Here is a 54,065-nt window from a genome sequence, read left to right as displayed (position 1 = left end):
ATGGAGCCACTGGCTGTGAGACGGGAAGAGGAAGAGAAGGGAGTGAAGGGGGAGAGAGGGGAGAAGCAGATGGTCGCTTCTTTTTTGTGCTCTGACTGGGAATCGGACACAGGATGTCCATAAGTCAAGCCAATGCTCTATTTACGGAGCCACCGGCCAGGGCCTCTATTTTATAAAAAGAGGATTGTTATGGGTTGAATTGTGTTCTCTCAAGATTCCTTTTTTTTTTTTCCTGTATTTTTCTGAAGCCGGAAACGGGGAGAGACAGTCAGACAGACTCCCGCATGTGCCTGACCGGGATCCACCCGGCACACCCACCAGGGGGCGACGCTCTGCCCCTCCGGGGCGTTGTTCTGTTGCGACCAGAGCCACTCTAGCGCCTGGGGCAGAGGCCAAGGAGCCATCCCCAGCGCCCGGGCCATCTTTGCTCCAATGGAGCCTCGGCTGCGGGGTGGGGGTGGGGGGTGGACACGACAGAGAGGAAGGAGAGGGGGAGGGGTGGAGAAGCAGATGGGTGCTTCTCCTGTGTGCCCTGGCCGGGAATCGAACCCCAGACTTCTGCACGCCAGGCTGACGCTCTACCACTGAGCCAACCGGCCAGGGCCAAGATTCCTATTTTGAAATCCTAATCCCTATGGCCTCCGCATGTGACTTTATTTGGAAATAGATTCATTGCAGAAGCAGTTAGTTCTGACATAGAGTGGGTATCACTGGTGCTTTACAAGAAGGAAAAATTTGGAGACAGACACGCACACAGAATGCCATGTGAAGATGGGAGTTATGCTGCCACAAGCCAAGGAACACCAAAGATTGTTAACGAAGCCCTGGAAGCTGGAAGAGAGGTGTGGAACAGATCCTCCCTCACAGCTGCAGAGGTGAGACCCTGCCAACACCTTGATTTTGGACTTCTAGATCCGGGACTGAGACAATAAATTTTAGTTACTTCCAGTGGTCAGCAAACTCATTAGTCAACAGAGCCAAATATCAACAGTACAACGATTGAAATTTCTTTCGAGAGCCAGATTTTTTAAACTTAAACTATATAGGTAGGTACATTGTTATTAACTTAATTAGGATATTCCTAAGCTGGCCTTTAGAGTAGGTACTTTTGTCACCTGCCCACGATTTGCGGACGCGACTAGCACTAACCACCGCACAATGAGGCTGCTGACTGGCTCACTCAACTGGAGCATGAATTGCGCAGGCCTCCCCGGCACTGCGTCTCCCGTCGCCCCACCCACTGACGCCCCGCGCACGTGGTATTTTGTGGAAGAGCCACACTCAAGGAGCCAAAGAGCCGCATGGACTCATGAGCCGCAGTTTGCCGACCACTGATTAAGTCACCAAGATGTGATCCTTTGTTACAGCAGCTAACATCTTCAGTTTCACTCTTTTTTGGGTGGAAGAAAGGGGTAGTGGAGAGTAATTGGTTTTTTACTATTATTATTTTTATTATTATTATTTTATTTAAGCAAGAGGAGGGAAGTTAGAGAGACTCACGCACGCACCCCAACTGGGATCAACCCGGAAACCCCCATCTGGGGCCAATGTTCAAATTAACCAAGCTATATCCTCAGTGCCCCGGCTGATGCTTGAAGCAATTAAGCCACTGGCTATGGAAGGGGAAGAGGGAGAGAAGTGGGAGAGGGAGGAGGAGAGAAGCAGATGGTCACTTCTCCTGTGTGTCCTGACCGGTAATTGAACCTAGGACATCCACACGCTGGGCCGACACCCTATCCACTGAACTAACTGGCCAGGACCGAGAGTAATTTTCAAATTAAATTTAATGCAAATCTAAATTCAGGGAGAATTGACATCTTTAAAATATTGAATCTTCAAGTTCATGAAAGTGGTATATCCTTTCATTTAAGTCTTCTTTATTCTGTCTCAATAATTTCTATAATTTTGTGTATAGATCTTACCTACTTTTATTTAGATTAATTTCTAGATATTTCATATTTTCATATTTTTTATATTATTTTAAGTAGTATATTTGAGGCCCTGGCTGGTTGGCTCAGTGGTAGAGCATTGGTCCAGCATATGGATGTCCCGGTTTCAATTCCCTGTCAGAGCATGTAAGAGAAGTGACCGTCTGCTTCTTTACACCTCCCCCACTTGCTCCTCTCTCTCTCTCTCTCTCTCTCTCTCTCTCTCTCTCTTTCTTTCTCTCTCCCCCTCCTGCAGCCAGGGCTTCATTGGAGTGAATTGGCCCCTGAGCACTGAGGACTTCTCCATAGCCTCCACCTCAGGCACTGGGAAGAGCTCAGTGGCTGAGCAATGGAGCAATGCCCCAGATGAGCAAAGCATCGCCCCCTAGTGGGCTTTCCGGGTAGATCCCAGTTGGGGTGCATGCAGGAGTCTCTCTCTGCCTCCCCTCTTCTCACTGAATAATAAAAAAGAATAGTATATTTTAAATATTTTATTTTCTAAATCTTTGTTGCTGGTACACAGAATTACAATGTGTTTCTGTATAATTTCTCTTTTTTTCTATCATTTTCCTAAAGTATTTATTAATTCTAATAACTTTCCTATCAATTCATTTGAATTTTCTGGGAATATAATCACAAAATTTTGTGAATGATTATGGTTATTTTTTTCCTTCAGCCTCTAGCCCTTTATTCTCTATCCTGCCATATTGCATTTGTTAGAATATCTAGTATGATGTTGAATCATGTCATTTATTATGGGATCTGGTCTTATTTCCAGTCTCAAAAATTCAACATTTCAACTGTTTAGTATATTTCTCTAAATTTCTTTTTTATTTTATTTTCTTTTTTTAAAGATTTTATTTATTGATTTTTAGAGAGAGAGAAAGGGGGGAGGGGAGAATCCAGAAGCATCAACTTGTAGTAGTAGTAGCTTTTTGTATGTGCCTTGACCAGAAAAGCCCAGGGATTTGAACCAGCGATCTCAGCATTCCAAGTTGATCCTTTATTTACTGCACCACCACAGGTCAGGCTACATTTCTTTTTATTTTCACACACACATGCACATGCACACACACTTAATCTGAAGAGATATTACTTTGCTAAGAGTTTTTATGATGGTTATGAATTTATGTGGATGTTTATCAAATGTCTTCTGTACATACTATTATGAGCATAAAATTTTACTTCATTTTGATAAATAATAGAATACCTTGATTTTTTTTTTTTTTTTTTTTACAGAGACAGAGTCAGAGAGAGGGATAGACAGGGACAGACAGACAGGAACGAAGAGAGATGAGAAGCATCAATCATCAGTTTTTTTGTTGTGACACCTTAGTTGTTCATTGATTGCTTTCTCATATGTTCCTTGACCGTGGGCCGTCAGCAGATGGAGTAACCCCTTGCTCGAGCCAGCGACCTTGGGTCCAAGCTGGTGAGCTTTTGCTCAAACCAGTTGAGCCTGCACTCAAGCTGGCGACCTCGGGGTCTCGAACCTGGGTCCTTCCGCAGCTCAGTCCAATGCTCTATCCACTGCGCCACCGGCTGGTCAGGCAATATACTTTGATTTTTTTAAAACTGATTTTAGGGTGGGGGAGAGAGATGCAAAAAGAGACAGGGAGAGAAACATAAATTGGTTTGTTCTACTCATTTATACATTCATTTGTTGATTCTTGAATATGTCCTGACCAGAGATCAGAAACCTTGGTATATGGGGACGATGCTCTAACCAACTGAGTCACCTGGCCAGGGTTGATTTTTTTATATGTTAAGTCAACTTTACATTTTTGGAATAAACCAACTAGGTCATTATGTAAGGTCTTTTTTATAATATATTACTGTATACCTGTTTTTATTTTGTTAGTGGCTTAATTTAAACTGCCAGCACATTCAAGGAAACTCAAGCTGAGAAATTAGTATCAAAATGATCCTGGTCTTAGAGTGCCAGGATGTTTGATGAAATCATCGAGAAAACTCTCTGGAGGTCGTAACTTCCATTCACACCTTGGAGAATTTTGCAAATAATCCCAAATTTAACATAAGGAACAAGCCACCATGAATTGCAGCAACAAAGCAACATAAATAGAACCACAGGAAATTTAGATGTTAAATGTACTGGGTACAGATTGTAATGTAATTTCAAAAGAAGGGAAAAATAAAAAGGCGGAAATTTATAGGCTGTATCCAACTTGGGACCTTAGAAAACAAAGAATAACAGAATGAATATCCCCCAAAATGAATTGAAATAAATAATAAGCGTAAGTTAGTGAAATAGAAAACACTAATGCGACAGAAAAGCCAAACTCGAATAACCTCTTAATTAAAGTCAATATTTACTTGTGGTAGTACACACACAATACATTATATATATATGATGTATTACAAAATTGTACACTTGAAACCTATATAATTTTATTAACCCATGTCACCCTGATAAATTCAATAAGAAAGAAAAATAAATAAAGTGAGTAAAGTGATCCACATCTGAGATGATTAATTAGTTTATAAAAGAGAAAAGAAACAAATAATATTAAAGAAAAAGACTACTTATGGACTACAAATAGATTTTTTTGATTAAGAATAAATTTTCAAACGGATGACACAATTTCCTAGAAAGATAGAACTTAAAGAATTGGCAAGTCCTGGATGGTTGGCTCAGTGGTAGAGTGTCGGCCTGGCGTGCAGGAGTCCCGGGTTCGATTCCCCGCAGGGCACACAGGAGAAGTGCCCATCTGCTTCTCCACCCCTCCCCCTCTCCTTTCTCTCTGTCTCTCTCTTCCCCTCCCACAGCCAAGGCTCCATTGGAGCAAAGTTGGCCCGGGCGCTGAGGATGGCTCCATGGCCTCTGCCTCAGGTGCTAGAATGGCTCTGGTTGCAACAGAGCAACACCCCAAGATGGGCAGAGCATTGCCCCCTGGTGGGCATGCCGGGTGGATCCCGGTCGGGCGCATGCGGGAGTCTGTCTGACTGCCTCCCCGTTTCCAACTTCAGAAAAATAAAAAAAAATTTTAAATAAAGAAAAAAAAAAGAATTGGCAAGTAGAAATATAGATCTTTAATGGAAACTTAACCATTAATGATATAGTAGCAGTAGTTTAAGACCTAAACCCTAATTATCACCAGGCTCAGATAATTGCATGGAAGAGTTTACGTAGGGAAGAGTTCAGATACATGTGCCACTTCAGATCTTCTTGGCCTCCCCTTGGAACCAGTTCCTCCCGATTCACTGCTGCAGTGGCCAGCCCTGTGTGAACTCAGACCAGCTCCACAGGGCCACCAGCAACAGCAGTGCCTGGCCTCATGTCTGCATTGGACTCCTCTTGCCTCAAGCCACCTAAACCTATCTGGATGTGCTTTTATCCTGATCACTCAAATAAAATAGATTCTCTATGGAGGTTTGTTGGATATTGTGGATAAAGTTCATGTTTTTAAATAACAATTCTGGCCTGACCAGGCAGTGGTGCAGTGGATAGAGCGTCGAACTGGGATGCGGAGGACCCAGGTTCAAGACCCCGAGGTCGCCAGCTTGAGTGCAGGCTCATCCGGTTTGAGCAAGGCTCACCAGCTTGGACCCAAGGTCGCTGGCTTGAGCAAGGTGTCACTTGGTCTGCCGAAGGCCTGTGGTCAAGGCACATATGAGAAAGTAATCAATGAACAACTAAGGTGTCGCAACGAAAAACTGATGATTGGTGCTTCTCATCTGTCTTCATTCCTGTCTGTCTGTCCCTATCTATCCCTCTCTCTGATTCTCGCTCTGACTCTGTAGAAAAAAAATAAAAAATAAAAAAAAATAAATTCTGTTGGTTGGCTTATAGGTCTTTCTCCCTATATTCTTCATTACTGTCAATTATTGTGTAAATGTGAGATGAGTGACCAAGGTTCAAATTATTATCCTTTTAAATATGACCTGCTGAAATGGAAAGGGAGAGTCACACTGGGAAAAGACTGCTCGCCTACTCCAGGATTGATATAAGAGAGCGAAGCAAGATAACGGCCACTTGCTTTTAATGTTTCAACAGCAATGAATGGATGGATGGATGGATGGATGGATGGATGGGTGGGTGGAAGGAAGGAAGGAAGGATGGATGGATGAATGATTGATAGATGATAGCAAAAGCAACAACAAATTATTTTACACTGTTTTTTAGTGGTAGAGAGAAAGAAAGTAGGGAGAAAGATGAGAAGCATCAACTTGTAGTTCCGTCACTTAAGTTATTCATTGCTTGCTTGACCATGGGGGGCAGGGCTCTCAAGCCGAATCAGTGAGCCCTTGCTCAAGCCAGCAACCTTTGGGCTCATGCCAGCAACCATGGGATCATGTCGATGATCCCATGTTCAAGCTGGCAACCTCGTGCTCAAGCCAGTGAGCTTGCACTCAAGCTGGGGACCTCGGGGTTTCCAACCTGGGACCTCAGCATACCAGGTTCATGCTCTATCCACTGCACAACCACCAATCAGTCAGGCTATTCCACATTTTTTATACATGCCCTTCCATGCTGATTGTGAGCTAGCTTTGTGAGTTGTTCTGGCCAATGGGACATTCGCAAACAACTTGAGCAGAGGCATGAAAAGCACTTGTTTCTAGAGGTTGCCCTTTCTTGCTTCCCTTTAGAACCTGGCCACTCCTATGTGGAAAAATACACTCTAGGCCTTGGCCAGTTAGCTCAGTCTATTAGGAGTGTCATACTGAAATGACAAGGTTGCTGGTTTGATCCTCAGTCAAGGCACACACAGGAAGCAGCCAATGAATGCATGACTGAGTGGAACAACAAGTGAATGCTTTCCTTCCTCCTCCCCTTTCTCTTCGTTCCTCTCTCTGTCTTTAAAAAATATATATATATATATATATATATATATATATATATATGTGCCCTGGCCAGATATAGCTTGGTTGGTTGAAGCGTCATCCCAGAGCACAGAGGTTGCCATAGATTCCCTGGTCAGGGCACATAAAGGGGCAGAGGGATGTTCCTGTCTCTCTTTCCCTCCCCCTCTCAAAATATAAAAAAGTACAATCTAGCCTGCTGGAGGATGAGAGGCCATGTTAGAAGAACTGAGGCCTGGCTGGCAGCCAGCTGACTATTGCTCTTGTGAGCGAGACCATCCTAGATCATCCAACCACCAACCAATTGACCAGCTGACCACAGACATGTGAGAAAGCCCAACATTAATCAGTCAAGACAGCCCATACCAGATTAATAGCCCAGGAGACACACAGAATTGGGAGTTAAAATAAAATGTTTATTGTTTTAAGCCACTGAGTTTTGTTTGTGGATTGTTATGCAGCAGAAGCTAATGATACATAAATATAGATAGAATACACAGGTATAAAAATGTTAATAATTTGGATCTGAGATGTTCAGGTAATCTCTGAACTAATTTTTTTTTAATTAAGTGAGAGGAAGGGAGGCAGAGACAGATTCCTGCATGTGCCCCATCCATATCCACCCAGCAAGTCCCCTATAGGGCAATGCTTTGCCCATCTACAGCATTGCTCCATTGCTCAGCAACCAAGCTCTTCTTAGTGCCTGAGGCAGAGGCCATAGAGCCATCCTCAGCACCCAAGGCCAACTTGCTCTAATTGAGCCATGGCTGCAGGAGGGGGAAAAACAGAGAAGCAAGATAGAGAGGGGTAGAGAAGCCAATGGCGCTTCTTCTGAGTGTTCTGACCGGGAATCAAACCCAGGACATCCACACACCGAGCCAACACTCTATCACTGAGCCAATCGGCCAAGACCTGAACAAATTTTTCAATACTTTTGCACCTTTAAATGCTTTTACAATATGGCCTGACCAGGTGATGGTGCAGTGGATAAAGGGTTGGCCTGGGAGGCAGAGGAACCAGGTTCAAAACCCTGAGGTCTCCAGCTTGAGCGCAGGCTCACCAGCTTGAGCACAGGGTGCCTGGCTTGAGTGTAGGATCATAGACATGACCCCATGGTCTCTGGCTTGAGCCCAAAGGTTGCTGGCTTAAAGCCCAAGGTTGCTGGCTTGAGCAAGGTTCACTGGCTCAGCTGTAGCCCCCAGGTCAAGGCACATATAAGAAAGTAATCAATGAATAACTAAGGTGCCACAATGAAAAATTGATGCTTTTCATCTCTCTCTCTTCCTTTTGTCCATCCCTATCTGTTCCTCTCTCTGTGTCTCTGTCTCCCATAAAAAAAACATATGTTTACAATATGATTTAGAAAAATAATCTTTATTTTTATGATACCATGATTCTCTACTATTCTATATCATCTTTTTTTTCAAAGCTAATCTATGAAGCATTGCTTATCTTTATTCAAAATATTCATGTCTTGTCTTTTATTTAGAGCTTTGTTCATAAGTAAAGAATATTTAATTATTCTTTATGAACATACTTTAGAGCTGTACCAGGAACTACACACATACTGCCAAAGACAGGGATTTGTTTTGTTTTGTTTTGTTTTTTGTACTTTTCTGAAGCTGGAAACGGGGAGAGACAGTCAGACAGACTCCTGCATGCGCCCGACCGGGATCCACCCGGCACGCCCACCAGGGGCGACGCTCTGCCCACCAGGGGGCGATGCTCTGCCCCTCCGGGGCGTCGCTCTGCAGCGACCAGAGCCACTCTAGCGCCTGGGGCAGAGGCCAAGGAGCCATCCCCAGCGCCCGGGCCATCTTTGCTCCAATGGAGCCTTGGCTGCGGGAGGGGAAGAGAGAGACAGAGAGGAAGGAGGGTGTGGGGGTGGAGAAGCAAATGGGCGCTTCTCCTATGTGCCCTGGCTGGGAATCGAACCCGGGTCCCCCCGCACGCCAAGCCGACGCTCTACCACTGAGCCAACCGGCCAGGGCCAAAGACAGGGATTTGATTATGTGTTTGGAGTCTGGTGGTCTTTTATATGTTTGCTATGATTTAAAACAAATTTTATTTTGTTAGAATACTGGTTTTTCTCTTCCTGGACCAATTTCTAGGCCTACAGTCTTGCCCTATATTTGGTTACTAAGGTCTAGGAATTGTAATTAAGGTTTCATCCCTGCTACTCAGATCATTGCTAATTAATGACTGTCTATGATTCGCATTTCCAAAGTAGCTCTCTTATGTAAGTTCCTATAGATCATCAAATTCAGAATGAATGTAGGAGAAACTACCAAACTTCGCTACAGTTACCGGCTATCTTAAAATAGCTCAAACTCAGTGAGATTCAGACTATCCACATAAATAGCTCATCATTTTTCCATGTGTTTATCCAAACAATTGGCTTTTTTCCCCTCTGTTGCCTAATGTATTAACACAATTAGAAGAACTGTCAAAGTGACATGTATGATTTTACCTAATATTAAACTTAATGATCAAAAGATACTCTTGGGCCTGACCAGGCGGTGGCGCAGTGGATAGAGCGTCGGACTGGGATGCAGAGGATCCGGGTTTGAGACCCCGGGGTCGTCAGCTTGAGTGTGGGCTCATCTGGTTTGAGGAAAAGCCCACCAGCTTGAACCCAAGGTCGCTGGCTCCAGCAAGGGGTTACTCAGTCTGCTGAAGGCCCGCGGTCAAGGCACATATGAGAAAGCAATCAATGAACAACTAAGGTGTTGCAACGTGCAATGAAGGACTGATGATTGATGCTTCTCATCTCTCTCCATTCCTGTCTGTCTGTCTCTGTCTATCCCTCTCTCTGACTCACTCTCTGTCTCTGTAAAAAAAAAAAAAAAAAGATACTCTTGTCCCTAGCCAGTTGCTCAGTGGATAGAGTGATGGTCAGCGTATGGACAACCCAGGTTCGATTTACAGTCAGGGCACACAAAAGAAGTGACCATCTGCTTCTCCCCCCACTCCTCCTTCTCTTTCTCTTCCCCTCCTACAGTTAGGGGCTTCGTTGGTGATTGGTTTGAGCATAGTCCCCGGCACTGAGGGTAGCTGGGTTGGTGTGTCAGCCTCAGGTGCTAAAAATAGCTCAGTACTCATGCATTGGCCCCAGATGGGGTTGCCAGGTGGATCCCAGTTGAGGTGCATGCAGGAATCTGCCTCATTATCTCCCCTTCTCTCACCTAAAAAATAAAAATACTCTTAAGAACCACGTCAGATGACACCTTTCTTTCTGTAGTGAACTCCCAGATAGAGGTGCAATGAAACACGCTCATCAGAAGATTTGGAAGGATTAGATGGCTCCTTGATCTCTATGTCTCTCCTCCATCTCCAGGGCCCCAGGATGTGGCTCTGGGCTTAAGCTGAGCCACAGCCACCAGATGAGTAGTTAGGGCCTGAACAGTTCAGTTTGATCACTGGCCTGGGGTCTTGAAGTCTACATGGGTGGACAGCATCCACTTTTCTGTTGCTGATAATGGGAGGTCTTGGGGGATGGCGTAGACCCCAAGAAGTGTTAGCAGAGATGATATTCAAATTATAGCAATATTAGGAACAAGGCAAGCACGTGTTCTCCCACTGATTGTACTCAATCTTGTGCAATAAGACTGGAAAAGGCAATAAAAGGCATAAAGATAGGAAAGGAAATAAAACTGTCCTTATTTGTAGATGATCTGATTGTGTACATAGAAAAGCCAAAGGAATCTATAAATGATTAAAACTAATAAGTAGATTTAGCAAAGTTAAGGGATAACATGTCAATATTTAAAAATCAATACTGTATATAAAAATTTTAAAAATCAGTTATATTTCTATAAACTAGCAAACAAATGTGCAATAAAGTTTTGAAGCACTACCATTTAAAATATCATTTAAACTATAATAGCTAAAAAATAAATGTAATGGATAAATATACAAGGCCTACAGTAAGTGCTATAAACTACTGACTTGGAAAAAATCAAAGACATAAATAAATGGAGAGATACAGTATGTCATATTCATGTATTTAAAGACTTCATATTGTTAGCCTGTCAATTCTCTCCAAATGTACCTATAGAATCAACATAATCCCAATAAAAACCCCAGCAGTCTTTTTATTTTTTTTTAAGATTTTATTTATTCATTATAGAGAGGAGAGAGAGAGAGAGAGAGAGAGAGAGAGAGAGAGAAGGGGGGAGGAGCAGGAAGCATCAACTCCCATATGTGCCTTGACCAGGCAAGCCCAGGGTTTTGAACCGGCAACCTCAGCGTTTCCAGGTTGACACTTTATCCACTGCGCCACCACAGGTCAGGCCCCAGCAGTCTTTTTAAAGTAGAAGTTGACAAGATGATTCCAAAATTTACATTGTGAGGACTTAGAATAGCCATGATGACCTTGAAGGAAAAGGAGGAGGACTCTATCTTAAGGCTTATTCAAAAGCTACAGTAATTAAGTCAGTGTGGTAAAAATCTAGGGAGAAACAAATCAGTTGAAATAAACCATATAACAATGAATGTGCCCAGGTGCCATACAAACAGAATACTGACTAGAGCCATGTGTTTCTGCAGGTCCCCTTTAGTTGCTGGGTTGTGAGGGGCCTCAGAGTGGCTGGTGAGGAGCTAAACTGGATGGGGGGGGGGGCACTGGACTGCCTGCCGGAGAGCTTCAGGATCTCTGAAAAGACCAGCCTGGGTAAAGTGAACATGCCCAGGGAGGTAGGGGAGAGACAAGAGTAGAATTGCCAGATTGAGCCAATAAAAATGCAGGACACTAGCCTGGCCTGTGGGGGCGCAGTGGGTAAAGCATCAACCTGGAATGCTGAGGTCACTGATTGAGAACCCCGGGCTTGCCTGGTCAGGGCACATATGGGAGTTGATGCTTCCTGCTCCTCTCCTCCATATCTCTCTCTCTCTCTCTCTCTCTCTCTCTTCACTCTCTAAAAATAAATAAATTTTTTAAAAATCTAAACAAAAAATACAGGACACTAAATAAAAATCAAATTTCAGATAAACAACAAATAACCTTTCAGTATAAGTATACCATAAACTATTTGGGACATACCTATACTAAAATCTATCTGTTGTTTACCAGAAATCTGAGTTTAAGTCGGCATCTTCTATTTTACCTGGCAATCTGAGGTGAGGGGATGTGAAATGGACTCAGGAACGAAGGGCTAGGATGTGAGGAGGAGGAGGAGCTGAGGAGAAGGGAGGGGAACTGGACAGCTTGGAAAGAGTCAGAAGTTGGGGGAAGCAAAGAGAAAAATGGAAAGAGAAAGGTGGGTGTGGAAGAGAGGCTGGAGGAAATGATTCTGGAAGGGAAAGAGAATGGGGAAGAAAGATGTGCAGGGCCTGACCAGGCGGTGGCGCAGTGGATAGAGCATTGGACTGGGACATGGAGGATCCAGATTCGAAACCCCAAGGTCGCTGGCTTGAGCGCAGGCTCATCTGGTTTGAGCAAGGCTCACCAGCTTGAGCCCAAGGTCGTTGGCTTGAGCAAGGGGTTATTCAGTCTGCTGGAGTCCCCCACCCCCAGTCCAGGCACATATGAGAAAGCAATCAATGAACAACTAAGAGGCCACAACAAAGAATTGATGCTTCTCATCTCTCTCCCTACCGGCCTGTCTGTCCCTATCTTTCCCTCTCTCTGTCTCTGTCATACGTAAAAAAGATGTGCAGGGATGGGGTGGGGAGAGCAGGGAGAGTGAGGGAAATCTAGGATACAAGTGGAGAGAGCTGGAAGGGATGAGAAGGAGCAGACAACGGATATCCTTGGAAAAGGCAGAGAAGTTTGGAATGTAGAGGGAACTTGGAGTATTCAAAAGGTTTTGGACAAGGGTCATGAGGGACTCTTCTGAGTGTTCTCCCCAGCATTTAGCTGAGACCCCTGAGTCCCTCACTCCCCCCCTCAGTGCAGAGTATACACTGCTGTGGCCAGAACATGGCCAAGTCCCCCTGGGGTTCGGCCACCTCTGTTCCTACAGTGACAGCACATGGTCCCTGCACTCCACACACTCGCCCATCCTGCAAACCTCAGTCTCTGTAATTCTCAGAAACAAGGCCCACAGTGAATGCAAGGTAGAGCCCGGGTTTCCTGGCCCACATTTGACAACCTCCCAAAAACACCTGCAATCTTGATTTGCCAGCCCTTATCCCCATCGTCCTGTTAGATGGTCCTAAAACCCACTCCTATCTAATTCCCGAGTCCTGCTGCTCCGGGCTGTGGATCTCTTCCTGGAAGCCTTCCATCTTCCTCTTTGCCATGAGCCATCCTCCCCCAACATCTGCCTCATCGGTGTGAGGCTTTCCACGGTTGCCACGCACAGTTGCTCGTGTTGGTCACTGCACAAAACCACTATGCCCAAGGAAGTACCATTCACATCACAGGCATCTTTATTATTTTGGAAACAATTCTTTTCGATAATTTTGTGTAATGTGTTCTTCTTTGCAGACTGCAGGGATTTCTAATTTATTGCAACAGTGATCCAGCAGATGGCAGTCAAGTGTCTTGTTCCAACAGGGTTGGTAGCTGTCATTCCTCTTCCACCGAGGAAGGAGAAATCAGTCTGAAAATGGGAAGATCTTGTTCATCTCATATCATCTAAAATAGCCTGTGTTTTGCCCTGGCCAGAGAGCTTGGTTGGTTAGAGCGTTGTCCCAATATGCAAAAATTGCCGGTTCGATCCCAGGTCAGGGCACAGACAGAAACAGATTGATGTTTCTGTCTCTCTCTGTCTCTTCTTCTCTCCCTAAAATCAATAAAAATTTAAAATGTATGTTATATAATATTTGTTAGATAACATATTTATATATTTATATTTATATAAGTGTTATATAAATATATATAATAGCCTATACTTCTAAACAAAGAACTGCTTTCCCACATGATACACAAAGCATCTTTTTTCTTTTAAATTCCTATTAATATCTGTGCATCAGCTGCATTTAATTTTTATATTGCAGGTCATATCTTCTGCTAGCTATTTACTGTAACAGGTCAGAATTATTGAATTCTAAGGTTAAGTTCACATGTCCTTTACCTTGGCACACATCACTGTGTGATAACTAATATACAATTACCATTAGTAATCCACAAAGAATGTAGGGGGGTGGAAATTAGAGATTATTACACAATAGTCTGCTAATTATATTATTATAACAGTTGTTTACTATAGCTTTAGAAATTTCATCAGCATAAAGATAAACTATTATTAAAATGTAATGACTTGTGGCCCTGGCCAGTTGGCTCAGTGGTAGAGCATCGGCCTGGCGTGCAGGAGTCCTGGATTCAATTCTCAGCCAGGGCACACAGGAGAAGCGCCCATCTACTTCTCCACCTCTCCCCCTCTCCTTCCTCTCTGTCTCTCTCTTCCCCTCCCGCAGCTGAGGCTCCATTGGAGCAAAGTTGGCCCCAGCGCTGAGGATGGCTCCATGGCCTCTACCTCAGGCGCTAGAATAGCCCTGGTTGCAAAAGAGTAATGCTGCAGATGGGCAGAGCATTGCCCCCTGGTGGGCATGCTGGGTGGATCCTGGTCGGGTGCATGCGGGAGTCTGTCTGCCTCCACGTTTCCAACTTCAGAAAAATACAAAAAAAAAAAAAAGTAATGACTTGTTACTTACATATTATTTTAAGAAGTTCAAATTCTAAAATAAAGTATTAAGCCTATTTGACATTTATCAAGAGGAAAATTAATCAGAATCAGAAAATGAGAAACTATTATAAAGCTAATTAGATAATGAATAACCGTTTGTAAAAAATAAGGTGGGGAGGATTTTCACAGTTGTTATTTCAGCTGACTGTAGCTGAATCTGCATCTGTTCATGTTGTGAATTCACCTCCCACCTCCATGTAAACCACGCAGGAAATTTTTCAAGAAATGACTAGGAACAGGAAAAATGAAGAAGCCTTTCATTAAATATGCTTTTTGCCAATCTAGGTACCCAGCCATCTGATTTGAATATTAACCTTTTAAATTTAAACTCTTAAATTTTGAACATTTGGATATCCAACTCAAATTTAAACTCTCAAAAACAATTCACTTTAAATAAGAACCTTGAGACTGAGCAGGTGGTATTACAGTGGACAGAGCATCGACCTGGGACATTGAGGTCCCAGGTTTGAAATCCCAAGGTCAGCGGCTTGAATGTGGAATTATAGACACGACCCCCAAGTTGCTGGCTTGAGCAAGAGGTCACTGGCTTGGTCTGAACCTCTCCATCAAGGCACATATGAGAATCAATCAATGAACATTAAAGTGCTGCAACTACAAGTTGATGCTTCTCATCTCTCTCTCTCTCTCTATCTCTCTCTCTCTCTCTCTCAAAAAACAAAAAACAAACAAAAACAAAACCCTTGAACTTCCAAAAGGCCACACTAATAGGCAGAAATATTGTTTCACCAAATTCTCTCAACTGGGGAAGAAATGATCAGATTCAGCCCTGGCCAATTAGCTCAGTCGGTTAAGAGCATTGTCTGGAAACGACAAGGTTGTGGGTTTGATCCCCAGTCAGGGCACACACGGGAAGCAACGAAGGAGGGCACGACTGAGTGGAACAGCAAATGAATGCCTCCCTTCCCCCTCCCCTCTTTCTCCCTTCCTCTCTCTGTCTCTCTAAAGGTCAATAAAAATTAAGCCCTAGCTGGATGGCTGGGTTGGTTGGAGTGTTGTTCCGGAGCATGAGGGTTGCTGGTTCAATTCCCTGGTCAGGGCCCATACAAGAGCAGCTTGATGTTTCTGTCTCTCTCTCTCCCTGCTTCTCTCTGGAAGAAAGGAAGGGAAGGAGGGAGGGAGGGAGGGAGGGAGGCAGGGAGGCAGGGAGGGAGGGAGATTTCACCTCCAAGGGTCCTGTAGTTAATCAGTATTCAAACTCTGGGCATAGAAAAAGACTGACAAGGAGAAGGCGTAGCGTGTGGGGGATGCTGTGTTTTGCCACCATGACCTGTTCAGAAATGAAGGACTTGCTTCCCTCAGTTGGTCCCCTAGGGTACTGCCTCAGCCACCCACCCTCAGGCCAGAGCTCCCTCTGGGGAGAACCCAGCCCTCCGTGGGCCGGAATCACAGCCTCCCTTCTCCCTCTGCCCCATCCTGCCTCCTTTGCTTACATCCCACAATCCTGAGCACTAATCTCCAGCTCAGTCTTGCCTCCCAATGAGCCACGTACAGATTGGCAGCTTTGATCACATATTTGAAAATAAGAAGGCGAGGGACTCATCCATAACGTGTGCGATGTTGGAATTATACTAGCAAATATTAGCAAAGTTAGGATCTGAAAAAGCAGGGTCCTGAACAGACGTTTGTACACACATGTTCATGGCGCACTATTCACAATAGCCAATAGATGGAAGTAATGCATGTGTACATCAATGATGAATGGATAAACCAAAGGACGTATATCCATACAGTGGAATATTATCCAACCTTTAAAAGGAAGGAACTTCCAACACATGCTACCAATGGATAAGCTTTGAAGACATTATATGAAATGAAATAAACCAGTCATAAAAAAAATAATGTACTGTAAGATTCCATTTATACAAGGTCTCCAGAATAGTCAAATTTATAGAAACACAAGGACAATAATGGTGGTTACCAGGGTCTGGGGGGGAGGGAGTATGAGAAGTTGTTTTTTGTTGTTGTTGTTTTAAATATTTTATTTATTCATTTTAGAGAGGAGAGAGAGAGAGAGAGAGAGAGAGAAGAAGAAGAAGAAGAAGAAGAAGAAGAAGAAGAAGAAGAAGAAGAAGAAGGCATCAACTCCCATATGTGCCCTGACCAGGCAAGCCCAGGGTTTGGAACCGGCAGCCTCAGCATTCCAGGTTGATGCTTTATCCACTGCGCCACCACAGGTCAGGTGAGAAGTTGTTTTTTAATGGGTCTGAAATTCCAGTTTTTCAGGATGAAAAAGTTTTACAGATTGGTTGCACAACAGTATGAATATACTTAAACTATTGAACTGTAAAAAAAACCAAACTCAGATCTTATCTGAAAAAGAAATACTGGTGTTGCAGGCAAGATTATGTGCAAATAACAAAGAAAATGTTGATGCACAATATACAAAATTCAGTTTCAACAAGGCAGTGACCAGGGTTCCGGAAGAAAACTTCACAATTCTGGTAACACGTGGAAGAACATTTATGTAGCACATAAAGATTGGCAGCAAAGATAGTCACAGGTCATTGAGGGGGGTGACATAAAAACACAGATCACCCTGGTCGGATAGCTCAGTTGGTCAGAGCGTCCTCCCAAAGCACAGAATGTTGCCAGTTTGATTTCTGGTCAGACACATGCAGGAACAGATTTCTGCCCACCCCCCACACACTCTCTTTCCCTTCTTACCTCTCTAAAAATTAATAACTAAAAATTTTTAAAAAAGAAAAGACTCATAAAAAACACAAATCATTACAATTATTGCATGTTTGATTGATGGACTTATTTTAAATAAGGTAAGGAATACTAAGTGCGACTCAATTATTTGGCTACAAAGCCTGTAACAAGCGAGTTACCAAGTGCTGCTAAGTGGACAGACTTCCAGCTTGCACCTGTTCTTGTATAGAAACTCTGAGGACTTTTGTCCAGTAGGTGATACAACTGGGCACAGATGATGTACACATTTAGGAAACTGCTTACACAAACCAACCCGGGGGCGGGGGGGGGGGGAAATCCTTTGAGAGGTCAGGTGTTTACAGAAGTGTGTAGAAATGGAAAGGCACGTGGAAGCTTCTGGAACACAACAGAAGATCCTTGAGAAAATTCTAAGGCAGTCAAACAGGCCCGTTTGGACACTTGAACGCCAGGCGGTTGAGGACATCCAGGCTCCGGAAGGCAGGTGGTTCTGGGGCGGAGCCTCCAGGGAATACCTCCTGACTTGCCTCCTTTCTCTCTTCTTGGAGGAGCAAACCCTGTGCTGGAGAATGAGTAAGGCAGCCAAGATTTCTTTCTATGCCACTGAATGTTTAAATATCATTCAAGCACTCTACAACCATTCTTCAGCTCCTAACGCTGAAATGTATTGAAAACACATTTGTTGAAAATAAATTTGAAACTGTTCAATACGCAAAGAGACAGCTAAGAATTCAGTTCAAGGTTGTGGGGGACACCCTTTTAAAAATTGTTCATGGTACTCAAGAAGATCTGCATCTTAGAACATAAGCCAAATTTACACTATGAAAATTATCTACTTTTAAATGGTGTTTTAAGTGAAATTAACATTTTGAGCAAAGTAATTCAGTGCCTTTATGAGTACCCAAAGGAGTTAGAATAACACAAGATCAGCAATGCGTCAGAAACTGTCGAGTCCAAGCCCTGGCCAAGTAGCTCGGTTGGTTAAATCATGGTCCCAATCCAAGAAGGTTACAGGTTCAATCCCCAGTCAGGGCACATACAAGTGTTAGGTTTGGGTCCAGGGTCCCTTACCAAAAGCCTCAGCTAGCCACGTTGAATTTTAGGTGACCTGAACCAGGGCAGTTCCTGTCACTCTCTATGAGAGCAGTCTTGATTGATGTCTTAACTCCACCTGACCCTCGGACATCCTGCCAGTTAGTCATTCCTCCCTCACTTATCTGAACATTCCATTGCTTGGTCATCAATCACCACTCCTTCCACTGTTCAGCCGCCACAGGTAACAGGGGTTTTCCCCCTGTGGTGAGAAGTACAGCCCAGCTCAGTCCTGTGCGGGCCGAGGCTCTTCATCCTCTCGCTGTGGACGCCACTGGGCTCTCAGCCCCTCTGTCCGCAGATGCGTGAATAAATTTCCTGTAAAACTTATCAGGCCTTGTGTGTCCTTCCTTTGGCGACCTAACAACAAGAACTGACCAATGAATGCATAAGTAAGTGAAACAATTCATCTCTCTCCCTTTCTCTTTCTCTCTCTAAAAATCAATCAATAAATTTAAAATGTTTTAAATTGTTAAGTCTGAGTGATGAGTAGCTATTTCCTGTATGTTTGTGTGTGCTTGAACATATATACACTAAAAAAGTTTTTAAAATAGCACTTAATGCCTATGACAAACAGACAAAACATCCTCCATTTTCACCAATCTCTTCATCAATTACTTAATTTCTAAAGTTTAATTACTAAAGAGTAATTACTACCCCCAAAAAAAGAATCTCTGGGTTCCCAGGGAGCTTGGAGTTCACGTCCCATGGCCCTCTGTGGACGCCAGCACCCCGCCCAAATCCCCAGACCCAGATCACGGGTCTCCACTTAATTACCTCAATTACTTGCAATGGGGAGCTCTCTACCTGATTATCTTACAGCCTCCAAAAATACCTGAAGGTTATCAGATTCAAAAACCACACACACCCAGCCACACACACACAGGCACTTACACACACTCTCACGCACAATAATGGGCTGGTCTGTTGACTCTTCAAGCCTCAACCTCTGAATCAGTGAACCACTGTGAACACCTTAAAAGCCTCCACCTTCCACAAGGCTTTCAGAAAACCCAGTCTCCTTCCTTGGCCAGCCTCCGCTCTCCAGGGGACCTTAGCTGCACCTGCCCCTGTGTGGTCAGCCCCGGACAGAGAGCCCAGGTCAGGGATAAGAGTAGCAGGAAGAATACAGTAATTTGGATGCAAAACAGTTTCCAGGAATTGAGGGCTAATGGGAGGGGCAGGGATTTGGCTAGGTGAGAGTGAGGGAGGTTACGCCTGTGAGAGTCCAGACCTGTGGTGCGTGGCCCTGGCACCTGGGTGTCCGATGCCAAAGAGAAGTTGTACCGAACAAAGTTAAACAGGCACAGGAGATTTTATTCAAGACCATGCAATAGTGGAGAGAGACTAAACTCTACTCTGCGGAAACAAAAGGTGGGAAGGTTTTTAAGGTCCAGATGGGCTGTTGGGAGGCAGGGCGCTGGAGGATGACAAGAGGGAGCTTGGTCCACAGGATGTGTCCAGTGCTCTGCGTCATTCCTGAGTCTGCAAATGCCTTTGTGATCAGGCCATCTGTGCATGCTAATTGTCACTTATGCAAGCTCAGCGCCTACCCGCCTAGGGAGCTGGGAGACAGGGTGCTGTCTTCCTCGATGATGACATTTCAGAGGTCCTTGAGAAGGGCATTCCTGGGTTGTAAAACTGGCAAGACGCCGGGAGAAGATTTACCTACATTTCAAAGGGACAAAGAATTTTCAATGACAAGTTTTCTAAAGTAAATGCTGTGAGAAAAAGGAAGGGTGGGGGCCTATACTTATAGTCAGGAAGAAACCTGTGTAAAACTTAATCAATCTTAGGGTGGTTAAGGGTGTCCTAGTCACTGCTATTATGTCAACTCTGTCCCATGCATGGGTCTGTGACTCTAGGCCTCTGCACATACCTGGTGCCCACTCTGCACAGCACAGAAAGTGGGTGTCATTCCAGCAGGCAGCTCCTCCACGCATAGAGAAGAGAGGCAGGACAGGAAGACTAACCTGGGGTCTCTGACTCAGCTCTCAGCGTCTGCAAGGACATGCATCCAGATGTCCCCATTAGCCCAATGTCTGAGCCCTATATCTGAGTGTCTGTGTCCTTGGGGGACAGTGTGTCCCTCTAGTTGTCTGCCTGTGTCTCTATTGCATCCAGATTTTTTTAAAAACCCACTCATTTAATAATCTAATAAACATTTATTCAATTCCTTCTGTGGGCATGTCCTGTTCATTGGGTGTCCCCTATCAAGTCGGGGTTTGTCTGTGTGTCTACCTTTACCTCTGGCCACACTGTCTTTCTACATCTCACGTGTAACTCTGGGACTCTCTCTCTCCCTCTCCCTCTCTCTCTGTCCCTCCCTCCAAGCCTCCCTTTCTGTACATTCATTGTTTTATTTATTCAGACTGCATAGTGAACTTCTCCAAGGACCTCTAAGGAGGTCACAGCCTGCTGGGAGTGACAGACAATAGCCCAATCCAGGGTGAGCATGCTTGGAAGACAGGGAGATGCTTGGCCCTGAGGGTGGGTGGGTGAGTGGGGATAGAAAGGGTCCCCAGAAGAGGTGTGTCTGTGTCTCTGGGTCTGGAGACATGGCCCCAGGATTGGAGGCTGTGTGTGTCTAAGTATGTGGGTCATGCGGGTTGGGAGGAGAAAGAGAAGAGAGATCAAGGGGCCACGTGTGCCAGGCTCAGACTAGAACACAGTGTAGGGAACAGGGTAGAAAGAGAGCCAGCAAACCACAGATTCCTCCAAAATTAAGGGTTATAAGTCCCTAGCTACCTCCTCTCTCAGACCCGGGAGTCTGGGCCCCGGCCCCTCCCCCCCTCGGTGCCCAGGAGTCATCTTGGCCCCACCATGAATATATAGGAGGAGACCGGCCCTAGTGAGAAGGAGGGTGGAGGAGGAGGAATCCTGCCAGGCTGGGGAGCTGGGATGCCTGGAGCTTGGCAGGAAGAACCAGCCCAGCAGAAATCAGAGCAGGAGGAGCTGTCCACGGTGTCGCTGCTCAGCTCCACGACCTGCAATGAGAGTCCTTAGAGCCATCCTGCTCTGCCTCTATGGGACTATGCTCTGCCTGACAGGTACCCAGACTTCTGACAAGAAGGGCCTGAGGGAGGAGGGGCTGGAGCCTGGACTCCTGGGTCTTGGTCATGGAGAGGCCTGGAAACTGTGTCCTCTTCTCCTTCAGTCATTTTCTCCATCTTCACTCTTCCTGCCACTTGAACCTTTTTCATCCTCCTTGTCCATGACCCCATTCAAGGGTACTTCTAGGGAGCCAGGGGTGCCTCTTTCACAGCTGGCTTTGCGTGTGCACTCACCCATGGAAGACAAGCCTGTCTGAGAGTCGATGTGTCCCCACATCCTATGGGTCTCTGTGCTTGTGCATGTTTTTCTGTATCAGGTTTGATGTCTGGGTGTTTGAACAAATGCTTTTGTGGGTGTGTTTATCTCTTAGCTTCACTTCTTTCTTTCTTTCTTTCTTTCTTTCTTTCTTTTCTTGTTTAGGTGAGAGGAGGGGAGATAATGAGGCAGACTCCCTCATGCACCCCGACCAGGATCCACTCAGCAACCCCTATCTGGGGCCAGTGCTCAAGTATTGAGCTATTTTTAGCACCTGAGGCTGATGTGTTCTATCCTCAGGGCCCAAGGCCACACTTGAGCCATCCAGCCACTGGCTGCAGGAGGGGAAGGAGAGAAGGGGTAGAGGGAAGAAGCAGATGGTCGCTTCTCTTGTGTGCCCTGACAGGGAATCCAATCTGGGACATCAATGCCATCGTCTGATGCTCTATCCACTAAGTCACCAACCAGGGTGTTAGCTTTATTTTTTAACAAAAGAGATGCATGCATAACTTTGCATATCTGCGTCTCTATGTTTGTGCAGCTCTGTGATCAGAAGTCCTGCATTTATCTCTGTGTGTACGTGTTCAGGGATCTTGATGTGTGTCTGTCGCTCTGTGTCTCATGTCTCCATGTGTCTTGTATCTGTGTGTGATTTTAAGTTGTATGTTTTTGTGGTCTTTTTTGTGTACCTCTAACTTCATAATTGTGGTTTTTCTAGCTGTGTGTCTGTGATACCTGGGGCTATACCTGTCTCTCTCCGGGTATGACTTCCTGTGCTCCAGGGTCTCTGTGCAGGGTTGTTGGCTCCATAGCCACACGTTTTCTGCCTGTGAGTAGGATTTTGCATGTGTATGCTGTGTGCCTTGGTCTGGCGCTTTCTACTGGAGGGTCTGGGTGGTAGTTGTTTTGTGTGTGAATTGCCTTCAGGATACTCTGTGTCCATCTGTGAGATCTGCATGGGTCTGTCCATTTTGCTCTTTTGCATTTAAGTCAGTGTTTAAGTGTTCTGTGTGCAATCCACTGGGGCTGGCTGCGTATGTGAAGTACAGATTGCACATCCCGCTGCCTGGACTGGAGTATCTGTTTTCCATCAGTGGTCTTTAAGTGCAACAGATCACAGTGAGTGTAGCTGGGAGAAAAACAGACAGAGCAGGAGCGAATCACTTCCTTATTTAAATCTTGAAAGCTGCCTGACCTCTGGTGGCACAGTGGATAAAGTGTCGACCTGGGAACACTGAGGTTGCCGGTTCAAAACCCTGCACTTGTCTGGTCAAGGCATATATGGAAGTTAATGCTTCCCCCTTCTCCTCCCCCCTTTCTCTCTCTCTCTCTCTCTCTCTCTCTCTCTCTGTCTCCCTGCCTCCTCTCTAAAATAAATAAATAAAATTTTTAAAAAATAATAAATCTTGAGAGCTTCCTGGAAGACAGTCAAGATGTGGAATGGCCTGGGGGGGAGGGGGGACTGGACTGGCAAGTGCAGAGAGACCAGTATTACTCTGCCACCAGGTAGAATAACCGTTTTCCCCTGTGAGAAGTGAGGAGGCAGAGAGACAGACTCCCGCATGCGCCCGACCGGAATCCACCCGGCATGCCCACCAGGGGGCGATGCTCTGCCCATCTGGGGCTTTGTTCTGTTGCAACTGGAGCCATTTTAGCACCTGAGGTGGAGGCCATGGAGCCATCCTCAGCGCCCAGGCCAACTTTGCTCCAATGGAGCCTCGGCTGTGGGAGGGGAAGAGAGATAGAGAGAAAAGAGAGAGGAAAGGGTGGAGAAGCAGATGGGCGCTTCTCCTGTGTGCCCTGGCCAGGAACCAAACCTGGGACATCCACACTCTGGGCCGATGCTCTACTACTGAGCCAACTGGCCAGGGCTAGAATAGCCTTGAACTGTTGTGGCAGCAGACCCTGGTTCTCTCAAGGCAACAAGACCTGTCTCCACTCAGAGAAAAGCTGTGGCTGTCCCAAGCTTGGAGGAGCCGTGAGTGCCTGTGACAGGTGCATCCCAGCCTGCTCCTCTCACCCCACCCCTGCTCCTCTCCTCAGCGTCCCAAGCCCTACAATGCTACAGCTTTCAGCACATCTACTTTGGGCCCTTTGACCTCAGTCACATGAAACTCCCCAACGTCTCCTGTCCCGATGGATGCTCTGAGGCTGTCTTGTCGCTGGACACTGGTGAGGGGCAGGAAGCAGCAAAATAAGAACAAGTGTGTGCGGAAGAGAAAGAACAAGGCTGAGAGATTAGGAAGGGATAGGGGAGGAGTCAAGGGGTTGAGGGAGCACTGCGTAGAAGAGGAGGGGAAGGAAAAGAAAGGATTGGGAAGGTATTGGAAAGGGAGGAGAAGAAAGAGAAAGAAAGGATGGATGAGAGCTTGGTGGGGGGGAGGCAACAGGGAGCCAGGAAGAGGAGGTGGGAGGGGGGCAGAAAGGAGGCAGAGGGGAGGGAGAGAAGCACAAGGGAAGAAAGGGTTGGTGATGAGCAGAGAAGAGAAAGGATGAGGGGAGGAGGTGACCAGAAAAGTGGCGTTTGTACGGGAGAGAGGGAGGAAAGAGGCGGGCTGGACGGAGAAGGAAGGTAAGTGAGAGAGAAGAGCGGCGGAAAGGAGACAGACAAGTGACGGGAGGGGGTCAAGTGCACAGCGGAGGTAGGAGGGGGGGAGGGCAAGGTGGAGGGCGGGGGACAGGGCGAGAGGCAGCGCACAGGCCCCATCCCCTCCCGCCCGCAGGGTACCGCGCCCCGGTGACCATGGTACAGAAGGGCTGCTGGACCGGCCCGCCCAGCGGCCAGATGCAGTCCAACGACAACGCGCTGCCGCCCGACTACTCGGTGATACGCGGCTGCACCATCGACTGGTGCAACGATGACCTCATGACCCATGACACCATCCCCAACCTGAGCCCAGGTGTGCCCGAGGGCGGGCCGGGGCGGGGACGGGCCTCCGCGGGCGCTTCCGGCCGCACGGCATTCCCGCCCCCGCGTCCCGGGAGGCGGGCGGGCGCCCGGGTGCCCCGCGCGCCCCGCCGGGAGAACCGGGCCGGGTGTGAGTCTCCGCTCCCTTCCAGCGCCCAACCCGCCCGCGCTCAGCGGCACCGAGTGCTACGCCTGCGTGGGGATCCGCCCGGAGGACTGCACCCCGGAGAAGTCCCGACGGGTCCAGTGTCACCAGGACCAAAGTGTCTGCTTCCAGGGCAATGGCCAAATGACCGTTGGTGAGGACCTGGGAGGGTCGGGGGGCCTGGAGGCCAGGCAGGCCTGAGTGTGGAGGCACCAGGCCTGGGACCTGGGGACCCGGCCCTGAAGGGAGAGCTGTCGCTCGGGCCTGCGGGAGGAGGCCGAGCCCGAGTCTGAGGGGGGAGAGTGGAAGTCAGCCCGCGGAGCCAGTCGGGGCCGGGCCTCCCTCAGTTCTGACCCCTCCTCCCTGCGCCCCCCATCCTCCCTGCGTCCCCCAGTCGGGGCCGGGCCTCCCTCAGTTCTGACCCCTCCTCCCTGCGCCCCCCATCCTCCCTGCGTCCCCCAGTCGGGGCCGGGCCTCCCTCAGTTCTGACCCCTCCTCCCTGCGCCCCCCAGTCGGGGCCGGGCCTCCCTCAGTTCTGACCCCTCCTCCCTGCGCCCCCCAGTCGGGGCCGGGCCTCCCTCAGTTCTGATCCCTCCTCCCTGCGCCCCCCAGTCGGGGCCCGGCCTCCCTCAGTTCTGACCCCTCCTCCCTGCGCCCCCCAGTCGGGGCCCGGCCTCCCTCAGTTCTGACCCCTCCTCCCTGCGCCCCCCAGTCGGGGCCCGGCCTCCCTCAGTTCTGACCCCTCCTCCCTGCGCCCCCCAGTCGGGGCCGGGCCTCCCTCAGTTCTGACCCCTCCTCCCTGCGCCCCCCAGTCGGGGCCGGGCCTCCCTCAGTTCTGACCCCTCCTCCCTGCGCCCCCCAGTCGGGGCCGGGCCTCCCTCAGTTCTGACCCCTCCTCCCTGCGCCCCCCAGTCGGGGCCGGGCCTCCCTCAGTTCTGACCCCTCCTCCCTACACCCCCCAGTCGGGGCCGGGCCTCCCTCAGTTCTGACCCCTCCTCCCTGCGCCCCCCAGTCGGGGCCGGGCCTCCCTCAGTTCTGACCCCTCCTCCCTGCGCCCCGCCCCCGCAGGTAACTTCTCAGTCCCAGTGTACATCAGAACCTGCCACCGGCCCTCCTGCACCATCATGGGCACCTCCAGCCCCTGGACAGACATCGACCTCCTGGGCTCCTGCTGTGAAGGGCACCTCTGCAACAGGGGCTCCGTGGCGCAGCGCTTCGCCGTGGATTCCGCTGCCGCCCCGCCTCTGGCACCCCACACAGTGGCCCTGCTCCTCGTGGCTCCCCTGCTGGTTGGTCCTCTGGGAGGACCCCTCGGTTTCTCCCCATAGACAGCCCCTCCAGCCTCTTCGTGAGCAAGATGCTGGGGCAGGGCTCACACGCACCCCTCACTGCGTCAGCCCCTATAATGTGGAAAATGATATCAGAGTTTTCACCTGTCTCTCTCGCTCCCTCCCACTTCCCTGCCGCTGAGGTTTCCTGGAAAAGAAATCTGCCTGTGGGCAGCAACTTCAGAGCAAGCCCAGGGACGCCAGCCTGCCCTACCAGACAGCCTGCCCTTCGAATTTTAAACTTGTCTGGCCAGACCCACAATCGCATAAGCCAATTCCTTGTGATAAATATATACATGTGCTTCTAGTTCTGTTGTTCTGGATGACCCAAGACTGATACAGAATCCACTGTAGGATTTATAGCAGGGGGCTACCATGACACTCTCTCTCTCTCTCTCTTTATATATTTATATATAATTGTGTATGATATGTGTATATTATACATAATGTAATATACATATTACATTATGGATATTATAGAGTATATATACCATGTTGTATATTATAATATACATATATAGTTATATACAAATATAATTACATATAACTTTTCACTGAGATATAAAACAGTGGTTTTCAACTGCCAGTCCATGACAGAGTTAACCACCCTGATGGCCTTTATACAATATATCTGGCAAGCCAGCACCAGTCTGCAGACCAGTGGTGAAAACCACTGATAGAAAACATATACAGTAAAATGCATAAAGTGCAGTTTGTCTGTATGTATACATCCCAGTAACCTCCACCCAGCTCAAGATACAGGACATGTCCAACCTCCGCACCAAAAGACTCCCTGATAACCCTTCATAGGCACTTTCCTACCCTGAAAGTAGCCTCTGCCCTGACTTTTATCATAGATGAATTTTGCCTCTTTTTGTACTTCCTGTAAATGGAGTCCTACAGCATGTCCTCCTGTGAACATCCTTTATATTTTGAAAGGATCCCTGTGGCAAGAACGAACGCAGAGTCCTGTGAGGTGGCTACTGCACCAGTCCAAGTATGTGGCGATGTGGGAGGCCACAGGGGTAGAGAGAGGGCTTGGGAACAGGATAGATTTTGTTGGTGGAGCTGACAAGACTTGATACATTGGTGGAGGACTGTGAGGAGAAGAAAAAACAACTCCAAGGTTCTGGCTTGAGGGCGGAGTCAGTGGTGGTGCCGTTTAACAAAGAGAGTAACAGATGGAAGGGCGTGAGACTCAGCAGTGGAGTCTTAGACAGGTTGAATCTGATCCAGTTTAAACTAAGAGCACCTCGGTTTGCTCAGGGCCCTGGGTGCTAGACACCACCCCCGCCTCACTGTGTTAGCAGCAATCCAATTTCCCCTCGGTAATTGCGATCAACCACCCCAGCAGTTAGAGGAATCCTCTTCTTTGCCTGTTGGTTCAATGGTGTGAGAAGCCCAAATTGGCCAAGGGGCAATCTCCCCTCCCACAATTCAGTGGACCGTCAATGTGCCCTCTAGTGGAACCTCTGTCTTTGGGAACCAGGACCTCCAAACCAGCAGAGCTCACAGTAGTGGGGATGGGAAGCAGAGTCTGCACGTGGGTTTAGGTGTAACAGTGAGAGGAGCGCCCCATCACCCCTCAATCCCCAGGCCTATGTGTTCAGGCTCTGGGGGAGTCAACGCTCGAAGCCTGCACTGCATCCTGTGAAACAGAACCCCATCCCTTGAGGGTTGGGCAACAATAACCGAGCCATTCCATTGTTTTATCAGGCCAGCTTCTCCTAGGCCATGGGGTCTGAGGTAAGCCAGTGAAATCTATGGGCATGACCCCATTGCCACATGTCAATCACTGTGTAATGAGTTCCCTGGTCAAAAGTAACTGTGTGTAACACAGCAGAGAGGAAGATAACCTGCAGTCCCAGGAGGGACTTTATGTGCGGTTGGAGAAATAAGGATAGCCCCTACCTTCCAAGCTCCCACTTACACACATCAGACCGCTTCAGACACAAATCTTGGAAATACAAGTGAAAGGTGGTAGGGGACCAGCATCACCAAACAGGGATTTATACACATCAGTGCACATCATTCACAGCACTGCGCATGCGCCAGGTACTGGCGCCACGGAGGTGAGTCCCAGTCTAATGGGAGAGGCAGATCAATGCTCAGACAGCTTGTAGAGCAGGGGTAGTCAACCTTTTTATACCTACTGCCCACTTTTGTATCTCTGTTAGTAGTAAAATTTTCTAACCGCCCACCAGTTCCACAGTAATGGTGATTTATAAAGTAGGAAAGTAATTTTACTTTATAAAATTTATAAAGCAGAGTTACAGCAAGTTAAAGCATATAATAATATATAATAATAATTACTTACCAAGTACTTTATGTCGGATTTTCGCTAAGTTTGGCAGAATAAATCTTTATAAAACAACTTACTATAGTGAAATCTATCTTTATACCTTGGTTGCTCCGCTACCACCCACCATGAAAGCTGGAACGCCCACTAGTGGGCAGTAGGGACCAGGTTGACTAGCACTGCTGTAGAGGAATGTGTAGGCACAAAAGGAGCCACTGTTGAGAGGAACCCATTGGGCTGATACCTGAGGGAGGAGAACCTGGTGACAGGTCTGAAAGCATGCCAAAGGGAATGGCATTCCAGGCAGCGGGACCAGCTCATGCAAATAAGGATACAGAGGAAGAAGTGACCTCACCAGAGATCAACAAACATTTGTAATTCATTTTTCTGTGCTGGGTGATTCTGGAGAACCCTGAGGAGTTCTGGGTCTGATGAAGGACACAGACTGGGGCCCACATGGACACAGCCCTGAGGGATAGCAGGGCAGTAAATAAGGAGGGTGCTCATGCCGTAAGGACTGGAAAGTAGAGAAATACCTCTAGCTGGAGGGTTAGGGCATTAAGACATCAGAGGTGACTTCATAGAAGACGAAGTGGGTGCTGGGTCCTGAAGGATGAGTAGGAGGTCACCAGGCTAACAGAGTGGAGAAAAACATTCCAGGCAGAGAGACGAGCCCATGACAAGATCAGGGAAGGCTTCTGATAGGAAGGAATCCGTGAAAAGACACCCAAATGACCAGTAGGAATTGGCAACGGAGCAGGGCAAAGGGCGTTCCCAGGAGGTAGGACAGTATATACAAAGGCTTGGTCTGTATATAAAGAATGAGAGCCTGACCAGGTGGTGGCACAGTGGATAGGGCATCAGACTGGGACACAGAGGATCCAGGTTCGAAACCCTGAGGTCGCCAGCTTGAGTGCAGGATCATCTGGTTTGAGCAAGACTCACCAGCTTGAGCCCAAGGTCACTGGCTTGAGCAAGCGGTCACTCAGTCTTCTGTAGCCCCTGGTCAAGGCACATATGAGAAAGCAATCAGCCTGACCTGTGGTGGCGCAGTGGATAAAGCGTCGACCTGGAAATGCTGAGGTCACTGGTTCGAAACCCTGGGCTTGCCTGGTCAAGGCACATATGAGAGTTGATGCTTCCAGCTCTTCCCCCCTTCTCTCTCTCTCTGTCTCTCTTCTCTCTCTCTGTCTCTCCCTCTCCTCTCTAAAATGAATAAATAAAAAAATTTTTTTAATTACTTTAAAAAAAAAAAAAGAAAGAAATCAAATGAGAAATTAGCCCTGGCCGGTTGGCTCAGTGGTAGAGCGTCGGCCTGGTGTGCGGAAGTCCCGGGTTCAATTCCTGGCCAGGGCACACAGGAGAGGTGCCTGTCTGCTTCTCCACCCTTCCCCCTCTCCTTCCTCTCTGTCTCTCTCTTCCCCTCCCGCAGCCGAGGCTCCATTGGAGCAAAGGATGGCCCGGGCGCTGGGGATGGCTCCTTGGCCTCTGCCCCAGGCGCTAGAGTGGCTCTGGTCGCGACAGAGCGACGCCCCGGATGGGCAGAGCATCGCCCCCTGGTGGGCGTGCCGGGTGGATCCCGGTCGGGCACATGCGGGAATCTGTCTGTCTCCCCGTTTCCAGCTTCAGAAAAATACAAAAAAAAAAAAAAAAAAGAGAGAGAGAGAGAAATTAAGGGGCTGCAATGAAGAACTGATGCTTCTCATCTCTCTCCATTCCTGTCTGTCTGTCCCTCTCTCTGTCTCTCTCTGTCACAAAAAAAAAAAAGAGAGAGAGAGAAAGGAGGATGGGGAGGAGTGGGTGGCAAGGCCCATAGAGGTGAGGATAGTTTTCTGAGTTTTTCCCTGAGGCCTTTGATCTCCATGACAGGGGTTAAAGTAGTGAGAGGCAAGGTCAAAACCAGGTGATAGGAAGCTCTCCCTGAGACCATGTAGGGGACAGACTAAGAGGAGTGAGACTAGAGGTAAGGAGACCAGCAAGAGGTTGGTGATGGAGTCTCCCAGTTTTGGTTTCCAGGGTCAGGAACCACCTCACGTTGAAGGCCTTGGGGAGAGAAGGAGGGACTGAGAAAACAGAGCATGTGGAGGCTGTGGGTTAGGAAGAGTCAAGTGCCTTGTGAGTGAGGGTAGTGGTTTCATCTGAAAGTTGGGAAGGGGTTTGTGGTGAGGGGGATTCTGGGGAGTGGCAATGTTCTCCCTGGGTGTGTGTGTGATGATTTCATTAGGGTCCACTATAGAATTATTTGTTCAAAATGTACCTCTCTCTCTCTCTCTCTCTCTCTCTCTCTCTATATATATATATATATATATATATATATATATATATATATATATATATATATATATTTTTTTTTTTTTTTTTTTCCCGAAGCTGGAAATGGGGAGGCAGTCAGACAGACTCCCACATGCGCCCAACCGGGATCCACCCGGCACGCCCACCAGGGGGAGATGCTCTGCCCATCTTGGGGCGTCGCTTTGCCGCAATCAGAGCCATTCTAGCGCCTGAGGCAGAGGCCACAGAGCCATCCTCAGCGCCCGGGCAAACTTTGCTCCAGTGGAGCCTTGGCTGCGGGGTGGGGGGGGAGGGAGACAGAGAGGAGAGGAAGGAGAGGGGGAGGGGTAGAGAAGCAGATGGGCGCTTCTCCTGTGTGCCCTGGTCGGGAATCGAACCCGGGACTCCTGCACGCCAGGCCGACGCTCTACCACTGAGCCAACCGGCCAGGGCCCTATATTTTTTTTAAGTGAGAGGAGGGTAAATAGACAGACTCCCACAGGTGCCCAACCGGGATCCATCCTGCAAGCCCTGTCTGGGGCCGATGCTTAAATCAATCAAGCTATTTTATTTATTTTTTGTATTTTTCCTAAGTAAGAAGTGAGATGGGGGAGGGTCCACTGGCAGACAGACTCCCGCATGCACCCGGTCAGGATCCACCTGGCATGCCCACCGGGGGCGATGTTTGGCCCCTCTGGGGCGTTGCTCTGCTGCAATTGGAGCCATTCTAGCACCTGAGGTAGAGGCTATCCTCAGCGTCCCGGCCAACTTTGCTCCAATGGAGCCTTGGTTGTGGGAGGGGAAGAGAGAGATAGAGAGAAAGGAGAGGTGGGAGGGTGGGGAAGCAGATGGGTACTTTTCCTGTGTGACCTGGCTGGGAATCGAACCCGGGACTTCTACATGCCAGGCTGATGCTCAACTGCTGAGCCAACTGGCCAGGACCAAGCTATTGTATTATTTTAGCGCCTGAGGCTGATATGCTAGGACCAACTGAGCTATCCTTAGTGCCTGGGGCCAGTGCTCAAACCATTCGAGCCAATGGCTATAGAAGGGAAAGAGAGAGAGAGAGAGAAGGAGGAATATGGGGGAGAGAAGCAGATGGTCACTTCTCTAGTGTGCCCTAACCTGGAATTGAACCCATGACATCCATATGTTGGGCAGACACTCTATCCACTGAGCCAGCTAGCCAGGGCCATACCTCTATATTTAATGCACTTTCTGCATGAATGGTATGTTTATAAAAAATGATGCCAGCAGCAAAGTCAAAGCCAGAGCGCAGATATTTGAACTCCCATTTTGTGACTTTTTAATCTTCGGTGACAGAGGTCAGAATACTGGCTATCTCTGTTTCATCAGTGGGGAGAGGGTACCATAGAACCTGCTGTGACAATAGGGATACTCTGTACACAGGTAGAACTGCATCTACCTGTATGCTTAAGATTTGTGAATCAGCCTGACCAAGCAGTAGCGCAGTGGATAGAGCGTCGGACTGGGATGCGGAGGACCCAGGTTCGAGACCTCGAGGTCACCAGCTTGAGCAAGGTCTCATCTGGTTTGAGCAAAACTCACCAGCTTAAGCCTAAGGTCGCTGGCTCGAGCAAGGGGTTTCTCGGTCGCAGAAGGCCCACGGTCAAGGCACATATGAGAAAGCAATCAATGAACAACTAAGGTGTCGCAACAAAAAACTAATGATTGATGCTTCTCATCTCTCTCTGTTTCTGTCTGTCTGTCCCTATCTCTCTCTCTCTCTCTCTCTCTCTCTCTCTCTGAAAAAAAAAAAGATTTGTGAATCATACCTCAACAGAAAGAAACAAAATTAAAAGCACAACATATAATTAAATGATATCATGTCTGGGATTTGCATTAAAATAATAGAAGTGAGGAAGTAGGGGTAGGTGTAGATGAAATGCAATTAACCATGCGTTGGTTGGTACTTGTTAACTGGGCACATGGAGATTCATTATACTCTTCTGTTCACTTATGTATTTTTGAAGTTTTCCATAATGAAAAGGATAGACAGATAGATAGAACAAATACCAGCTGAACAGTAACCCTGGCACTTCCTCTCTTCAGAATTCAGAGATCCGCTTCTTTCGGTGATTCCCACACGATATAGGCCAGGATCATACATCATCTTGCCGCTGCCCCAAGACTCCTTAAGCCCTCCCCAGCTTAATAGTAGAAGTGGGCGCCCGAGTCAGCACCAAGGACAGATCCGTAGCACTGGGTCTCAGAACCACAGACAGCAACTCAACTAACGGGGCACAAATGATGAGGAAATGAGGAAATGACGTCTTCCCATCCCCCAGGACAGTGTGTAACACGTGAGAAGATAAAGTCAAAGGAGGGTCAGTCAGTATCACTGAACGAAAGTATTCCTTCACCAAATATCCATTGAGTATCTCCTAGGTGCAGGCACTGGGATGGTAAGATCCTTGTCCTAATCAACTAGAAAAAGAAGGTAACAGGGTCATCTAGATTGTCCTAAGTACCATGATAAAGATAAGGCAATGAAATAGGATATAGAATTAATTATGGTGCTGAAAGGGACCGTTTTTTTTTGGGGGGGGGGGGGTTTTGTAATTTTCTGAAGCTGGAAACGGGGAGAGACAGTCAGACAGACTCCCGCATGCGCCCGACCGGGATCCACCCGGCACGCCCACCAGGGGCGACGCTCTGCCCACCAGGGGGCGATGCTCTGCCCCTCCGGGGCGTCGCTCTGCCGAGACCAGAGCCACTCTAGCGCCTGGGGCAGAGGCCAAGGAGCCATCCCCAGCGCCCGGGCCATCTTTGCTCCAATGGAGCTTTGGCTGCGGGAGGGGAAGAGAGAGACAGAGAGGAAGGAGGGGAAGGATGGAGAAGCAAATGGACGCTTCTCCTGTGTGCCCTGGCCGGGAATCGAACCCGGGTCCCCCGCACGCCAGGCCGACGCTCTACCGCTGAGCCAACCGGCCAGGGCTGAAAGGGACCATTTTTTAAGAGGTGATTAAGGATGAGACAATATTGAGCAGATACCTGGATGAAGTGAGGGAGTGATCCACGAGAAGATTGGAGGTAAAAAGCATTCAGATGAGGAAAAGTCAGGTACAAAGACCCTGAGGCAGGAAAGAGCTTGGTCCATTTGATGATCAGCAAGAAGATTAATGTAGTAGAACAAAATAAATGGAGGAGAAAGTGTCAGGTGAGGGTTTGGCATGATTGGAGTAGACATGTGTGTTTTTCTGTTTCTCTTTTTCTGTAGAAAAAGAGAAACAGAAAAACAAAAGACAAGCAATGATTGAAAGAGTCAAGAAAGACTCAGGGGCAAGAAGCTAGAAGCAGATGATATAGCTGCAATTTATATGTCTATTTTTATTAGGGAAAACGTTAAACACAAAAGTGGACAGAAAAGTATAATATTTATTGTTACTATTGTGTAATAAACCATTCCAAAATTCAGTGTCTTAACACAAAGAGTGTATTATTTCGCATGATGCTGAGCATTAATGGGACTCTTTTGCTGGTCTCTCCAGAGGTCACTCATGCAGCTGCATTCAGTTGGGGCTGGACTGGGACTTTTGTTCAGGGTGCCTTGGTTCTTCTCTGCATGGCTTCTCAATGTGGCTAGCTTGGGCTTCTTCACAGCATGGTGGTCTTAGAGTTCTGAGAGAAGAAAAGTAGAAGCTTCACATTCTCTTAAGAACTGGACCTGGAACTAGCCCAACACCATTTCTACCACATTCTTTTTATTTATTTATTTATTTTCATTCATTCATTTTGGAGAGGAGAGAGAGAGAGAGAGGGAGAGAGAGAGAGAGAAAGAGAGAGAAAGGGGGGAGGAGCAGGAAGCACCAACTCCCATATGTGCCTTGACCAGACAAGTGCAAGGTTTTGAACTGCTGACCTCAGCGTTCCAGGTCGACATTTTATCCACTGTGCTCCCAACAAGTCAGGCATTTTTCTACCACATTCTATTGGTCAAAGCAAGTCATGAGCCAGGTAGATTAAAGGATAAGGGACATAGAGTCTGCCACTTAGTGAGAGAAGCCACATGCTAGCACAGAGAGGGGAGACAATGTACAAGTGCCCGCATATGCCAAGTCCTGTCATGAGGGCTCTGGACATTCCATCTCACCTAATCCTTAAGCAATCATGTGAAATAGGTACTATCATCCTCACAGGACACCCGCTAGGAACAGCAGAGCTACACGTGCACTCAGGTCTGTCTCTAAACCAGGATGTATGTGCATTATATCTTTCACAGAAACAAAGTCAGTGACCACGTCAAGGCTTGAACCAAGGTCTCTAACTCCCAGATTGATACATATATCTACACATATGAATATATATGGTTATATATTCATATATATATGATAATTACATATATTAATAATATTTATAATTATTATATATAATTTAACATAATAATATACATCATGTTTAATTGGTGGGGAAGACAAAGATACAGAGGAGAAAAGAGACAACACAGAGAGAAAAGGGGGAAAATAAAAGGACATGCATGCACTTGGAGACAAAAACCAGGAGACAGAAACTAAGAAGTATGATACACAGAGAGAAAGAAGCAAGCATTCAGGAACCAGAGCGAAAGTGAGAGACAGAAAGAGATTGGGACTGACAGAACCACGAGACTAGACTTCCTTTAGCCTGGGAGCTCAAAGAGGGCAAGAATTTTGTCTGTTTTATTATTGCCATCCCCTCAACGCTTAGAGCAGTACCTGGCGCTCAGTAGGTGCTCGATGTATGTATGCTGACTGTAAACTAGGCTAGACAAGCAGAGTTCCTGCAGTTCCCAACACCACCACTAGGTGGCAGTAGCCTGATGCCCTAAAGTCACCATTGCCTAAACCCAAAAGACTGCCCTGGAGGATTTGCTGCCACAGGCCTCTGACTTTCAGGATGTCTTACCCCAGGCTCAGCCCCGCCTTTCCCTGCACCAGCCCTGGGAGACGAGTGACCTTTCTGACTGAGACACCCTCTTCTTCACTCCCTAAGCAGTTAAACAATCCTTTGTTCTTTGCCCCTTCCGGCTGGGCCCCAAGGCAACTGGGTCCTTTCCAGGCCCGGAGATGGGGCTGAGAGGAAGGTGGGGCAGCTGGGCCGCGGCCAGGGAAAGGTCCCAGGGACTTTGGAATCAGTTATTCTAGTCTTCCTGGTCCAGGAGCTGGGGACCCAGTCCCCTCCTCCCTCAGACCCAGGAGAGCAGACCCTGGTCTCCTCCCTCAGAACCAGGAGTCTGGGTCCCCCCACCCCCGCCCTCCTCTCTGGGCCCGAGTCCACACCCGCAGTCCACTCCTCCCGCCAAATCCCACACACTGGCCCTCAGGCCAGCCTAGGCCCAGAGGTCCTCCAGAGTCCCCTCCCTCCTCTCTTTCACAGGGACCACTCTCCCCCTGCACTCGCCCCTCCAGGGCTGAGACCCAAGCTGAGTCACAGGAAGCTCTTGGCCCTGAGTCACCCCCACCGCCCATCTCAGCCCCTCCCTGGGCTGGAGGGAGCTGGCTCAAGCCATGTGTCCTCAAAACTGACCCCCACAGGCTGGAACTCCAGCGTGGAGGCAGGTGCCCTCCCCACTGCGTCCTGTTGCTGCCCCCCCAGCCCCAGCCCCAGCCCGTGTCTCCCAGGTCCAGCCTTTGCTCCTTTTTTCTCTCTTAGTTTCTCTCTGCAAGAACTTCCATGTCTTGATTCTGGCTTCTGCTTTCTCGTTACCTCTGGGTCTCTTCTCTCTCTATCTCTGATGTTTTTTTAATACCATTCTCTTCCTCCTTCCCTTCGTCCCTTCCTCCCTCCTTCCTACTCTTCAGTCTCACTCTCCCTCTCTTCTGGTTGCACCGCAGAGGTCTCTCTGGGTGTCTCCTCCCTCTCTGTCAGTTTTCACCAGCGCCTGCTCTGAGGCACCGCAATGAGGTGGCTGGTGCCCGGGGGTTTCTGTCCATGACCTTTGACTCTCTCAGGTGACTGCAGTCTCTGTGTCTCTGGCCTTTGGCCCCTGAGTGCGGTTGGATGGAACTGGAAAAAGCAAAGCTGTCCCCAGCTGTGATAGTGAACAGGACAGGGAAAAAGGCAGAGACAAGCATGAAGAGGCCCAGCGAGAGAACCAGAGACAGAGAGAGGCCCAAAGGGAGGTCAGGAAGCAGGGAGAGAAATAGAGACATGGACAAGGACAGAGACCTGGATTCAGCAAGAGACAGAGAGAAAATGAGACCAAAAAGAGCCCAGGCAGAGATGGAGACAGAGACAGAAAGACAGCAACACAGGCATCGATAAACACAGAGATAAACACAGGAAGGCAGGGAGACGGTGACAGGGAGAGAATAAAATAGAAAACAGAGGGACACAGAGATGAAGACAGAGACAGAGTTGCTGAGAGACAGAGACACAGAGGCTGAGAGAGGTAGAGACACTTAGAGAGAAAGAAGAGATGGAGACAAAGGCATAAAAAGGAGAGAAAAACAGAGGCAGAAAGAGGGAGGAAGAGATAAGGATGAACCCAGAGGTTTCCAGAGCTGGAGAAACTGAGAGGGGTCGCAGGCGAGTCTCTGAGAACCTGGAGGAGAGACGCACAGGAGGGGGGGCAGGCCCCAAGGGCGGCGGGTGGCGGTGGTGCCCACTCAGCCTTGAGAGCACCCAGCAGCGGCATTTCCCCAGCAGACACGCGTGCGGTGTGTGCGTGTGCCCAGGTGAGTCTCTGCCACTCTCCCGCCGTGTCTTACCCCGACTGAAACCCCACGTGTGCCACGGGGTGGGCATCGGCATGGGTTGTGTTTTTGTCACTGGGTGTGTCTGTGTGTGTGGTTTGGTGTCTTGGGTGTGTCTGTGTGGGTTGTGTTGGTGTGTTGCCAGGTATGTCTGTGCGTGTCCATTTCCTTATGGCTGGCGGGTCCATGTTCGTGCCTGACATCTGACCTGGGAGGGGAGAGGGGTTATGTCTGTGTGTTCCCCCAGGAGTGTCGTCCCTGGGACCACCGGCTATGCCGGGAGATCAGTATGTGATGCTATGCGAGGTGTGTGGTGTTGCCAGGCCAGTGTGTCCCTGTGTGTTGCTGGAGGAGGCTTTTGATCTGTGTCGACATGTACCGTGTACGGATCCACATGTCACGTCTGTGCTGCTGCATGCAGTCACACGCCACACTGTCACTCTGCACAGCATGAGCTGTTCTGTGTGTCAGTGTGTGTGTGTCTCTTTCCGGGTACTCTGTTTAGAGCTGTGTGTCACTCAGTGATGTGACCCTATGTTTCATGCTGAGCTGCATGTCCTTACTGGGGGCCTGCCCTTTTCCTGCCAATGTCACGGCCTAGAGTGCACACTCAGTGTGTGGTGTTTGTGCAGTTGTCTATTACATTGTGCCAGAGCATGTCCTCTAGTGTTGTGTGTGCTGTTGTGCGGGCCTCAGTATCAGCTGTGTCGGGGGTCCCATCTGCTGCTGCGTCATGTGACACGTGGTGTTTGTCAAAGGTGGTGCGAGGAAGTGTTGTGTCACTGCGTGTTTGTGTGTTTCTCTGTGTGTGCTGTACTTGTGTGTCAGCATGTTGGGGCATGTGGAGTGCTGGGCTGCGTGCGGCTGTTGTACGTGGTGCTTGGCTCTGGCTTGTCAGTCAGAGGTGATGGTGCCTGTTCTCCGTACACACTGCATTTGGGCATGGGGTCCATGTCACCTCTGCTCCCGCCCCTCCCCCGGGGCACCAACCACTCCAGGTTGTGTCCTCTGTGATGCACCAAACGTAGCAAAGTGTCCTGTTTTGAACATGTGCTGTCGTGTTTCTCTGTGGGTTGCTGTACCCTGTGGTCTCCGCCCACATCCATTCACACTGCTCTCTGATCATGCACTTCCACGGCATCGTGCGCCAGGGATGTGTGAGTTGGGGTGAGCCTGTGTGTGCTGTCATACTTTGAGCATATGTGCTCAAGTTGCCATGAGCAGGATGTGTCTGTGTGCATTTCTGTGTGCGGGTGGCTGGGGACTGCCCTGTGTGTGCCCCTGAATGTTGTGTGTCTGCATGTGTTGAATATATCATTCCGCAGTGTGTAATGCCTGGGACGCTGTGAGTGCATTATTTACATCAATACGTGTGCGCGGCATCTGGGCATTGCTGTGAGAGTACAAATTGTGTGGCTGTGGAACACTAGGTCCATGTTGTGCTTATGTAGCCGTGTATGTGCATCAGCCGGCGTGTGGTGTCTGGGTGTGGCTATTTGTGTCAATGTTGTGCCCATTCTGACTGTAATGTGTGTGCCTGCCTGTAGACAATATTTGGGTGGCTGTGTGTGCCATGGGGCGCTGCCTGCCCCGTTGAGTGCCAGTGTGTGTCACACCATGTGTGTGGTGTCTGGGTGTGGCTGTGGGTTTCAGAACTTGTTGGGAGTTGTGAGTCACTTGGTGTAGGTTGTGTTGTGTGCCCATGTGCGTTAGGCTCTGTCTTCGAACCATGCTGTAGATGAGGGTGTCATGTGGTGTCGGGTGTGGCTGCATGTAGGTGTGTATTACACAGGGCAGACTGTTGTGTCTGACCTTTGTGTGTCACTGTGTCTTTTCCACGTGGATGCAAGCTTCTTCCTTGCTCTGCCCCAAGACACACCCCAGCTCCTCCTCAGTCTGAGAAGGGGGGTTGGGGAGCCTCCCCTCTGCCCAAGGGCCTCTCCAGCCCCTCCCTGCCCTGCCCAGCAGTCACCACCCCCCAGAGGGCACAGGCTCTGCTGTGCCTCAAAGCAAGAGCCCCAGAGCAGCTGAGCAGAGCAGACTGACGACCTGCAAGCCACAGTGGCTGCCCTTTGCGTGCTGAGAGGTGGGGGACCCTGGACAGGAAACTGGCTGAGCCCCAAGACCCAGGGGACCATGGGTGGGGAGCCAGTTCCTGGCCTGGGGGCCCTGCGGCGGCGAAAGCGCCTGCTGGAGCAGGAGAAGTTGCTGGCTTGCTGGGCACTGACACTGGCGGGACTTGGCATCGGGCTCATGGTACTACATGCGGAGATGCTGTGGTTCGGAGGGTGCCCGGTGAGTGACATCCTTATCCTGGGCCCAAGAGACTAGGGGTGAGAATCCTGGTCTGAGGGAGGAGGACTCCCAAGTCTGAGGAGGAGGGTGGTCAGACTCCGGGGTTTGAAGGGTGAAGGGATGGGGGTCAGACTCCTGGGTGTGAGGGGAGAGGGGGGCACCCCCAGACTCCCGGGTGTGAGGGGGAGGGGTGGGGGCCTGACTCCCCGGTCTGAGGGGGAAGGGGGGAGGGGGGGGGAGTCCAGACTCCCCGGTCTGAGGGGGGAGGGGGTGGGGGCCAGACTCCCAGGTCTGAGGGGTGAGGGGGTGGGAGTCCAGACTCCCAGGTCTGAGGGGGGAGGGGGTGGGGGCCAGACTCCCCGGTCTGAGGGGGAAGGGGGGAGGGGGTGGGAGTCCAGACTCCCAGATCTGAGGGGGGAGGGGTGGGAGTCCAGACTCCCAGGTCTGAGGGGGGAGGAGGTGGGGGCCAGACTCCCGGGTGTGAGGGGGAGGGAGGGCCTGACTCCCAAGTGGGAGGGGGAGGGGGTGGGGGCCCGGACTCCCAGGTCTGAGGGGGGAGGGGTGGGGGCCTGACTCCCGGGTCTAAGGGGCGAGGGGGTGGGAGTCTGGCCTCCCAGGTCTGAGGTGGGAGGGCCCAGGGGCCTGGACTCCTGGGTCTAAGAATGAAGAAGGTTGGGTGCTGGAATCTGGGATGCAGGGAGGCAAATGTTGGGGCCCTCACTGCTAAAAGAAGGGAAGAGGGGTCTCAGTGTTTGAAGATATAACAATAGGACACTGGAGGTCCAGGACCCATGGAGTCAGGGGGAGAGGGCTGATCAGATCCTCAAGTCCCCCAAAAGCAATTTAGGGGAGCGGTAACCTTAGGTTCCTTGAAGGGTGAGGAGAGAGGCTAACTTCTTCCAGTAGGCGGTGGCTCCTTGGTCCTTATCTCAATTCTAACGTTTACCCAGTACCTCAGCACAAAGGGTAGAGATCAGAAGAAACTGGCTGGGTGGGGGTGGGCAATGGAAACACACACACACATACCCTGTCCCATCACATCATTAAGAAGCTCAGCTGCCCACAAATCTGTATGCTGTTTAATCTGGAAAGTAATGGACAGGTGGGTGTATAGGAGCCTGGACTCCTGGGGCCCAGGGGAGGAGGGGATGAGGGCCCCAGGCCCCAGGCCCGAGGGAGGAGGCTCACAGCAGCTTTGGGGAAAGGGGCTGACTTTGGGGATAGTGAACGGAAAGAGAAAGCCTGGTGGGGCCGGGACAGGTCTGAGCAGGCTCCGGCACATTCCAGCTCTGGTCGGGGCCGTGATGGGGCACATGGAGGACACAGGTCAGAATTAGTGGCTTGAGGACAGAACAGAAATGCGCAACAGGAAAGGAGGGGTTGGAGACCAGTCTGGGGTGAGGATGTGGAAGTGGGCTGGTTGGAGACCATGGGTTTAAGGATTGAGTTGGGGGGATGTTTGGGGAATAGAGGCTCAGGCTTGGACTCGGGGGTGTGGGAGTCAAGACGCTCTTCAGCGACCAGGAGCCGCATGGAAGGTCAGAGCAGACTGGTTTCCTCCGGCCAGGAGACCGAGGCGAGGGCAGCGGGCACTGAAGGGGTGGGGCAGCTGAAGCCCATGCCAACAGGAAGCATGGTGGGCCTGCCCGTCACTCCCACACTCCAGCTCCCTGCCCAGCTGGGGAGGTGAGGACAAGGGAGCCCTGGCTGATAGGAAGGAACGAGGGGGTCACTCCTACCCCACCCTCCGCCTCTCACTTCTCATTTCTCCCTTTCCTTTACCACCTGCCAGGCGTCTGCCTCCAGCAGTGGGTCCCTGGGGAAGCTGCTGCAGCTCTCTGAGCCTCAGTTTTCCTGCCTGTCAGCTGGGGGTGAGGGTTGAAATACATGATCCTGGGGTCCTCCTCGGACCCGTTTCTAAGATGGCCTTGCTAACAGCCATGTCCTCTCTCCCAGCAATTTCTCAGTCTGAGGAACTCGTTCCACAGAGACCCAGACACCTGCTCACCAGGGTGCAGGGGCTGGAGGAGATGCAGCGGCCAAACTCCAAGACTGAAGGGGAGCAAGACATAGATACCAGAGAGGGTGGGGAGTGCCCAGGAATTGGAAAAGCAGAGACAACCACCGAGGCAGTGGACTGCAGTGTGGGGAGGGGTTGTGTCTAGTGGGGTGGAGTTAGGGACAAACTAAAGTAAGAGACGGGAATGGGGTGCCAGAGAAGGACGAAGGGGTGGGGGAGGGCTGGGGACAACAGAGCCATTGTTCAGGGAGGGGTGGGGGGCAGGTCCCCTGGGCCAGGAAACTGGCTCTCTTCCCCACACAGAGGCAGGCCCCGCCCCCTCCAGGGGAGCTGGCACATCTTAGGAGGAACAGGTGTCTTAGAAACATCTGGGAGCCCAGGTGGCCCTCTCCCCCAGACAACACCCCCCCAGGCAGGGACACCCCCAGCCCCTCCTAGGGAATCTGGCAATCCCAGTTCCCACTAAATCCTTCCCTGAGGAATTCTAGATTCCTCCAAGGTATCGCCACACAAAGAGAGGAAAAAAGCCTTGTCCGTGGTTCCAGGAGGCCATGTGCTTCCGGCCGGATCTGGCCTGGGTTGGTGCCAGGAGAGAGGGCAGGAGGTAGTGAAGAGGAGAGGCAGGGCACAGGACAGGGGGCTGTTCTCTGAGCTGGGTCTGGGGTCTCTCAGCTCCCTGTGTCGAGGCAGGGGAGGGCATCCCTTATTCCTTGGGAATTGAATGATAGTTTCTAGGCTCCTGGGGAATTGGGCCATGGGGCATGGGATTTGAAGTTGCTTTCTAGGGCAGGACCTGCTGGGAAGGGGTGAGGAAGGGGTGGGGAGGGGGTACTCTAGAGGCTAGATGTCTGCTTCTAGGGGCGCGCACACGCACGCACACACACACACACACACACACACACACACAACTAAAGAACTATTTTTGATGGGGAAGTTGACAGGAATTAAGAAAGAATGTTTCATGTTTTCCCAAAAGGATGTGGGTCCTAGGACAAGGCCTGAGGAGGAGGGTGGACACTGGACTCAGGACAGGGCTGTCCTGTTGGGAAGGACGGGGACCAGATGATGGCTTTGAGACTTCCCCAGAACTGAGACCTCGGGAGGAACTGTGTTGGGGCTTGTGGAGAAAGGAGGCTAGAAATTGGGAATTGAGAAGGACAGGCTGTTTGGGAAGAAGGTAGAGGGGACTGATGGGGGAAGACCTGGGATCTCACCCCATCTTCTTTCTCTCCCAATAGTGGGCGCTCTACCTGTTCCTGGTTAAATGCCTCATCAGCATCTCCACCTTCTTGCTCCTTTGTCTCATCCTGGCCTTTCATGCCAAAGAGGTCCAGGTAGGGCAGGCCTGCCCCATCCCTTCCTTCCCCCCAGCCCCAGCCCTTGCCACGCCCCGGCAGCTCACACTTTCCATCCCTCTCCTCCTCCTGTGCTGAGTAATGAGGTTCCTCTGCCCTGAGATGCGTCCACACCCTCACCCACTGGGATGGGATGAACCCCAGACAGACCAACACAGCCTCCTGGCGCCACCGGTCCCTTGCTCACAGGCAGGCCCCGGGCTCCCTTGCACACTCATGGGTGCTGAGAGTTCCTGCCCCCAGGCCTCCTCACTCCGGTCCCAGCCACCCAGATCTCTTTCCTCCATCCTGGAGTCCCCACTTATTCCAATCTCAAGCAACCTGAGACCCCAAGTTCCCTCTCCACTCTGGAGCTCCCCACCTCTGTGCCCATACACCCCTGACCCAGGAGCCCTTCCACCCATATCCCCCTCTGGCGTCCTGTCTCACTGGGACATTCGACTCCCAGCCCCGGCCTTCTCAATACCCCCACCCCAGATCCTGTTTCCTCCTCCCTTCCCCCTACGTAAAGTGGGGGTTATTGGCCATGTGCTGTAATATCCCCTGCAGTGCCTGGTATGTAAGGGTGCTCAGTAAAAAGCACACATTCCCAGTAATAGCACTCAGATGAGCAGTTAAGTGCCTTGGGTGCCTTGGTTCTAGCCTAGCTTTCAACCCCACGTGTTGTGCACATTCATTGAGTTCCAACATGGAAGCAGTGCCTGGTACATCCAGAGTGCCCCTTCAGTGTCAGCCATTGTCATTGCTAATGGTACAACGACTGCAATTACTATCCGTGTCCCCAGAAACAGGAGTGGGAGGTGGCTGCATGCATGTGGAATGTAACTCCAGGAAGGCAGGCGTTTCTGTCTTTCGTTCACCTCAATATATAGAACAATCTCGGGCACACAGTAGGCACTCACTAAGTGTCCCTGGGCTCAAAGTTCTGGACGTAGGCTGAAGCTAGGAGGGAGGGAGGGGAGAAGTGGGAGGCATATCTTCCTCGGCTCCTGCCCTGCTGCCTGCCCACCCTCCTCAGCCCCACGCCAGTCCCTGCGCTATCTGCCTCCTTCCCTGGCCGGGTGGCGCGCCCCCCTTATCTCCCAACGCAGGCTGGCAGAGGCCGCCTGACCTTCGTGTGACCCCGTCTTCCCCCGTCTGCACCCTCCCCCAGCTGTTCATGACTGACAACGGCCTCCGAGACTGGCGCGTGGCGCTGACCAGGCGGCAGGCTGCGCAGGTCGTGCTGGAGCTGGCGGTGTGCGTGCTGCACCCGGCGCCGGTGCGGGGCCCGCCATGCGCGCAGGGCTTCGGGTCCCCGGCGACCGCGACGCAGTCCTGGCCCGGCTTCCTGAGCCAGGGGGAGGCGCTGCTGTCGCTGGCCATGCTGCTGCGCCTCTACCTGGTGCCCCGCGCCGTGCTCCTGCGCAGCGGCGTCCTGCTCAACGCATCCTACCGCAGCATCGGCGCCCTCAACCAGGTCCGCTTCCGCCACTGGTTCGTGGCCAAGCTGTACATGAACACGCACCCCGGCCGCCTGCTGCTCTGCCTCACGCTTGGCCTCTGGCTCACCACCGCCTGGGTGCTGTCGGTGGCGGAGAGGTGAGGAGCACCCGGAGAAGCCGCTTACAGCAGCGGCCACCCCGTCCAGTGGGGCAGGTTGGAAGCGCGGGGCCCACGCGGTGGAGAAGGCAGTTTGTCCCATTTGTCCAGGCTGGCCACAGCCCTTCCTCCAACTGCAGCCTTCGGTCTCCCCAGGCACACTCAGACCCTAGGAAACCCTTCCCTTCCTGCTTCCCAACCTCTCCTGCCTCAGGTTTCCAGGCATCTGTTCTGTCTGGAAGTCCAGGCATTGGGGCCTGGCCACGAGTTGCATCCGCCTGGGAGGAAGGGGACACCTATTCTAAAGTCTCAGTCTCTCTCTCTCTCTCTCTCTTTCTCTCTCTCTCTCTCTCTCTCTCTCTCTCTCTCTCTCTCTCACACACACACACACACACACACACACACACACACACACACACACAGAGGAATTGTGGGAAAACTTAGCCCATGGTGTCAAAGTGTTTTTGGGACCAGGAACATCACTTGAAAACTTCTTGCAAACCCAAATTCTCAGACCCCATCAGACCTACCGATTTTTTAAAATTAATTTCTTTATTGATTGAGTTTAGATAGATGGAAAAGGAAAGAGAGAGAGAGACATCAATTTGTTGTTCCACTGGTTGATTCTTGTTTGTGCCCTAACTGGAAATCAAACTCTCAGGCTTCCTGTTTCTAGTTGGCGGTCTAACCAACCAAGCTAACGGGCCAGGGCAGACCTACCAAATTGTAAACTGGCAGGTGGGGCCAAGCGATGTGTTTCTGATGCCTACTCAAGGTTGAGAGCTCTGGTTTTAGTGCATCTGGATTCTTTTTTTTTTTTTTTTCAGGGACAGAGAGTCAGAGACAGAACAGGGACAGACAGGAACAGAAAGAGATGAGAAGCATCAATCATCAGTTTTTCGTTGGACACCTTAAGTTGTTCATTGATTGCTTTCTCATATGTGCCTTGACTGCAGGCCTTCAGCAGACTGAGTAACCCCTTGCTCTAGCCAGCGACCCTGGGTCCAAGCTGGTGAGCTTTTTGCTCAAACCAGATGAGCTCGCGTTCAAGCTGGCGACCTGGGTCCTCCACATCCCAGTCTGACGCTCTATCCACTGTGCCACCGCCTGGTCAGGCTGCATCTGGATTCTTGAGGGGAGGTGGAAAGTAAGAAGACCCTGGCTTTAGATTTCTCTTTTCTGAGCCTATTTTCTCATCTGTAAAATGGGTCAATTTCACAAATTCCACCATGTTTAAAGTCTCCCTGGCAATTCTAATCTTCTGTAATTTTAAACATCATCTCACAGGACCTCAGTTTTCCCACAGGGGAAATTGGTCAGAAGCAGGATCAATGAATGGTCCTCCTACTATGTTTCTTATTTGAAAAATGGGAGGGTAGGGAGGGAGTCACATTTCTAAGTTCCTCGGCAGAAGTCCTTACACTTGACTGTACTTCGGGATGAGGCGGTGGGGCTTGTTAACAGTGCTAATTCAGTTCCCACTTCCAGACACTAATTTAGGGGGTCTGAGGTGTCTGTCACCATCATGGGTGTATACTTTCCCTGCTGACCCTGATGCAGAAGGGGTCTGTGGGCCAAAGTTGGGCAAGTCCAGATTTCTGGTTCTTTCCATGACTGGACTGGAATGTCCCCTTCTATGAAATGAGGGGAAAGTGCAGAGTCCCACCAAGACTTTGTAGAGTCCCATCTTTTTAGTCATGATAGGGACACCTGTAGGCCAGACAGTATATTTGTGGAAATTAGAAAAAAACGTCTCCCACTCCTCTGGGAGGATGCAGTCCCCTGCCAGAGTGTGACAAGTAGTCTTTGGGCTGGGTTTCTGCACCCTTTCAACCCCTCAACCACACACTCCGAATACAGCCACCCTCATGGCCTCACTGAAATCAAGCAGGCTCTGGAGTTGGCTGTACCTGGGTTCAACTCCCACAGTCCAGAGTGCTGAGCGTCCAGCCCTGTGCACAAAGCACAGAGGAGGCCAGGCAGGCTTTCCAAAGGCCAGAACTCACTGGCTTTTTTTTTCCTGGGTGCTTCTTGGGACTGTGGGTATGTATTAGGAAGGAGGGTAGCAGACATCATGGGAAACCCTAGAGTGGGGTTTCGGAACTAACTGATCCTTCCCCACAGGCAGGCTGTTAATGCCACTGGCCACCTCTCAGACACTCTGTGGCTGATCCCCATCACGTTCCTGACCATCGGCTATGGGGACGTGGTGCCCGGCACCATGTGGGGCAAGATTGTCTGCCTTTGCACTGGAGTCATGGTGAGTACAGCCACCTCAGGGACCCTACCCTTATTCCAAATTGGCCACACCCTGGCCCCAGAAAACCACGAAGCCAACACAGGCAATCAGGGACACCCTCGAGAAACTTGGATGTCTGGACCCCCACAGCCCCAGTCCCTCCCCAGGACATAGACCCCCAGCCCCATTTCCTTTTAAAATCCAGGAATCCATCCCCAAAGTCCTTGCTCTCTCCAGAGCCTAAGACCCCAGCCCTCATCTTCCTCAGGGATACAAGGCCCCTGACTTCCCAGTCCCATTTCCATCCAGAATCTAGGAATCCAGCCCTAAGCCCCATCAAGGCTCAGGCATCTCAACCCACCCCCTTGCCCCCCAATCATCTAGGACTCGGGCACTGTTGCCCAGCTCTAGGACCTAGGAATGCAGTCTCCCGGCTTCCACAAGGCTGTAGAGGCTAATAGTGAAGAGCATGCCTGGGGGGCCAGGCTGCCTGGGTCCAACCTTCTTCTGCCACTTCCTAGCAGGAAGCAAGCCATATAATCTCTGTGGGCCTCAGTTTCCCCATCTGTAAAATGAGATGCTTATACTAATGAGTCCTTCATAGGGCCACTGAGAAGACTAAATGAATTAAAACATGTAAGGGGTCTCAAACAGTGCCAGCACAGAAGAAGCACTCAGTAAATGGGGGGGGGCTGTTACTGTGACTGGTCCCAGGCATCTGCCACCCCCACCCCAGCTCCTGTGCCCTCAAGGATGAGGCAGGGGCTCTTGTGCCCCGGATTCATACCTCCTCCCCAGAGCTGGCCTCCTCGCGAATCCAGACACTCCCCTCTCCCCCTCCAGGACCGAGGCATCCAGTTCCCCATGCAGCCTTTACCCCCTCCAGGACCCACCCCAATGCCTTGGCCGTCGCCTCCCCAAAAGAGCTGACACCCTTTGCCCTCAGGGACTCAAGCCATGAGTCCTCAGCTGATGTTGTCCCAGGAAGGACATATTGACTCCCCAAGCCCTGGGCCTACAGGTGATATAGATGGGGGTGTCAAGGAAATGACACACACAGAGGCATCTGTGACAAGGGGAGAGCTGTGGAGACTCAGCCAGGGAAACACTCCCAAAGGGCCAGGGACACTCAGGGCTGCCTGGGGCCTCCTCCCTCATTTGACAGAAGGAGAAAATGAAACCTAGAGAGACAGGCAATTTGCAGCAGAGTCCACAGCTCACTCCTGGCCAAGAGCTTCCATGGCACAGTGGAATTATAATAGCTAACTTTTGGCCACACGCCGTGCAAGTCTCTGTGCTCAACACTGTCCAGGTGTTACATTACAGAACCCACAGGGTAATACTTTGAGGACATTTTACAGAGGAGAAACTGAGGCACTGAGCATTTAAATAGCTTGCTAAAAGCTGGGTTTGGAACCCAAGTGGTCCCAGAGCTAATGCTTGTAGCTAGCAAATTGTTCTGAGTGGTCAGGAGCTGAAACACATGGAGTCGGTGAGGCTTCAGACCCTTTCTGACTCAAGGAAGAGTGACCAGGTGCCACAGAGCAGCTGGGGTCTGATCGGGCCTCAAAGAACCAGAGGCCTTGGGAGGGGGGAGCGAGAACAAGTGTTCAGACCCAGGTGCTCAGGCAGGCGAGCCAGATTGCGGCAGGGGCTGAACTGTCCGGGAGGGAGGCTGGCAGAGGAGGCAGAGGCCTCCATGGGGGCAGGCCTTGAGAGCCGGGCTAAGCAGGCTGGGGCTGTGGGAAGCTAGACGTCAGGCTGAGGGCGGCAGGGTCAGACTGCGGTTAGGTCTCCCTGGGGTCAGGGCAGGGTAACTGCAAGGCTAGAGACGGTCCAGGAGGATGAGGACAGGGCCAGAGCTGGGCAGAGGCTGTGGGGGTGGGAGGGGGTAAGGGATACCCTTGGTGACCTATTGGGTGTGAGCAGCAGGGAGGAAGGGGTCCCAAAGGCAGGCAGGGGTCCCCTCACACAGACCAGCTCTCCTCTCCAACAATCATACCATTAATGAAAGAGAACATTGTCATGGTGTAAATACTACGCACAGGAGCTTGTCTCAAATGTGATTTCACATCCTTGCTCCACTCCTTGGAGCTCTTGGCTTGTCTGTCAACCAGGAGTTGTTGGGCTTTCTGTGGTTGTTGGGAGCTTTCAAGGAGAAAGTTGGTAGTACAAGATCGGCCTACACGGCCTCCCGCCCTGGTGACATAGTGCCTGCTGTGCCCACAGGGGGTCTGCTGCACAGCCCTGCTGGTGGCTGTGGTTGCTCGAAAGCTGGAGTTTAATAAGGCAGAGAAGCATGTGCACAACTTCATGATGGACATTCAGTATGCCAAAGAGGTAAGGACGGGCCCACACAGGAGTCCCGGTGAAAGCCCTCCTCCCTCAGACCCCGCCCCTTAACACTCGGGAGTCCAGGCCCCGCCCCCTCTTCCCAGAGCCTAAGGGTCTTTCTACTCTGCCACCCCCCACCCCAGATGAGGGAGTCAGCTGCCCGAGTGCTACAGGAGGCCTGGATGTTCTACAAACACACACGCAGGAAGGACAAGGGAGCTGCCCGCAGATACCAGCGCAGGCTGCTGGCCGCCATCAGCACGTGAGGGCTGCTGTGTGCGTGTGTGTGTGTGCGCGCGCGCGCGTGCACGCACTCCCATGTCCACATGTCCTCTCTGCATGGCATGTGTGTGTACAAGTACGCTCACCCATGAATGACTGGACAGATGTCTGCCTGAACCTCACAGCCTCTGTGTGTCTGTGCTGTGGTTGATTTTGCATGTCTGTCTGTGGGCCTGGATGCCTGGGTCTCTCCCAGGGAGGCAGGCTCATGGGACCCCCCTTCAGCTCTGTAGCAACTTTTCTTCTGAGTACTGTGTATATGTGGTCGCTCCTCCCCTTATCCCTCCCCAGAACTAGGGTCACATATGCGGATCAGGCTTATAGGAAAACTGACCCCTTACTTCTTCCCACAGGTTCCGCCAGGTGAGGTTGAAACACCGAAAGCTCCGGGAACAAGTGAACTCCATGGTGGATATCTCCAAGGTACCAGGATCCCATGGGAGCGGGTCTGGGGAAGGAGGAGGCTGGGGTAGGGAAATTTGGCCCTGGAATAGGGAACACTGGCACACACTAGCTCTCAATAAAGGTTTGTGGTTGAATGAATGAATGAATGATGCAATACCGAGTTTCTTAAACTCATGTAAGGTACAGAGAGATCCCTTTTAAACTCAAAAAAAGAAATTGCACAAAGAACTCCAGTGTTTGGTTTTAAATTATTTTTATTGTCACATGTGAATGGATATAAAATTCCTTCCAACTCTGACTCTTATACAATAATAAAACCAAAGCAAATTTACAAACCAAGCCTAAACCAATAAAATGCAATTAACAATACTGACAGGAGGAAGGGCAACAATGTTTCAGTGAAACTCAATCCCTGCTGCTGTTGGGAAGAGGGCCCAGGGCCCGGCTGCCTCCCCTGCCTGGCCAAGTGGCTCAGCCCGCCCACCTCCTGCGGGGAACCCTTGATTCCGCCAGTGCTCAGGGACAGTGACATCACACCCCTTAACTTGACTCATAGTGTCTTTTGCTTATCCAGTGGCCTTTGCTTTTTCTCACTGGTCCGTGACAGTTCAAACAGTGGCCCACAGCACCAATGCCATGGTAAACACTTATCTATGGCTCAGTGAGGAGGTGATGGCCTAGATCTTATGGAAATGACAGGTGATAATTTCCTAAAGATGACTGAGCCACATAACATAGAATTAAAGAATTCTCATAGAAAGCTTACACACCCCAAAGGATGAAACCATGAATCCTGGTTTGAGGAGGCAAGGAGAGGGCTATCTAGATTTTGAAGTCAGGCATTCATCAATCTCACAAATATTTAGTGCATACCTACTACATCCTAGGTCTATTCTAGGTGTTGCCTTGGGTATGTCAATGAGCTGCTCCCAGGCTGTTTGCTCAGCTGTAAATATGGGAACAGGATTCTCACTCCCCATGGCTCTTTAGGATTTAAACCATAATGAAAAGCACCTGGCCAAGAAGCGGAAGTGTGGGGTCAATAACTGGTAACAGTTATAATTGAGGATAATCCTCAAGGGCCTCTAATGATTAAATGTTGCTTCCACTGCCTTACTCCATGGGACAGGGCAGGTGTACCCAGCCCCTGATGCCTCTGACCCTCCCTCTGCACAGATGCACATGATCCTGTGTGACTTGCAGCTGGGTCTGAGCAGCTCACACCAGGCCCTGGAAAAGCGGATTGACGCACTGGCAGGGAAGCTGGACACCCTGACCGAGCTGCTTAGCACCGCCCTGGGAACAAGGCAGCTTCCAGAACCCAGCCAGGAGACCACATAGCTGGTGAGGAGGCTGGGACTTGGGCAGGAGAGCATTCTGGAGGAAAGGTGCCTGTGGTCAGCACCCGATACAGTGAGGGGGTGGGCGATGGCCTGGAGACAAGGCTACCCTTTCTCTTCCGCTCTGGCTGTGTTGGGAGGAAGGGACTCCAAGTTCGGGACTGAATGGGCAGTGAAGGAAGGAGATATTTCTTCTCCCCTTTGTTGGCCCTCCATACCCTCTCCCTATTGTTTGCTTGGGATCTGGCCGTGTCTCTCTCTGCCTGTCTCTGGGCATGCTCTCTGGCTCTTTCTCAATGCCGCAATCCTTGATCTCCTGGTGCTGGGTACATCCACACTCTTCTTTCCTCCTCTCTTCACTGGTTTCTGTCTTCACTTCCATGTCCCACTCTTGTTCCTCCTCTGGTGTCTCCCACCAGGACCCATGGAGGAAGAACCAGGTTACTTTCCCCAGGATTGAGGTCAAGGACATTCTTCCTTCTGCTCCTGACCCAGCCCGATGAATAAGCACCTCAAATGCAAGGACTGAAGCGGATCCCACCTTGGTGTGGGCTGACTCACTGAGGCTGCTGGAGGGGGCACTGGCTGAAGGAGGGCGGCCGTGGCCCATTCCTGAGGCCCCAAATGGGAAAAGGGTCACCACTACCCCACGTACCCTCAACAAACACATCCTGTGTTGTTACAGATGACTTCCACCTTTCAGTTATAAGTGGGGGTGCCTGGGGGCTGGAACAGCTATGGCCCAGAGGAGGAGGGAACTGGGATCCAGAGTCCAGGATCCTGGGGTGCCTCAGTTTCCGCTGGTCGGCAGAACTGAAGGAACGGCCTGAAGCTGGGACAAGGCAGGAGGCAGCGCCCCCTGGTGGGAAGTGGGAGGACACCATTTATCTAGAGTTGCAGAGAATATCATGGGGGAGGAGGTGTGGAGGGTGAACAGGCCCACTAGTCTCTGCTCTTATACTTTGTAATAAATGTTAAACAAAGACAGAAGTTCATGTTTCTTTCTAAACATATCCACACTTTAAACAGGCAGGTCATCCAGTGGAAAGCCCTTACCCTGCCCTGTCTGAACCTGTTTCCTCATCTATAAAACAGAAGCCTCCCTTAAGTGCCCTCCCAGGTCCGTAGGCTGGGGGGGGTCCTCAACAGCCCCCCCATCTGAGGCTAAGAGCCAAGGCTTTGGATCCTGCTCTGGCACCCCCTGGCTGTGTGATTTGGGGCAAATGGTTCCACGTCTCTGAACATTTTACCTCACGTGTAAAATGGGGTCATACCCCATGGAACTGCTGTGAAGAGGCACAGAGGGTCAGGTATTTAGTAAGGACCAATTACAAGAAATACTCAGTATTTTTATTATTGCTGTTGACTTTCAGACACAATGCGGCTGCCCTTTCTCTTTTTTCTGCTGTCCTTTTCCCCTCTACTCATTCCACTGCTCCTAGAGGACACCTCACCCATCAGGAGACGAGCAGGAACCCCAAACCAGTCCACACACTCATTTCCTATCTGCTAGGATTCAGACCGGAAAGGGGACGGCCTGGCACTTCTGGAGGTCCTACTGTATGCCCAGCTCTCTGCTCCCTTTTTATAAATCCCCCCAAGACCATGTCCACCCCACCCCACCCCACTGTTCAGATACAGAAACAGGTTTCCAGAGGAGCCAGGCCTGGAAGCTGAGCACCGGGGCTGCAGGGTCCAGACTCACACCCGGCCTGTCCCTCTGTGCTCTGCCAGAGGTGAGTCAGAGGCAGAGTGGCCTTGAGGCCCAAACCCAGGTCTCACTTTCCACAGTGGCTTCATTCCACTTTGAGAGGCTGATTCATCCTCACTTCCCTTGATTTGCGGGGAAGCCGAGGCTGGGAGTCATCCTCCTCTGCTGAGCTAATCTTTGGATTTCCCTACAAGTGTGCAACTAGCCTCAGCCCTCACCCTGCTAAACTGGGGCCTGCACCACCCACTGCCAGAATGCCTGCCCTTGGCTGCCAGCCCACCTGAGGAGTAAAGGAGACAGGAACGATATGGAACCTCCGAAGACATCTCCAACAGCCTTCTGCACGCGCGCGCACACACGCGCACTACCCCCCTTCAGCTGGCAAACTCCTTCCTACTTTTTAAAGCCTTGGCTTATATGTCCCCTTCTCTAGGAAGCCCTCTGAAGCTCCTTATAGCCCCATGAAGCTGTCTCTGTCACACTATTTAAGCCAAGCATCACATTAAGCACTCTGTATGACCAATCTTACACAATCTCTACAATAGGAGGCACAGGGGGTCCTGCTGGTCCTGTTTTATAGGTGAGAAAATTGAGATTAAGAAACCTGCCCAAGGCCTGACCAGGCGGTGGCACAGTGGATAGAGCATCAGACTGGGATGCCGATGACCCAGGTTCGAGACCCCAAGGTCACCAGCTTGAGCACGGGTTCATCTGGTTTGAGCAAAGCTCACCAGCTTGGACCCTAGGTCGCTGGCTCAAGCAAGGGGTTACTCGGTCTGCTGAAGGCCCGTGGTTAAGGCACATATGAGAAAGCAATCAATGAACAACTGAGGTGTCGCAACGTGCAAGGAAAAACTAATGATTGATGCTTCTCATCTCTCCGTTCCTGTCTGTCTGTCCCTGTCTATCCCTTTCTCTCTGTAAAAAAAAAGAAAAGAAACCTGCCCAAAGCCACAGCAGAGGTGGGGGAGCTGGGACGCAACCCAGGCAGCCTGGCTCCAGAGCCCCAGCACTGAGCCAACTGGTCTATTCAGACCATCACACCACATTTTCATTTTTATTCACTCTTGTGTCTTAAATGCCACATGCAGGCCTCAGTGAGTACCACTGAATGGGCACACGGAATCTCTGGGGTGGCCCAAAGCCCACAAGTTGGTTTCCACTGAGACAAGGCAGGAACTGGTTTAGATGGGGCTTTTTGACTAAGAAACTAAGAGAACACTTGAGAGATCCCAGTTATGAATGATCTCATGTCTGTCCCTGCCTACCCACCCCCATTCTCCCCTGTGGGTGCAGGTCCTGACACCCCCCCTTCTGGCAGTTTTGCACTCCCTCTCAGAACCAGCACTTCCTGAGGGCCCGGCCCTGTGCAGGGGCTGAAACTG

The 54,065-nt window shown here is 50.2% G+C and overlaps 2 protein-coding genes across 3 annotated transcripts; both read left to right on the top strand.

Moving 5' to 3' along the window:
• Window positions 1-21,037: 21,037 nt before the first annotated feature.
• LYPD5 (LY6/PLAUR domain containing 5) lies at window positions 21,038-27,660 on the top strand. 2 transcript variants are annotated; one of them, XM_066373654.1, is made up of 5 exons: window positions 21,038-21,213; window positions 23,516-23,644; window positions 24,196-24,372; window positions 24,533-24,679; window positions 25,594-27,660. In XM_066373654.1, the coding sequence occupies exons 1-5, from the start codon at window positions 21,156-21,158 to the stop codon at window positions 25,851-25,853; spliced, it is 771 nt and encodes a 256-aa protein (XP_066229751.1). In that variant the 5' UTR covers window positions 21,038-21,155; the 3' UTR covers window positions 25,854-27,660. The 2 variants fall into 2 exon arrangements, with proteins under 2 accessions (XP_066229751.1, XP_066229752.1); XM_066373655.1 differs by lacking the exon at window positions 23,516-23,644.
• Window positions 27,661-38,872: 11,212 nt separating this feature from the next.
• On the top strand, window positions 38,873-51,948 carry KCNN4 (potassium calcium-activated channel subfamily N member 4). Its single transcript, XM_066371847.1, has 9 exons — window positions 38,873-39,413; window positions 42,672-42,767; window positions 43,942-44,369; window positions 46,494-46,629; window positions 48,838-48,948; window positions 49,086-49,204; window positions 49,578-49,647; window positions 50,806-50,973; window positions 51,389-51,948. The coding sequence occupies exons 1-8, from the start codon at window positions 39,255-39,257 to the stop codon at window positions 50,968-50,970; spliced, it is 1,284 nt and encodes a 427-aa protein (XP_066227944.1). The 5' UTR covers window positions 38,873-39,254; the 3' UTR covers window positions 50,971-50,973; window positions 51,389-51,948.
• The last annotated feature ends 2,117 nt before the right edge of the window (window positions 51,949-54,065 follow it).

The sequence above is a fragment of the Saccopteryx leptura genome, chromosome 3, assembly GCF_036850995.1.
Source record: "Saccopteryx leptura isolate mSacLep1 chromosome 3, mSacLep1_pri_phased_curated, whole genome shotgun sequence".
Lineage (NCBI taxonomy): Eukaryota > Metazoa > Chordata > Mammalia > Chiroptera > Emballonuridae > Saccopteryx > Saccopteryx leptura.
This window is presented reverse-complemented; position numbering and strand designations above follow the sequence as displayed.

What these genes read in the sequence shown, in the direction of transcription:
- LYPD5 (XM_066373654.1), top strand. Translation starts at nt 21,156, where the DNA reads ATGAGAGTCCTTAGAGCCATCCTGCTCTGCCTCTATGGGACTATGCTC. An exon ending in GACTATGCTCTGCCTGACAG is followed by an intron (nt 21,214 to 23,515) that starts GTACCCAGACTT and finishes TCCTCTCCTCAG; the next exon opens with CGTCCCAAGCCCTACAATGC. An exon ending in CAATGGCCAAATGACCGTTG is followed by an intron (nt 24,680 to 25,593) that starts GTGAGGACCTGG and finishes CCGCCCCCGCAG; the next exon opens with GTAACTTCTCAGTCCCAGTG.
- KCNN4 (XM_066371847.1), top strand. Translation starts at nt 39,255, where the DNA reads ATGGGTGGGGAGCCAGTTCCTGGCCTGGGGGCCCTGCGGCGGCGAAAG. An exon ending in TGTGGTTCGGAGGGTGCCCG is followed by an intron (nt 39,414 to 42,671) that starts GTGAGTGACATC and finishes CTCTCCCAATAG; the next exon opens with TGGGCGCTCTACCTGTTCCT. An exon ending in ACATTCAGTATGCCAAAGAG is followed by an intron (nt 48,949 to 49,085) that starts GTAAGGACGGGC and finishes CCCCCACCCCAG; the next exon opens with ATGAGGGAGTCAGCTGCCCG.